Source organism: Condylostylus longicornis, unplaced genomic scaffold (assembly GCF_029603195.1).
Source record: "Condylostylus longicornis isolate FDR11 unplaced genomic scaffold, ASM2960319v2 ptg000001l, whole genome shotgun sequence".
In the NCBI taxonomy this organism is placed as follows: Eukaryota; Metazoa; Arthropoda; class Insecta; order Diptera; family Dolichopodidae; genus Condylostylus; species Condylostylus longicornis.
Genome location: NW_026577970.1, coordinates 1791855 through 1852802, shown reverse-complemented (window position 1 = coordinate 1852802; position 60948 = coordinate 1791855). Strand labels below are relative to the sequence as shown.

Here is a 60948-nt window from a genome sequence, read left to right as displayed (position 1 = left end):
AGTGTTCAAAAGTGTCAAAACAGTGTCCATCAACTAGGCAAACACGGATCTAATAATACATGGATAACAGGCAAATACATAATAATTTTTGAAGCCAATATAGTTAGTTTCACTCTGTTCGTCGTCCGTCCGTCCCTCTGTCCGTGTGTCTGTTTACAAAACTTCTACACCCCTGATGATAGAAAGCTGAAATTTCATATGTACATAGATCTTTACTAGAAACTTATTTCCATAGAAAAAATTTTTTTACCTATCTCACCCCCTCTGAAAATTGTCCAAAACCCTAAAAACGCCATTTTCAACTATTTATTGTAGTAGAATCATATGAACTTTTCAAATTTTGCAAACGCAGAAAAGCAATAGCTTGCTTCTCCTATTGCGACATACTATAGTTGAACTTTGAAAAAACAAAATGGCCGTCAAATTTACCGTTATCTAAAATCCGTTTTTTCCAAATTTTTGATGTCGTTTTTCGTGTAGATCCCATTTCACACAAGCCTGAAATTTTATCAGATTTTAGATGCTAATAAATAGTTCATTTCGTTAGAAGAAAATTTTTCCCCATCTCCACCCCCTCTCAAGTTATCGCTACTCGAAATTTGTAGAATTTGAATATTTGGCACCTTATATTTTCGAAACTGCAAGCTTTTTAAAATTTTTATAAACACAAAAAGCTAACGGTAAACTCCAAGACATTAAAAAATATAATTATTTTTTTTTTTTACTCACACAATTAACCCTTAAAATAGATTATGTTAACCCCTCTTTAAATTTATTTTTGCTTTATTTTAAAGACAACATAAATCGTTTATCCTAAATATATGCAATCCTAGAAACAGTTTCGTATATGCATGAAAGTAATTTTAATAGTGTACCTAAATACTTAGAATGTTTTTAAAAGAAATATTTTCATTTGTTGAAGGGAAAAGTGCTATAATAAAAATCATTGGTTTGACCCAATTTTATTGTTTTTATTTTTTAACACAAAAAAAATGTTGCCAGAAATGGTTTGAAAATATCGTTAGGAAGCAGGGCTGTCGTTTGGATGGGGGGGCAGAAATATTCAAAAAAAGGAGTAATTTTCAAAAAATAGCTAATTTCTATATTTCAAAGAAAAAAATTTATTATCGTACGAATAAAATAAAATCGGAGAAACAAAACAAAAACTTTAATCAAAAATTATAAACGAGTTCATAAATAAATTTGAATTAAAAAGTGTCATAATAAAAACTTAAACTTCAAATAATATTTTTTACATGAAACTTCATGTTCTCTAGTTAAGATGATCAGATCCCTTAAAATATTAAAAAAAACCTCATAAAAAAGTTTATGACGTTTTTTTCTAGTCATATATTAACTGCCTTATTCATTCCCTTATATGCAGATTAAAATTGTGTTGAAAAAGCGTACTTCAAATAAAAAAAATGTGTATTTCAAATTTTCTTACTGTAAGTTTAAATAAGATTCCAGTTTGGTTCCTAGCTTTTCGCACCAATATTTTTAAATAATTATTTACAACATAAAATACAATTCCATATAACACAACGCACTTTTACGTCAAATTGACAATGTCAAATTTTATGTTTTAGCAAATTTTAGCATTGCCATAGCGTCTTGTTTTCAATGCAACCACACAGTAGAATATTTCAAGTCATTATTTAAATTTTTGTTATCGTGAAAGTAAAAAATATTTAAATTTAGATTTTTTTTATGAATATTAGTATATTACGAAGAAAAATTTTCTGAAAAAATTAATTATTATTTTGTGGTAAAATCATGGTAGTTAGCTTTGGTAAAGCCATTTTTTAAAAATATTAAAAATATTAATTTCATCAATAAGAAATATATTTACATATATGTATATATATTTCGAATTGTGACATTTTTTGCAGTTCAAGTATTTTGCTTTATTTGAAGTTGTTCATTGTTGAACTTATATTTAATTTTTCTCTTTAAAACTTTACCTGTAAAAAACTAATTAAGAATACTAATAGTATTCTTAATTAGTAGACTTAATAGTAACTACCTCTTTGTTCTGTTTGCTAAATAGGAGATAATCGCAACAGTAATTCGTTTAAAGGACTTAATTTTAAGCACTTTGTGACATATAATATTTTCAAGACGACTGTTCCCTGATGTTATATGCATCATATATATGTATGTATATCTATCAGGCAACCAAATTCAAAGAGTAAGTCAATTACTCTTTGAATTACAGCGAAACATTTTTAATTTACAAATTAAAAAACACATAAAACTACCTTACTTAATTGTATTTATTCTAGCTAGAAATAAAATAATTATAATATTTTGAGGATGGATTTTGAAAACCTAATAAAATGAGAATACTTAAAAATTGAACAAAAAAAACATGCACCTTTCAAGTTGAAAATATCGGAAAAACGAAAAAAGATACATTGGCATTATTTTTGTAAATTTTACGAGCTTAAATTGGAGATATCTAATCAAGTGAAAACTTATAGAATAAAAAGCCTGTAACTTCGACGCATTTCACCTCAATTATTAGTTTCTTTATAAAGTTTATTTTCCTATTATTTTTCTGTGTTTTTTTTCTGTAAACCAAAAATCATTAAAGATGTTAACATTTTTTTTTTGAATCATCTTATTTCAGGAATAAAAATCATGAAATAAAATTTATTTTTACGTATCCATCTTTTATTAAACTTTGTATTTAATAGGGAATCGGGCGTACAATGTACAAGTCATGTGAGTTTGCAATTACACCGAGGAACTTACTGTTTATTTGAAGCAGCTGAAACAGTAAGGCAAAATTCCGTTTATAAGATAAATTAAGTTATGATTATGCATCGAAAAATAAGACACACTTTAAAAAATGTTTATACATAAATATTCAAATTTTAATTACTGTATTTGTTGATTTGGAGTAGTTGTTGAATTTTTGATATATCCTCTACGATATTTGAAATACAAATATAAAACTACACCCAAAATTTAAGTGAAGAGTAGCAGAATAACAAAACTGAAAATTTTTTTTTGACAAAAAAAATGAAAAAGCTTAAATATACATAGCTCACGAAACACCCTTTGGAGAATTATTTGTTTTTTGTGATACACTCTACATATATTATAGATGAAATTCGCAACATAATAGCAAAATTCAATATTTGCCCATAATATTATTTATTTAACAGATTGTTCAAATAGTGTGTTTCATAGAAATTTTTAATTTTAAAATAGGTTAAAGCTTTATAATTTAATAACTTTTTTCTATTTCGCACATTGGTTTTTGCAAACTCATGTTACTTTTTTAGGACAACAATAAAAATTCAATTTAAAAATAATTAAACAAATACAACTTTCCCCTTTAAATATTGTATACCGCATTTATATTCAACTCAGTTTAGTTAAAAATGTTGTTTCGTATATTCCTTATAATTTTCACTGTTATATTGGCATTTTTCTTAAATGTTAAAGCTCAAGAATCTACCAATTCTTCAATAGCTTTGGAGCCTCGTATAGTTGGTGGTGTACCACAAAAAATTAAAGACCGAAGATTCCAAGTTGCTGTTGTTGTACCAGATTTTATTTGTGGCGGTACAATCCTTAATATGGTACTGTTATACACACAATTAGTTTATTACTCTTTTAACTACAGTTTCTGTTACAATTTTCATTATTATTATATCTTTAGAAATGGATTTTGACAGCAGTTCAATGTATTCTTGATGCAACTTATGACAAAACATATGTACGTGCTGGTTCTAATAATTGGAATTATGGTGGCGTTGTGAAATGGGCAAGAAGGATTATTCCTCATCCTGATTATTTTCAGAAGACACGTGACAGTGATATTGCTTTGATACTTTTACGGGATCCTCTTCCAGAAAGTAACTATATAAGTGGTATTGCACTGGCTGACCATCTGCCAGCTGAAGGTACAAGATTGAAAATGTCAGGCTATGGTACGATTTATCAAGGAGCTGATCGAGCGCCTTATTTACTAAGTGTTTATGTGAATATGCTTTCAAAATTAACATGTGAAGATCATTATAGAGGTACAGGTTATGTAATAACAGATACCATGTTTTGTGCTAAAGGGCCTAATGGTGGAAAAGCTTTTTGTTATGGCGATATAGGTGGTCCGTTAACTTACAATGGGCGTTTGCTAGGAGTTATTTCATGGAGTATTGGTTGCGGTAAGACATATCTTCCAACTAGTTTGGATATATACACATATTAGAAGTTCTGTATTCATTTATAAATAAAATATTTTTATTTATGCAGTCGGTGATACATATCCTAATGTTTTCACCAGTGTGCCAATGTTTAAAGGATGGATTGATGATATGATGAGAAAATATTCTTAAGTAATATATTAGATACGTTACGATATATAGGTGTACATTATGGTGAATACATAGGTAAATATTATTTAAATTTCCAATAAATGGTTATGAAGCATATGGACAATTTTCTCTATGGACACCTATAAATCTAATCATAGGTTATTAGCAAAATTTTGTAGCGGTTATAAAATTATAAAGTTTATAAAATAATTAAAAATAATAAAAATTTATTTTTTTTTTAAATTTGTATACATATTATGTATATACGTTGGGTAATAGGTTCACATTATTAAATTTTAAAATAATGAGCATTAATAAACCAGATATAAAATAAAAAACAAGTTCAAAAACTGTTTTTTACACTCATAGGTGATGGTTTAAATGTGATTCTTTAAAACAATATGCCATCATATCAATTATGTAATACTCGTATGTGTCTAACGAAATATGTGCTTAAAATTGAATATTCTTCGTATCAGCAAAATGCAAATCTAACGTCAAGTTGACTAATCATCTAATTTTATAATTTTATAAAAAATCTAATCTTTTATTAATTTAATTACATCTAATTTTATAATAAAAATAATATGAAAATTTTTCTACCCTTTAAGGATGTTTTCTATTTTTTATTGCCTGCTGTATCTAATAGCTTATTTAGAGATTTGGAGAGACCTATTTAAGAGAAGAAGTTTAAGAGAATTTCTTTTTTATAGATTGCATAAAATTTTATCTTTGAAAATCCTTTTTCGTTTCAAATGAAATCATTAAAAGACTAAGAATTGAATTTTCGTTATGTAAATTCATATTGTTTTATTTCGATGGCGTCTAGATATATACATATGTATTATGTTTTGTGGTATGATGCAGGTAATTACTTCAATCCGATAAAAATTTATAGTATATCACACTCTTTACCACTGAAAATCGTTATTGGACTTTTTAACGAAGTTTATTGAAAACATACACACATACATTATGTGATAAAACCCAATTAGAAAAAGCCAGTTGCTTGCGGTTTCTTCATTTTTATGAAAAGACTTGAAGTAAAGCAGTGTATACAGAAATTTGCAATTATTTTTTTTTTTTATGAAGACGTTGAGTTTCGTAACTGTAAAAAATATAAAAAATACTTACGTTGAGCTTCATCGTGTAACCCATTAGCAAATCTATAAGACTTCGTAAAATCCGTGCTCATCTATACATATATAAAATTTTTTTCTCCGTAGAAATTAAATTTATCTCTGCGATACTTAGTTATTCTTATGTTCAGTAATGATTCAACGCATATAAGTTTTCTTATGTTCACCATTTTGGACATTTTAGATTTACTCACCGGTAATACATTGAGATTCAACGTGTTAAAATATGAATATATATATAGGTATGTATGTACATTATAGTAATTCATTTAATGAAGAAAGAAATGTTAAAACTTAGACAAGGTAAGTCGTTGACTGGCAAAATATAAAATATTACATCCATATACCCGCAGGGCTCATTATAGTCAATAAATGAGTAATGATTTGAAATGAACATGAACTTAAATTTCAAAAGGAAAAATACAAAATTTATCTCTCTATGCATTTGTTCTAGCACCAATACAATGTGCATTACATATTACTTACAATTCACATTTTTAGTATGAATATAGTAATGTTCTGTAAAAATAAATTCATATTGAAATGAAACTAAACATACAGATGTCATATACACATTAGGTTCTATATAAACTTAACATATTAACTAACATAATATGTTGCAATATCGCCTAAGCATTATGTTGATTTACATCAAAAAAATATCAACCACAAATGATTGTCTAGACGAAAATGCCTTTTAAATACTTATTATAAAATTTTAGACGAGGACGGGTACGCTTTTAGTTAAGAAAAGTATAAATTTAGCTTTTATCAGAAGCTCACTTGCCCGAAATTGCCCGAAAAGTCCGTCAGTTAGTTTTAGTAGCAAACAGAACTCAAATTTTTAATTTCAAGGGATTTTCTCAATTAGTTCCATGGATATGATAACAAATGAAATTTCGGCTCCGGTTTGGTATCTGAGCCCTGACATTCCTGAAAAAATTTATTCATGTTGTTAACGCCCTAGATATAAACATTCAATTTCACCGAAACCCGTCTGATCGCACGGCAACTCAAAAACGAGTAACGCAATCGACACGAAAATTTCACAAGTTGTTTCTTTTCTGCCAAGGATGGCTTCTATTGTAATTGGGCCAATTCGGACCACAGGTTCAAAAAGGTTTTTTTTAAATATTTCGAAAACTAATAAAGATATTGATATCAAAATTTGTAAAAATGTAAAAATGCAAATGTTAAACTTTACATATGTTTTGAAAAGTTTAATTGAATGGCTGCACTGGTTCTGATAGCTGCCAAAAGCTAATTTTAGATATTTCAAAAACAAATTTTTAGACTCAGATTGAGGGTTGAAAATAAGAGCTAAATTCCGTTACAAAAACAAAATTGTAAATAAAAATCATTTCTAAAATTTAATTGTAAAAACTCAAGTCACAATCATATTCGTACAATTATGTAAAGGCGTCAAAATTCTGGCACTTGTAGCAATTATTATTAATTTCTTTTAATTGTGGTCAGTAATTTAAAGTGAATAGATGTTTAATAAAAAAAATAAATATTAAAGAAATACTAAATTTAAATAAAAAAATTTTATGTAATTAAAACTATGGGCAGAAAATCGAAAGAGACGTCTGTAGAACTTCGAAAGTTAATCATCACTTAATATAAAAAGGATGAATCCTTTTCACAGATTAGCGATTTTGTGAAAAGAGGTTGTTCTATTATTCAATATATCATAAAACGGTATACAAACGAAAATAGAGTATTAAACAAGCCACGAAATTTAAATAAAAAAATATTAAATGACCACGATAAACGTTTTACTCTTCGTAAAATTAAAAAAAACCCAAGAATGCTGGTTGAAATGGTCAAAACTCAAGTTTCAAAACAAGTAAGTGCTGAAACAATTCGCAGAACCTTCAGAAATTATGAGTACCTTGCTAGAGCTTATTAACAAAAAAAATAGAATCATGCGCTTAAAATTTGTTCAAAAATATAAAAATCAAGATTTTGAATTCGGGAAACTTGTAATTTTTACCGACCAAAGTAAATTTAATGTCTTCGGTTCAGATAGTAAACAAATGGTTTGGAAAAAGAGAAATTCGGAGCTCTCACCAATATATTCGCAAGCAACTGTAACACATGATGTAGGATCGGTGATAGTGTGGGGTTTTTTTTCAGCAGGGGTGGGAAATTTGGTTTTCTATTTTACCAACACAATGACCCCAAGTATACTGCCTATAGAACTAAATCGTTGCTACTTTATAATTGCCTTAAATTACTGCAAACACCTCCCCAATCGCCGGATATTAATCCAATTGAAAATTTATGGATTGAGTTAGAAAAACGAGTTTGAAAATTCCAAATTAGTAGCGTTAATACCCTAAGAATGAAGTTACTTGAAGATTGGATTCAAATAACTTCTGAAATCACAAAAAATTGATTCAATCAATGCCAAATTGATTGAAAGATATAATTCGAAATAAGGGGTATTTAGCGAACTACTAAATTATTTGTAAATTACGTTTGCGTATGCAATAATAAATATAGTTATTTCAATACTGTACGAATATGACTGTGACTACAATATTTTTTATGAAGTTTTTACACTTATTATTTTCTTAAAATTTTTTTTGTATAATGGAATTTTGTTGTTATTTTTGTTAACTAGAATAAAAAGGGAAAATAGACTTGTTTAATAGGATTAAAAATTTCGTATCACATTTTTTATTTTAAGTTTTGTCAAAATTTGCAATTTGCAAATTTCAATACAATAGAAAAAACCAACATTTAGCAATTATTTATTTAATAAAATAAATAATTTTAATTTGTGAAAACTTACCTAAAGTTTCTGGCCTGTGTTTTTTTTAAGATAGGACTGTTCAGGGGGCTTACACTCCCTGAAAAGTCAGAAATAAGAACAAAGATGCTCCTTTCCCATTAGTATTTCTAATTTCATTGAATATACTTGTAGTGCAATCTATCTCCTACTTTCCATAAAAGTTTTATAGTTTGGCCTTAGGAAATGAGAACTCTGATATTTTTGAGAATTCTTTATTTTAGTAAAATAAGTCAAAATTTAAAATGAGATTACTATAATAGATTCAAATAGAAATAAAAATATTAATACTTAAATGTATAAAGTTCAATTAGAACTAAATTTTTGTTTTGAAATTAAATATTTTAGTTTTTAAACAGATTTTTAAACAAAGGGAAACATTTTTTAAAATAAATAATTATACACAGTAGGAAATCTGAGAGAATAATATATTTGTATATATGTATTACATATTGTTTGAGTTCCATTTTGATATTCAAGTTCCAACTGGTGAGTAACTTAAACTGAAAACAACTACTCTATTTCGAACAAATTCGTAGATGATTTGTGCTTATATTCTGGTAATTGTGTTGTATGTAAATATCGAATGAAGTGATACAAGCACGTCCCATTCTGCTAATCAATAATAATAATAATAAACAATTATTTAAAAGGTTTTTCGTGGTATTCAAAAAATACTATTAACAAGTTGCTTTAAAATTTCTTAGGTTTTTTATCACGTCAGTGATTGTACTGTAAAATATTTCGGTCCCAAATAAAACACGAATGTAATGGTATCTGTATTTCTCTAAGTAACAAAAATTTTTCAAAAACTCTACAGTTTTCAAAGCAGAACCTTATTTTTATATGTATTTAAAATTCAAAAAATTTTACTTTTTAATTTTAAAGTTTTTCCTAAATTAATTTTTATATCAACAAAACACTTTACGCATCACAAAACAAAAAATATTCCAGAAGCACCTAAAAATGGAAACTCAGTTGTTTTTCAATTTTGGGCAGAAATTTTTTCCTGTACTGCATGTCTAGACTTAGTAGGTCTATTCCGCTAAAACTTTAAATGTAAAATATTTTTGAAATTGCGAACTAAAAATTTAATTTGAAATTTTTTAAAACAAAGCATTATTTTTCAATTTTTTTTTTCAAATATTTATATTTTTATTAAGAATCGTAAATTTTCTTTATAATATTTTTAAATATATACATATGTATATATGTGTACCATAATATATAGGTACATATATGTATGCTATTTTTAACTACACACACATATGTATGTGTATTATTATATTGCATGACAGTTTTCATATTATATAATATATACTTATGTATTATATTTATTATATATGCACATACATTATATTATAAGTTTTCATTGCTCATACATGTGTTATTTTTTAAAAATTATTAAATTCTTAATTTAATTATTATATTTTTTAATAATAATTTTTTAATAATGTAATATAATTTAATATAATAATCAATAATTAATAATTATTTGCTTTAACAATTTTTTGTTTTAATATACATACACATATTAATTTTTTCTGTTATACTTTCGTATAAGCGTCTTTTTTCTGAAATAATAAATACTTTGTATTATATTTTATTAATATTACTTTTCATAAAAAATAAAACATTACAATTTTAAAATTAAAAAACAAATAACAGACATAAGAAGTTAGGATGAATGTGTGTTGCTACCCTTAAAATACAATTATTGAGTGTTCTTTCATGTAAAATACTTACATATGTACATAACAATTTAAAATCGATTTCACAGATTAATTTTTAACATTTATTTAATAAAATGATAATTTTGTAATTATAATATTATACAAACTTTTTTGTAATTAAGAGCATAAAGTTAAATGGTCACTGATACTAAAGATGTAACACAATTAAGGCTGTCAAATTCTATTAACTTTATAATTATTTGTTTGATATTTAAAAAATTTAAACTTAAAAATAGAACACATAAAATAATTAACTAGTCAAAATACTTCAATTGATTTGTACTCAATAAGAACAAATGTATAAATATTTATTATTTTAATTAAAGAATTTTTGTTAAACAAATAATAAAAAAAATATGTAGTTTACATTATTGCTATTGAACGAATGACGTAAAAAAATTAGTTCAAAATAATAATTATTTAAATATTTCCTAATTCTAAATTATTTAAAAATTATTTTGATTACCTTAAATGTTGAAAAACATTGTGAAATTCATGGATGGCATAATCCATGGCTTTAAAATTACAGTGATACTTAAATGGTACGAAATGAATGCTTTTAAATTATAATTTATGAATTATGTATTAATATAGTATTACTTAAAATTTAAAATCAGGGAATTAATTAATCTAATAGCTGAATTTATTGTGCTTAATCGAAATATCCAATACTACACACAAAAAGAATTAATGTGTTAATATAACATACATAAGTACATGAAAATTATAACAATAAAATATTATAACTTTAGAGTTACGCTTAATTTGCTTGATTAACTGTATTAATTCAGAAACGATTCGTGTCGATTTTATCAATACGAAAAATTAATAATTGTAACAAATAATTGTAATGTAAACTCTCATATAAAATTTTAGCAGTCTTATATTAGGTCAATATAAGATCCATTTTAAAGTATTTTTCACAAGAGTTCTGGTTTATAAAACAGAAATAAAGTATTTATATTGGAATTGATATCCCCTTGCTTATATTGTTTCCTCTACTAGATACACAAATTTTTTCAGCTCTTTCCAATATTTATACATAATACATTTCATTTTTATAATTTTTCCAAAGAAATTAAAACTTAAAATGCCCTTCATGAAATATATTAACTCTGGATACCAAAATGTGACCCGTAGCTTACAAATTTGTTTTTACTACAATTGTCAATTAATCAAATTCTTGTATGTTAAGAGTATACCAACCAAAATAACAAATATGTATGTACTTTGTAAAAGTATAGACTTTTTATTCTTTTTTTTAATTTATTTCGAATTTCTTTTATTTCTCTTTATTTTTTGTATATTTTATTATTTAAAAATTTTATTTTATTATATAAAAAAAATTTTATATAATGACTTAAGGTTTCCAAAAATAATATAAAATTGAAAAAAATATCAAAATTCATTAATATATAATTGTAAGTAAAACATTTAATAAAATAATAAAAAATGTAAATAAAACTCGGACTTTTTGTTTAAAATTCAGAGTTTATGTATAATTTTTAATAAACAATAAAAATAAGCAATGCTATAAGTGTGTAATTAAAATATTATATAAACATATTATATAACATTTATTCCCACAGTATAGAAATTAAAAAATTACAATAAAATTGTTTATGTAAAGGTATGAAACATTATTTATTTTATTTATTATGATTGAGTTTGGTTATTTGATTTGGTTCGAAAGTATTATTATATTCATTAGGTATGTATTTTTTTTTTATTTTTAATTACTTATTCCAAATATTCAAATAAAATTAATAATATATATATAACTACTAAAATTTCGGTGTATAATACATCAACAATTTAATGGAATAATATTAAATCGGCATTAATTTTAAGTTTATCTTTACATTTTTTATTATTATTCCAATTATTAATATTTACAAAATAATACCTTTTTTATATATTAATTAAATGCTAATTCAGTTATTTACTTGTGATAATATTTATATATAAATTTTTTATACATAAAATTTTCATTTCATTTTTTTTATATTTTATTTATTTTTTTATAGAGTTTTAGAAGTGCAACATTTAGAATTTTAACAATATATAAAATTTATATAATATTTACATATATGCATATATATATATATATATATATATATATATACTTGAATGTAATTTTATGAATATACATTTTTATGAGTATAAATTTTTAGAAAGTTTTTATAAAATTACGAAAAAAAAAAATTATAATTGAATGAACAAAAATGAAGCATTTATACACTAGAGCTGGCAACCTTTTAAAAAATCCGGTTGTTTGATTAACTTTTCTCAAGACTTTCAAATGTTATTATTTTTTCAATCAAATGTCAAAATTTCAAAAGGTAAATATGAAATTCTTATAACTTCTAGTGTTTATTATTTTTATTGCAACGACATAGAGTAGATTAAAATAGTTTTAATGGTTGATTAATGTAACATGAAAAATTGTTTTCACGCATTAATCATAAAATTAACTCTAGTTTCTACATAGGTATTTCTATAAATCTATGGGTTTTTGAAACACGATTCAAATTTAATTATCTGACCAATGTTGTAATAAATATGGCACTGGTTTTGGATTCAAACTTGCGGTTAGGTCAGTTTAAAAATTATATTTACTATTATATAATTAATATACTTAATTAATAATAATTACTAAACTCATTATTGATTTAGGCTAATATACAATACAATGAGGTAAAAAAAATTAATATAAAAAACCAATTACCAATATTTCCATAATATTCGATTTTATATACCAGTAAAAATAAAACAACAAATATCGAAATATAAATATTGTGAGCCTAAGAATGAAATTGTTGTAGACCGTTCAAATATCAATATTATAATAAATAAAAGAAATTGTTGTATATATACCTACTATTTATTCATCTACTAAAAAAACCAAATAAATATGTAAGTACGAGTATAATACATAATTTAAAATAAATACTTGAGCCGAAATAAGATTGAAAGGAAGCTTTTAAAAGTACAAAATCAAAACGGACAAATTCACCAAAAAATTTAATTCAATAATTTCAAGGTAAGTGTTTGCGTAAAACTATATTTACATATAGTTTCATGGTTCATTTTAATCTACTCTATGAATTCTATTATAAACAAAGTATACAAAATGGTATGAATCCTATTCGGTAATCGCTGATTAAGTATTATATTTTTCCCAACTGCCAAATTTTGTGATTATATCTAAAGCAATAAACTTTGTGAATATTAACATATATGTAAATAAATAGAATGTGTTTTGCTTTTATCGCATGTATAAATATTTAAAAAAATTCGAAACCACCGAATTGAATGTGTAGTTATTTTGTTAGCAGTTTCACTTTATTATGTTGATATAATTATTTTTATTTTCTTTTTTGTGTTTCTCTATTTTAGATATTTAAAATTTAATTATTGATTGATATTTTTATATTAAAACCTGTTCTAAAAAATATGTTTTATTATATAACTTCCCTCAATAGAAAAGGTGGGAATAGGTGACATATTTTGTTTATTTTAGTTTTTTGTTTTTTTTTTTTTTGTATTTAATAATACATATTTTTTTAAGGCAAAGATAAATTTTATTTTCATTATTATTTTTCATTTTCATAATATAAATAGAAATAAATATAACAATTTTTTATAATAGACGTGAGCTTGTTTAAATAAATAATAAATTATTTTGGATTTGAAATGATTAATTAAAAAAAAAATAAAAATCTTTGAATTCTTTACTTGGTACACTAAAGAAAAAATAGTTAATCAATGATGCACTAATTTTTTAAACTAGTTAAGTCTTAAGAAACAACGATGCAACTACAATATATCAAATGCGTGCAGTTGAAGTTAGTCACGATTCCCAACGCGATATGATATACGTATCATAAATTCCAATATTCGCTGCAAATGCAACCGAATATTATTTTAGTTTTTCTTTTACATTTCTTTAAAGGTAAATGCATATAAGTGATTTGTACATGTGACAAAATGAATGACGAAGAAAATATTTTAATATTAAAAAATGTGGAAAATGCTTAATTGCAAAATATTGTTATTTAAAAAATGAAGCGAATGATGTTATTGACTTAATCGTCAAATCATTAAAATACTGTGAAAGCGCGATTTATTGACGAAAACTTGATTGTTCAAAACGCATCTTTCATATGTGAAAGAAAATATGATCATCGTGTTTAAAATTTATGGAGTTAATTATTAACGTATAATATTTTACTAATGAAAATTTTAGAAACAATATTGTATAAAACATTTGATGTTGTAATTTGTAGGAATTATTACGAAAATTTGAATTTACAATTTAAATAGAGTTCATTTTCTTAACAATATTAAGATTTTTATTGAGAAAAAAAATTTTTGAATCGTTTCAACTTTATATTGCTTTTAATAATGATATTTTAAATATTTATGTTAATAAAATTTGCATTTTTAAAATACCAGTTCAATAATAAATAATTCATAATTTTTCATAGCTCATTTTCCAAGCTCATTTTTTAAAATTAAAAAATATTAGAGTTTCTTCTTTTCAAAATATATTTAAGCAAAAATGCAATTTTATATTATTTCAAAATTAAGTTTCATTTCGTTGTAATTTTTTATAATTTTTATAAAAATTACATGATCCTTTTAGTAGTATGTTTCACTTCATTTTTTTTGCTGTTTATATAAAACCGCTTTAAGAGTCTTTTGTTTTTCAAATGAAAATGTTTCGAAAGCAATATTGCCTTGATATTTATAGAGTCTTTAATTTTTTTATACATGTTTTTCATATTTAATTTAAATTAAATATTAAATTCAATAGCGAACATAAATTAATTGCTTATATAAAATTTTAAGGTACATACTTTCTTTATGTTATCGCGTTTTTGTTTTTATTAAGGTACTATTATTTTATTCGTTTTAAAATATTTTTGGGTTTAATGAAATTTAGATTTAAGGTACAATTTTTATGATTTTAGATATGCGTTTAATTTTATTTTGTTTTTTTTTTTTGTGTTTTATTAATAATTTTTTATAAATATCTATTAATTTATTGTTTTACATTTTTAGTTTTAAACTACACATTTTTAACATGTTTTTTCGAAATATTTGAGTGAGTTTGAAGATATTACGGCAATAAGAATAATTTATGCTATGAATACATTAAGATTATAAATGCAAAAGTAATGAATTTTATAAAAATTAGCTGCCTTTAAGAAGACGAAATGTGAAAAATAAAACTTTTAGTATGAAAAAATGTTAAATTTTAAATTTATTTTGGCAATATTATAATTTTTTTTATAGATTTATATTTATTTTAAGTGTTATTTATACTATGAAAATTATGCTACATTTCGAATTCAATAAAGAAAATAAGCATATATGTTTATAAAGGACCTTATAATAGCTTTTAATTAATTGTGGGTTTTCATTTTACATCCATATTCATTATATATTACTTTCTCATTACCATTTGTAACAAAGGTAACAAACTATGTACATATATCCTTTTTACATTATATGAATTCATATGTATTAAAATAATTACACTTACAAAAATTTGAGTAAAAAATTAAATTAAATATGTACGAGTACGAATAAAATTTTTTTTTATTTCAGTAAAAATTAACAATTTTAAAAAAATAACTTTAATAACTTTTTTAACGGGATATAAACGGGATATTATTAATTAGGATAAGAAGTTAATTAATTCGAAAGTGACCTAAATAAATTGTTATTCGCTGCTAAACCTCTTTAAGAATAAATATGTTATGTAATAATTCTAATTTTTCGGGTGAAAATAATATTGCAACAATTCTTTAGTATTAAGTTTTGTCTAAATTTAGTATTATGAACATAATACTTTACTTTATATAATAATATTTTCAATGTGGCAATATATTTTGAAAATACGTGATGAATATACAATGTATTTTGAGTTATTCTGATAAACAGTTCGTACTATTTAACTGCGCTACTCATAATAATTTCTTTGTATTACGATAATTTAGCAATGTTTTTGAGCAAACAGGATTAGCGGCATTTGTTTAGCGCAATTTTCGCCTTACATCGTGATATATACTTCGTTTGAAAAGATCTATTATATTGAATAATATAATAGACCTTTCAATATAACATTCAATATATTATATTGAATATTATATTGAATAAGTTATAAACATAAGTTAAACGAAAATAATATGGTAGGATCTTGAGATTTTTTATAGAAAAGAATTCGTTTCTAAATAAAAAAAAAACACTCGTATTTTCTGTTTTCGAACTTAAAACGTATTGCTTACTCTTAACAAAGAAGTTCTCCAGTAATATAAGATTTCGAAATACGAATCATTTTTATAATATACATTTAAAAATATTGAATTATGTACACGTTTTTATGTAACTTTACATGCATCGTATCACATATAGTTTTGAAAAAATTTCAAATCACTTTTTTATATTGTTTTTATTTTTGCACAATTTTTCTTTCCATTTTTTTTTTTTGTTATTTTCTGTAACGGTTTAATTTTCTTTTTATTTGATATTATTATTATTTAAGAAAATATTTAAAATAATAAGAACAAAATGTATCGCATTTTACAAGTTATAAATATATTATATGCTACCAAAATAAATAGACAAAGTTCGTGTTACAAGCATAAATAATTGTTATAAATGAAATTGTAGATAAAATATTTGATTAAATATTTATTAAACAAATTGATATATTTTTCTAGTTAGCATTATAAGTAAGTATATAAACATGGTATTAAACAGCATTTCTTCGGGTTAAGTTAATGATTTCATACAATATATTCAACACAAATATATTGTAAATTTATGAAATATATACCCTGACTTTTAATTACTCAGATTTAACGAACACTACTACATTTGACTACAATCTAGCTACAACATTCTAATATGGGCTGATTCCCACCATATCAAATGCATGCAACTCACGTTAGTTAAATTCCAATAAACGTTGACAACGCAACTATTACAGATGATTATAATTTGAAAAATCAAGCGAATAATGTGATCAACATGATTGTCAAATCTTTGATAAACTGAGAAACGGCCATATATTGTATTTATGGTCTTTGCATATAAAGTTCGTGAATTAGTGTGGCCACAATAACAAAATGACATTTTTAAATTTATTTATCCAATATTTATCCAAAATTCTGTTTTGTATAGATATTTTTTATTTTTGTATATTTACGTTACTGTGACATCAGCTGTGGTAATGTAAAAATTAAACATCGTTGCTGTCACTTTAGCTTTGACAAAGCAAAATTTAAACATGTATAAATTTTTCTAAGCTCGAAATACTCTTTATTTGTACATTTTATAATTTTATATGCATAACGAACGACATTGAACTTAAGATTTTTGTGCATATAAGATGTTGAACGCTAGACTTTAGAGTATTGTTATGTATTTACCCCAATTGAAATCAGGGATACTATCAATTTAAAAATAATATAATGAAAAGGTAATGAGAGTCTTGACTCTATTTTCACAATACTCATTTTAAAGTTGAATGTTAAAAATGATGATCTTATTGATGTACTCATCTAATAGTTAAATTTTATTATGTTATGAACCTTTATATTATATTCTTTTTGTTTAAAATCATCATATTTCTTGATTCAAGTAAATTTTTTTTGCAATTAGAAATATTATAAAACCGTGTATTTTTCGATTAAAAAAATTCACTCATAATTCAATATTTCATCTATAAAAAAAGGAAAATTAAATTAAATTTCAAAATTTCAAAATTTTAAAATTTTAAAAAAGAGCTTCTACTCAGATCATATTATGATAAAAGTTTAAAATATACATTTAATTTACTTATAATTTATTTATATTTTTACAATATTTTATTATTAACGTGACAATTTATAAAAACTTTATTTTCAGAGGATTACATGTTAATTTTATAGATAAATACAGTATGTAAGTAAGTATACATGAATTTAAAGAAAAATCATTTATAAATAAAAATTTCGTTTCTGTCACATTGTAAAGAGAGTCTTAAAAGATATGATTTATTTTAAATTATTTCCTAAAATATTTTTAAGTGTAAATGATATTTTGCAAGAGAAATAAGAATTTATTTATAAAAAAAATTATATAATCTGCACCAATTCAAATAATGTGTACCATTGGAATCTGATCCTCTAAATGTAATAGCTAGTTGCTACTTAACCGTGATGTGATGAATTGGATTTTCACATAAATAGCAATATTATGTATGTTTCTACTTTCTGAACAGAATATTATCTTTTAAATATAAAATATTTAAAATTATTTTAAAATCTGATATATAGAGAAAAAGCATAGATACGTATCACAATTAATTTTAAATTTTTATGACTTACTGAACTTAAATTAATAGTATGATCTTTTCACATATATCGGAATTTCCGAGAACTCCGTACACATTGGTAATATTTCTTGTATTGTGAATATTGTATGTAAAATTGAGGTAATTTTCAATATAACATATATAATATAATTGTAAGCAATAATAATTAGCAATGAATTTGATATGAGAAACTCATGTGTATGTATAAATGAGATATGAGATATGCATAGGATAATGATGATTATACTTATATGTATGTAAGATTTGACTGCGATTTACACCTGATATAAATTTTAAATATTATTTTTCTTTTTCAATTTTATGGTGCAGATTATGGATATAATCTAAAAGTAATTTGTTATTCAAATTTTATGTATTTATATATATTTTTTCAATTCGTATGCGCTCCACAGTGATACTAGAATGATATTTTAATAAAAATGAATATTATTAATGCTAATTATAATCTTATTTTAGAAATAGAATTTCGGCAGATACAAGTATGTTTATTTTACGATTAATAAAAATGATATAAAGAAATTGATAGATCCAATATAAGTATACAGTCAAAATGATTTATAATTAACTATCTTAAAAAATATCATAATTAATAACGATATTTTTATAATAAAATACAAATTTATTCAATAGAAAAAAGTTATAGTGTTTCATTTTTTTTGTTCAAAGTTGATATTGTTTTTTAGTTTTTTTTTTAATAAAATTTATTTTGTTAAATACAGACAAAAATGGACATTATAGACATAGATTGTTATTTGACATTGTTTTTTTTTTTTTAATATATATTTTTCATCAATATCATTTTAGTTACTAAATTTAATTTTACATTTAGGGTATAGTAGAATTTAAATTACAAATAATATAATTTTTATTTCTACATGTATATAAACGTATTTATGTATGTATGTATTTATGTATGTATAATAAATTTTGTTTTTTGTGTTTAATTTAAAATAGTTTTATTGTAAAATACAGTTAAAGTAATACATTTTATTTATTTCTTTTTTAATTTTCTAATTAATTTAAGAGAAATACGTGATGGTATATTAAAATTTTTTAAATTTACATTAACAGATTATATAATTATATATACATATATATACATATTTTATGTATAACTAATATACTGATTCAATTAATTTTTCATGTATAATTATATAATATATAAATGAAAAAAAAATTAAATGAATAAGTTTATAAATATCTATCTAAATACTATGTAGAAATTTACAGAGTTTTATTGTTTTTTTTCTTATATATATATATATATATGTATATATACATACATTACAAATATGTAATTTAAAATTGAATAAGTTAAACATGCTAAGTAAATTTCCTTTCATTGTTTGATTATAGATATTTCTGAAAATTATGAAAATTTGGAAAAATAATAAATTATATTTTTGGGAAAGCTCAACAGCTATGTTCTGGTAAAAGTACAAATATATAAAAAAAACCTCGGATTAATTAATATTAATTGCTGATGTAAACTTATTTATACTTAATACTTAATTGTATTACAAAAATATTCAAAAATTTCAATGAAAGTTTTTTTTGTGTCATCGAAGTTTTTAAGATTTTGAAATTTTTAAAGGATATGGGAATGAAAATATTTTTAAATGTTCACTATACTTTGATGGTATCAGATTTTATAAAAAAAAAAAATAAAATAATTTTACGATGTGTTGAAAGAGCTTATTCCGGTTGTTGAGTGAAAATACTCATAGCTATTTTTTTTTTTTTTTTTTTTATTGGTGTGAAAAGAAAAACTCATAGCTAGTTGTCTTTCATATTAGATCAACCCATAATGTGAAATATCGCTATTTTTTGTTAGTACATGAGTGAAGTAAAAAGCAATTTATTTTTAATATTTTCAAGCATTACTGCCGACCGTAAAACCTGTCAATTTTTGCTGATACTAAAAATGACCTACAAAAAATTGATAGCGAAAATAATAGCGATGTACGTATATATATATGAATTTATTCCCCTTAAAAATTTGATTTTTATTTCGAAACATTATTTTTTTCTTATAATATAAAAACTATTTTTTTTTTTAAAGTTAATATAAGATATAAATTGTAATAAATTGTTTATACAAATTGATATAATTATATAAGACTTTTTCAATAAAAATTGGACATATCGAAAATAATTAAAAAAATTATTTTGTTAAATAGGAATTATTAAACCTTCATTATATGATGTTGTGTATATTTCATTATAATAATGTCATGAATTATTAGCAAAAAATAAACAAAGTTGTATAAAAATATTGAATATATCTCTAAATAATAAAATGGCTGACTATTGAAACATTGTCTTATACTTAATTGATATGGCTCTTTTGTACAATTCCATTTTTGATAAAATATTGTATCTATAGTTAATTATATTGTGTAAATATAGTTAAAATATTTTGTAACTTAAATGCATAAGTTATTTTTTCTCGTATAATAATAACAAAATATTTCAAGAAAATGTTTGAATTCTACAAATATAGAAAAATAACAAAATTTTTTTAAAACTTATTTTATTAACTGTGCTGAAAATTTTACTTTAATTTTAAATAAAGATCAATGTAACTCTAAGTACTATTTAACATATTTAAAGAATATATGTGCAATAACAAAATAATAACTTAGTTTCTGTTCTTGAAAGGATTTTCATTAACTGTTTTTATATTTTATTCTGTATTGTGATAATGTATTATATATTTGTTAATTATATATAGGAATGTTAAATATTTTATTTAATTTAAATAATTTAACTATTATGAGTATGTGATTATGTTATATGCATATGTATATACAAAAAGAGGAAAAAAGTGATTATGTAGCTACATAAAAAAATCTACCACTATATAAAATATGAAGATATTTTAGACAGTTAGTTTATAACAAATTTAACATTAGCAAAAAAAGATCCATTTGCAACATTTACATTATGTAAGTATATAAAAATTAAAAAATTTCTTAATATTGCTTTTAATCCTCAAAAAATTCAAAATGCGAAATAGTGCAGTACTGGATGATCACAAGCCATCACATTTTAAACATAAACCGTTATCATTAAAATTTGTTATATAAAAGTTGTGCTTCAGTCGTATGATTATGATAATACTCGTAAGTATGTACGTACATAGTAGTGGTATATTGTACGTACATATCTTCACGTTAATCTTCATATTACTTAGTATTAATTTTACAAATTTTCATTGCTAACATAAAGAACAGTATCTTTTTATATTAAATTTACCCTGTTATAATGAAATAATATATTATATTTATTTTCCGCATTTAAAATAATTTAAATTAATAAAAAAAAATTTTCTTTACCAAATCTTTATAATCAAAACATATTCTTAATTAAAATTAATGTTTTTGAATCTGAAATCAAAACGATCTAAATTTAATAAGCGAAGTCTTATTAACTTTATTTACCTGGTGCACCCAGTACCCTCCACATATTATAATACTTAGAAAAATTTTCAATAGGTTCCTTCACGAAAAACAAATAAATTTTAAATTACTTATCTAAATTATTAAAAATGAATAACCTTTATCTCTTGAAAGTGTCACTAAAAATTATTATTCATTTTTTTTGTAAGTTATGTTAATGTTAAAACAGCATAATGTTGACCTTAATAAAAATAGATAAGTTTTTTGTAAAACTAGCCTCCAGGTTTAAATTCTATAAATTAAGTATGTATTTTATTTATCGAGCTTAAAATTTTTATAACAAATTTTAATATTTTAAGTGATGGTAAAAATATTTAAAAAAAATCACAATAACTAAATGTATAATATTTAATAAATGCGCTATGCACATGTATAACAATAAATTCTTGCAGAATACCTTTACAAAATTTCGGTGCATAATGTTCTACAAAATAAAGAAGTAGATATGGAAACCGTTTCTATCGGTAAGTATTTTATATTAATTACAAATAGAAAAAACTATTGTGGTGTTATTGCATGCGTCGCGGTATATAGAAAAAATCTTGGGTTTTCTATCAGAACATTATATCTAGATTTTTGATAAAAAAAAATTATGAATGCAGTATTACTTAAAATTTTAAGCGCTTTCTAACGCAAGAAAAAAAAAGTTAATTTATTTAGCAGTTTTAAGAAATTTCCTTGCAGAACATTATAACTAACGAATTGTTTCAAAAATTTTTCTAACAAAATTAGATATCAACCGTTTTTCACTTCTCGAGATCTTAAAATTTTCTAATAAGGTATTATTGACATATGTACATATCTAATGTTATACACTTTCGAAATGAAAATATATTCTAGTTTTTTACGGTTTCGTCTCAAGTTGAAAATGAAATTGAGCTTCATCACACATTCATTTTTACATCTCATATTTAAATTTTCATGTTGGTTATTTTCGTATAAGTAAACACACATTTAAAAACATTGAAAACTAGATAGTAGAACTTATTAAGTTCTGATTGATACTAATTGCAATTGGAAAAAGTTATATTATCTTATTTAAGATAGCAAAATATGTTAAAATTTTAATACTATGTTACATTTAGCAGGAACATTTTAAAAGGCTAACTTTTTAAGCCATCTTCAGTAAACTTTCACTAGTTAATCTTTTAATAAAACAAATATAACAGAAAAAAAATTTCAATTGTGTTTTATTCTATTCTAACAGAAAACCCTAGAAATAAAGAAATCAATCAACATTGCATTACAGTGGTGGTAGATCTGCATTTAGATACTCCCCCAACAATTCAAAACAAAACCTTTAAACATTCTTATGTGCTTTGAAAAGTGTTAATACAAATTTTGCTGTTTGGAATATTTTATAATGTGATGGATGGCGATATTAACGCATTTCCGAATTATAATATTTTAGTGGAATCTTCAAATTTTTATGTAGCGGGATTATTTTGTTTTTCATTTTCTATAATACGAATTCTTGTATTTCTATGTAAGTATGTATGTATTCATTTTGGTAAACTTAATTTTTTTCTTTTATTTAAATAGTTTTTTTCAACCGTTACGATTATTTTCAAAATACGATATAACTTTGTTTAAAATTTACTTTTACTTTTTAACCGTTTTTTATTTTAAAAAATTATAATTTTATGAAAATGACTTTACTTTTCGCCACAATTTTTACTTAGTAATTCTATTTAATTTAATATTATTATACTATAATGAATATAATGCAATGCATAACAGTTTTAAGGTAATAAATTTTAAAAATTTTTACAATAATCTTTTATTATTAATAAACTATCAATTATTCAGAATAAAAATTTAAATATCGGTTTTTAGAAAATAAAAATTACATACTTATGTGTAGTTATAAGTAGGAATGTATATACTAATATTTTTGTTAACAATTACAAAACAAAAAAGAATCAAAATTAATTTTAATTTTATATAATGTACGATTTTGTTCTTGCATTTCTAAAGGATTTTTTTATGTAAAACTATTCAACTTGTTTAATTTTTTTAATAATATATGTAATAATATGTATTATGCTTCATATGTATACTTAGATTTAAATATTATTATATGTATATATTATATTATGTATGATTAATATATTATGTAGTTAAATATTATTTAATCTTCCCATTTTGGAAATTGTGATTCATCGATGAACATACTAAATCCATCTTTGGTTTTAGTATCACCATCATTACTACCAGTCGTTGTACTCACTGATCCCGATTGTTTACGACTACTTTTATTTACAACTGGCGTACCTACTGAAGATGATGAAGATGTATTAAATGGATTTGTTGCATTTCTTTTAGGGGATTTTTTAATATTATTTGATATTTGTGGCTTTGTAGGTACAGCTTGCGGTTGTGATGGTTGACGGCGTGGTGGTGGCGGTTTCGGTGGTGGTTGCTGCGATTTGTCAATTGATGAATTATTATGACTAGTTTTTGTTAATGATTTATTATTTGTCGTGTTTATCCCTGTTGTATTTGTCATATTTGTATCATTCCAACTTCGATTAATATCGATGGTATCCCACGTATTATAGTGGTTTGATGTTGACCAACTATCTTCCGCCATTTGATTTTCATAACCATGATGTTGATCCCATACAGCTTTTGGTTCATGGTTACTTACCTAAAATATTAATAAAAGAATATTTATGTAAAATACGCAAAATTAATTATTACAAGATTGTAAAAAAAAATCAATTGACATTTACCGGTTCTGTTACATAACTTTGATCAACAGTTAATTCAATTTCTTCGCTTGGATTTTCTAACAAACTATGTGTTATACCATAATAAAAGTACATTATCAATCCTAATGTCATCCATATTGTAAAACGTACTAATGTTAAAATACTTAACTTGAATATTAGATAAATATTGACTGTTATAGCTATAGCTGGTATAAATGGAAGTCCTGGTGTTAAAAATGCCAGGGCATATCTATTAAATTTAATTCAAATGTTCCATAAGTAATTAAATGCTAACAAATATTATTAATGTACCTATTTTGTGGTTGACGAGATATTATCAGTAGTATCACAATAATTCCTATCACTAAAATTGTAAATATTAGTCCAGCAAGCTTACCCGTCCATCCGATTGCCGCAAATAAATCCAATGAAAACACTAACACATACATACAGCCAACTAACTTAGTAACGTACATCCCTATTAACATTACAAAAGAGTGTATTGAAATTTATATAACTATATTTATAGCAGTTTTTAAATTTACCACTTTCATTAGTTGCCGGACCAGGATTAACCCATGGAAATAGACCAGGACATAAATAGGCAAATTCTTGTAGTTTACGACCAATTAAACTCACACCGATAGTATCGAAAGCTGTTGCATTACCCGTTGGTCCAGTTGGTGCACCATGTACGCTACCGTAAAATTTATTTTCTGAACGATCAGAAACTAAAAATTGATCATCTCTACCCAAATAACCCTCCGGACTATCATCAATAAATGAATCATCCGAATCCGGGGAACCACGTGTATTAACTCGTTTATGTGTAAAATTTTTCTTTGCGGCAACTTCTGATGTAACGTTTGCTGGTTCTGGTGTACTTGGTGGTATTGGTGTTCTTAATTGAGCTGGTAATAAATCTACTAAAGATGTACTGTGAGGCTGATATCGTAATATGAGAACACATGTAGATACTAATGTATATGCCAATAGTGTACCAATTGACATCATTTCTACTAAAATTTCTAGTTTCACAGTTAATGCAACTAATGCTGCTGCTATACCGCTGCCGATTGTTGCAATACCTGGAACTTTAGTGCGTTCCCATAACTGAGCTAATTGTCTAATAAAAAAATAATAATATGAAATTTTTTTTGTTTAGCTTTCGCAACTCTATTAAATAGTTTTTGTGACGAAAATATTATTACAAACTTACTTGAATATCAAACCATCTTGCGCCATTGCATAGATAACTCTTGGCATCGGAAACATTGATCCAAACATTGCTACACTTAAACCTGCTGTTGCACCTATTGCAACAACGGCTCTACATTTTGATGCACCAACATATGACCACATTGAAAGTAAAGCTGAGCCCGTGTCAATATGATCATAAGGAACTTAAAAAAATAAAAATAGTTTGAAATCTTTGAACTTTAGTAAGATTTTTAATAAAATTGCAATAAAAATAATTCTGATATAGTATATTAAAATTTAGAATCCAGCCTAACTATAGCCACTGTACATTTTTGATTTTCATAAGGTTTAAAAAGCTCTTTCCAAGTGTTCTGTACATAATGTTTTAAGTGCCATATATATCTTGAATTATATAATAACTTAATTCTACTACAAGTATTTCGTCTGCTTCATATAATACTTTTACGAAAATTCTTAAACAAAGTAATTTAATTTCTGAAAATTTCCATGTTTTCACACTCCTTTGGTTATGGTTTTAATAGATTGTTTTAAGAAAATACCCAGCAAATTAAAACTTAAAATTTTAGCAAAAGAAAGAAGAATGAAATTTTTTCCCGATTGTAAAACAAAAATATATACACAAAACCTATCTCTAATATTTCTTTTTAAATTTTGGGGTGTTTATTGAATTTCGAGTTGAGAAATATTGAATAAAAGCACTGCAAATTTGAATGAGGCGACCGAAAGATTTCGAAAATATGTATTGAGATTTTTAAGCCAGCCCAAAATCTCTAAGAGTCTGTATCATGGTATAAAAATTACTTTAGTAATCTAGTAAAGCTGTTTTTATACCATGAATCTGTACATTGTATGAAATATCATAAGCTTTGAAGGTGTCTGATAATTTCGCGAACAACTAAATGATTTAATACTTTTATATAAAATATTAAAACATATTCAAAATTAATAAAAAATTAAAATTAAGATCCCCAAATTACCAGTGTACAGGAAAATTTGATATGACCAAATCACTTTGACATTTAATTTTGAAATTCACTTTAAAATTATTTAAAAAATTCGCTCTGCAAAAAATTATTTGAAAAAATAAAATTTTTTCCTACAAAAGCCAAAAGCCGAGTACTACATAATTACCGCAACAAAACACAAAGTCGAGAAATTTCACCTAATATCGTTATACCTTTTTATACTCGTACGAACGTATGTTCGAAGGGTATACTAAATTTGCCTTACCGTTTGTAACGCTAAGAAATAACGGTCTTAGACATAGACTCAAGTGTATGTTTTTGATCAGCGTCAAATTCTGAGTTGATTTAGCTTTGTCTGTCCGTCCGTCCGTCCGTCCGTCCGTCCGTCTGTCCGTCCGTCCGTCCGTCCCAACAATAACTCAAAAACTAATTGAGCTAAGTTCACCAAATTTTCACAAATTATTTATTGTAGTAAGTGCCAGAACCCTATTTAAATTGGACATGATCGGGGTACCGGTTCGGGTAGCTGCCATACAACTTCAAAATTTATTTGGCTATATCTCAGAAACTATAAAAGTTATGGTATTGAAATTTCACACAAATGAATATATTAGTAGGGCCAATGTGTATGATAAAAGTTGTTGAAATTACTTGGCTCCTTCTGGTACCTGCCATACAACTTCAAAAGTTATTTGGCTACATCTCAGAAACTATATAAGCTATGGTATTGAAATTTCACACAAACGAATATACTAGTAGGGCCAATGTGCTTGATAAAAGTCATTAAAATTGCTTGGCTCCTTCTGGTACCTGCCATACAACTTCAAAATTTATTTGGCTACATCTCAGAAACTATAAAAGGTGTGGTATTGAAATTTCCTACAAACGAATATATTAGTAGGGCCAATGTGTTTGATAAAATTTGTTAAAATTTCTTAGCTCTTTCTGGTAGCTGCCATACAACTTAAATAGTAGTTTGGCACACACAGTATTTTGAAAAACACACAGTACTGAAATTTTGCATAAATTAATATGGTAATACGGCAACTTAAAGTCATGGTCTCTCCCATGGTCAGTTATGGCATCTTTATTTGCACATAGGATAACAAATTCGTACGGGTATCACAGAGTTGACAAGGTCAACTCTATTTTTTTTCTCGTTTTAAAAAAAAATAATCGATTAAAGAATCGTATCACGTCCTAAATGATTAATTTACGAGTTTTGAATAATAATTATTAACTATCAATAAACTTGGCAACTTTGGATAAACTTATATCGTACTATGTGTATAAAAATAAAGGGAAAGAAACTATTTCAAAAGAAAAACTTTTACAGCGACTGTTTTAAATGAAGAACCAAACAACGCAACAGACCTTATTCGAAAACTTTAACAATATTTAAAAAAAAACGAGAAAAAAGAAAATAAAACGAATTTCTTTAATGTGGTTTTGCAAAGAAAACAAAAGAAAAATTTAATATTTAAGATCAAATCCCTCAAAATAAAAAGCAAAAAAAGAAAAATTTTTACGTGAATAACGATTTTATTCTTTTAGTTTATTTTCTTCTTTTTATCAATAATCCTTGTGAGGATGAACGATAACTGTGAAAAACTCAGATATTGAATAAACAGGATATTGTTGATTCAACAACTATGGTCATGGTAGACAATTCAACCGATGGTATTAATAATGGGAGCATTAATGGAAGTATAGATATTAATTTCGATTTTATTTCAGCGCAGGAAATCAAAAATGTCATACTAGAAAATTGTAAATGCATGCTTAAAAATCAGTTAATATCAAAATCAATGAAAAATCGCAACTGTTGTTCCTATTGCCAAACCTACGAGGAATAAATCTAACTGAAACATATAGACCGAAAAGCTTACTGGGCTATGTGTAAGGTTTTCGAAAAAAGCTTTTAAATGTAAATTATGGAATTTTTTGACTAATAAAATATTTGTCCTAAGGAACAACTTAATTTTAAAAGAAAATACAATATTCTTAATGTTTATAAAATGATGAAAATAATAAAAAAATTGTCTGAAACATAGGAAAGATGTTGCTAGAATTTCGCTTAATGCTAAAGCTACTTTGGTTTCGTTTGAAAATTTCCTAGAATCACTTAAAAAATCCGTTTCCATTGACGTTATAACCATATTTGACATTATAACCACATATTATCACAGGTGAAAAATTAAAATTAATCCTCTAAAAGCACGGGCTATTTATTTAACCAGGAGTTATAAATATACAATTATAGTAAAAACCAGACATAATCTACATATAATTAACTTATAATGTTTAGTAACGGTTTTAGAATCATTTTTTGTACTGCATGTTATGGGGCGGTTGTGGCAGCTATCATCTAAACCCCTTACCAGTAAAAAAGATTCATATTTTAAAAATAATTCATAATCTGGCCTCCTTTTTCTCAACCGACATTAATGATGTTATTGAAGAATTTAATGAAGCGAAAATTCAAAAAGTTGTCAAAACTACCATCAAGAAGAAAAGCCTTTTTGTCAGAAATTGTATCAAATTTTCTTCTGTTTGTGGCAAATCTATATAGTGCAGACATTGAAAACTCCTTTATTCACAAGCAGTCATACTACAACATCGCACTAGAAAAATTGAGTTAAAAAGAGTGAATTCATCAACCTTAATTTAGTGGCTGTATTAACAATATTTTACTGCGACAGAACCGAAGAGAAAATCTCCAATCTACATAATGACAATTTCCAAAATAACAAAAACAAAAAATTTTTGTACGCTTGTCTTTTTTTAAATGTTAAAAGTTGGACTTACACTCCCTTGCGTATTTCGATAACTGTCATTTGATTATATACATATCAGTTTAATATTATGTCAAAAGTGTATATACATCGTATGTTGTCATTTAGGTTGGAAAATAATTAAGTAAATCAGTACAATTCGACTTGTTTGTATAACAGAAATTGTCGGATTAATTCAATTTTAATTGTTTTTTTAAATGCATTTATAAAGTGGAGTCACCAAACGTTTTACCGACTGCATTGCGATGTCGAGTTTTCTGTAGAAACCCATCTTTCCATTGTAGGGAATCGCAAATAAATCATTTTTAGAGAGATGTCAGTCTGTTGGTCTGTCTGTCCGTCTGTCTGTCGGTCTGTGCGGAGCGGTATTTCACGAAATGATCAACTTTTGGCATATGTCAGACCACGGGATCTGGATTTTTTTGGGGTCCATTTTTATATTTTTGCCGATATTAAGAGAAATCATCAATTCCTTTAAAATTTAATACTTAAATTTGGAATGTTAAAACAATGAACTTATAAATATTTTGGAATGATCGGGCTTAAACACAAAACTGCGGGCAGAACTTACATTTAAATCTACGGAACGCATCAATGGAATTTCTTAAAATTTAATATCTAAGCAGTGATTGTTACTGAAACTAACTGGCAAGTTCGGATTGCACAAGACGAAACTCTATTAAGAGCGAAATATACATTTTTCTAGGTATGTTAACGCCCTAAAAATTGGAAAGAAGTGTTTAAAAGGTGATTTTTATTAACTTCTGTAATACTTTGACTTAACTAGACAATACACATTGCGGTCGGTTATGTGCTGACAATGTCGGATTTTTTTTTTATTTTTGCTTGTCTTTAAAAAAAGTTTAATACACATTAAAGTTATTTTCTTAAAAAAAAAATTCAATTTATATAAAGGGTCTTTGAAATCATCTAATAAAAGTTTTACGATTTTGTCAAAATCGAAAAAAAAACACAATTTGAATTTAATTTTTAATGCAATATATCCGTTTTTTCTTTAAACATATTGTATTATTTTACATTTGAAAACTTAAAAATCTGAAATTTTTCATTTTCCTTCATATTGAAAATCTTCAGCACAAACTTATCTGTCATTTTTTCAGCGCTGAATCATTGACTTGAACAATAAGCGCTTAATCTTCGCCAATGAAAATTTCTTCATACATTTACAGAACAAATGGATAAAGTAACGCAAAGAACAAGTCAGCAGAAAAATTTAAAAAAATTTTGAACGGCAAGGTTCTACTTTGTATCTACATTTTATTTTTTCTATATAACATTAAAAACTTCATTAGTCACAAACAAAACTGTTTGACATAAAGAGACTTTTAGGAAAAAAAATTTTGTAATTTTGCTTTATGATTTGTATCTTGTGATTTTAATACTACTTTGGAAATGATTTTTACTCTGTGAACTTCTTCATCTGATAGGCATATTCGGCATAATGTTAAATATTTTACTCACCAATTAGGGTTAGAATGAAACTGCTTGAGACATATGCAATTAAAACTATAATAAGTGATCCAACAATTGCTTTTGGTATACTTTTTTGTGGGCTATGCGCTTCTTCTCCAGTTGTTGCTATTATATCAAAACCAATGAAGGCATAAAAACATGTTGCTGCCCCAGTGAAAACCTAATAGAAAAAAAAAATATTTTAAATAATTAAAAATTTATTCGAAAACTAAAATTGTAAAATTAAAAGAGCAATTGTAAGAATAAACGATTTTAATTTTGATTTTACGAAAATAAAGAAAAACGAGAAAAAAAAAAGAGTTGACCTTGAGAGCCATAGCTGAAAAAAGAGAGCCATAACTGACTATGGGACAGACTATGACTTTAAGTTGCCGTATTACCATATTAATTTATGCAAAATTTCAGTGCTATGTGTTTTTCAAAATACTGTGTGTTTTGTAAGTTGTATGGCAGCTACCAGAAAGAGCCAAGAAATTTTAACAAATTTTATCAAACACATCGGCCCTAATATTATATTCGCTTGTGTGAAATTTCAATACCATAGCTTTTATAGTTTCTGAGATATAGCCAAATAACTTTTGAAGTTGTATGACAGGTACCAGAAGGAGCCAAGCAATTTCAACGACTTTTATCAAGCACATCGGCCCTAGTAATATATTCACTTGTGTTAAATTTCAAAAGCAAAGCTTTTATATTTTGTGAGATATAACCAAATAAATTTTGAAGTTGTATGGCAGCTACCCGAACCAGTACCACGATCATGTCCAATTTAAATAGGGTTCTGGCACTTACTATAATAAATCATTTGTGAAAATTTGGTGAGCTTAGCTTAATTAGTTTTTGAGTTACCGCTGGGACGGACGGACGGACATACATACCTAAATCAACTCAGAATTCGACGCTGATCAAAAACATACACTTGAGTCTATATCTAACACCGTTATTTCTTATCGTTACAAACGGTAAGGCAAATTTAGTATACCCTTCGAACATACGTTCGTACGGGTATAAAAATCTTAATATTATACAAAATTGTGAAAAAAAGGAAAAAAATATTTTCAAGTTTCCTTTAAGGATTAACAAATATGTAATATTCCATTCTATAATATAACCAAGCATTTAAATATATGACAAAAAAAAAGAATTTAATTCAGACATTTTGAAAAAATATGTTAGACATTTTTAATTCTAGAATCAAAAACACTATATGCATGTTTTTGTTCGTTCATTTCTATATGCAGAAGAATGAATTACGTTTCATAATAAATGAGGGCGTTTCAAAAGAGATTTGAATATTGAAATACGTAGGTTAGAAATTAAAGAAATCAATGTTGAATATCACCCTAAAGCAAATTTACATATCCATTAAAGAAAGATTTTTTTTATGTTAGGATTTTATACATATGTATGCATCTAAATAGGCTCATATCTTATATTTTTCTTTGCAACATTATGACTTCCGGTCATTGTTGGAATTTTGAAAAAATTAAAGTTGAAAGTAATGTCGATATCAAAATTATTTACAAAAATTCTTTTTGATTTGTTTAATTCATAATTCTCAATTTATTTAATTGTATGAAATAATTGTATGAGTTTAGAGGATTGATTTTACAATTATTTTTTAAATAAAATTTAAAAATAAAATTTCAATCATTTAACACTTAATTGTTATTGTTTGTATTCTACCTTGAGGGTAACAACTTAAATTTCATATTTTAAAAAAAGTATGATTTCGGCTTTGAACTGTATCTGAAAGCTTAATATGCAGCTTTAAACTCTATAAAATAAAAAACAAAAATCTTTTAGCTGCAACGGTTCTACTTAGAATAAACAGTTTATTTTTTCTATATAGACAAGAGACTTGTAGGAAAATTCGGTTTGGTAGTAAAATTTATGTTTGTTTCAAATCAAGCTATGTTTGATATTCTAAAAATCTATTATACTCGTACATAAGTACGGAGTTCTTTTTCATTTAACATGTACGTTATATGGAAAAATCTTTATGTAAACTTACGATGCATCTAGAAAATTGATGTAAAATAATGATGGAATTGCGATGAAATTATAAAACTATACAACTTATTTGATAAAGAGTAACTGAAAATTCTAATGATGTAGAATTGGTCTGTTTATATTATTAATTACTTTTTTATCAGAAATTTTCATTTAATTTGAATGAGCTGACCCAAATAGATATTTTTGTAAAAATTTGAGTATTTGCAAAAAAATCTCATAGAGAAAGGGTATCTTTGTATTAGTGTAGGTACATACATGCATGCGCCTGTATTATATGTAAATACTCGAAATTATTTAAGATTGAAATTGACATTATCTAAAAGATTTCATAAGTTGCGAAGAATAACAGTAACAATCATTACAGAAAATATTGTCCTGCGTATAAAAATAAAAGTTATTTACCGATATTACTTCTGTGGTAAGAAGCAAAACTTCAATTAGAATTATAACAGATTTTGCAATCGAGTTTTGTGTTTTATATGACAACTGTTGGACAACCTGACTGGTCATTGCGATCACTTAAGTACAAAGATCTGTTTATAATAATTTATATATGCAATTAATTTAGTTTTAAGTTATCTATAGTCTAATTTATTGTTTCATCGGGTCTAAAATATTAGCTGAATTAATTTTTTTGTAATGTATAATTGTTTGTGTAAAAGATTGATGTCCTTTTAGCTCATTCTTAAAAAATATTTCAAAATACATAGGAATATGTATGTATACATAGCCTACATATTTCATAAATATGCACATATACATATGTATTTTACAACTTTTACACTATAAAGTTGATGAAATTACATTAACTTTTTCAAGGAAAAAAAGAGGCAGAAAGATAGAATTATAGGAAAAGTACAGAATTATACTAGTGATTGGATATCTCAGATTTTCATAAATTTCAATGGCAACTCTCAAGTAATATAAATAGTTTTACTAAGAACTAAGAAAATATTGAAAGAAAACCAAAAAAAAAAAAACCAAAAAAATTTAATTATGTTGATGACCTGAAAAATGTAAAAATTTTACTAGCAAAAAAGCATTTTCAACTTTCGTGAAATTACATACTACATACATATGTACATAAGTAGGAATGTACACCAAAATCAAAGAAAATATTATAAAAAAATTTACGAGGAGTGCGTATTTATCTGCAAAATACTGCAAAGAGTACAAAGTTAAAAAAATAAATCCGATGTGATGGAATGACGTAATAAAAATTTTTAATGTATGAAAAAGTCAATTGAGTGTAAAATGGTTCATCAATCATTTTAACGATAAAGTCGCAAGTAAAAGTATATGCAGTATATGAAACTGAGAATGTAAGTCACACATTCACATGTATTTCTACCATATAATTAAAATACGTGCTACTCACTACAGGTTTAATCTATTTAATCTATACACAATCCACACCTTGTAAGTTTATTATATTCTTCAACTATACTTTTTTATTCAGATCAAAATAAATCCTAAATTCTTAATCCTAAATTCTAAAATCCTAATTCTTAAATCCTACAGTAATTTTATCGAAAATATCAAATATATCTGCAATTACATAGACAAATTGATTTTTATCTTTGTCAATGTCATTAGTTGCATTTATTTTATGGGAAAATACCATTTCTAAGGTAGAAACTCCTCACTAGAGTTTCCATGAAGTTTTGCCCATGAGAACCAATTAAACTTCTGACTAGACTTGCTATGAAGGGAGAAGTATGGAAAATAAATGGTTCATATGAAAAATAAATGGTTTTACTATGGTATAACAGAATTTAAATGGTAATTTTTAGCACTTTTCCAAAAAGATTTCGAAAAAAATGCTTATTAGTTTCACTCTGTCCGTTCGTCCGTCCGTCCGTGGATCCGTTTACAAAGCTTCTACACCCTTGAATAAAGAAAATTTAAAAAAAAATTTTTACTTTTCTCCTCCCCTCTAAAATGCATGGCCCCTTAAAAACCCTAAAATGTCGTAACTGTAGAAATAAACTATAACCATTTTTGAAATTTTGCAAATGCAGGAAAGTAGTGGTTGGTTTCTTCTATAACGATGTACCATAATTGAGCTTTTAAAAAAAAATGGTCGTTAAAATTTACCGTAATCTAGCACTCGCTTTTTTCCAAATTTTTGATATCGTTTTTCTTGTCAGACCGCTGGCTGTAGGAGTCTGAAATTTTACCTAAAAGATGTAAATAATAGAAAGATAATAATATACAATTTATTTTGTTAAAAGCTTTTTTCCATCTCGGCCCGCCTAGAGTTTTCGCTTCTCGAAATTTGTAGAATTTGAATACTATATATGCTACTGAAACTGCCAGCTTTTCGAAATTTCTATAAATGACATTCAAAAATGTAATTATTTGCCATGCCATTAAAAAATATAATTATTTTTCTAAACTCCCGCAAATAACCCTTGAACTCAAGCATTATAGTAACGCCTCTTTTATTTCTTCAAGCATTATATTAACTCAATTTTTGTTTGCCTCACCCCGAATGTATGCAATCCTTGAAATAGTTTCATGTATAAATGGAAATAATTTTAATAATTTAGTCATAGCTAGCTGTTTTTAAAAGCACCAATTTATTAAAATAAAAATCACTCGTTTTACCATAAAAATACTGTTTTACTACTCCTTCGAAAATGGATTTGTGAAGAGCTGAAAGGGTGAAACTTTAAAGGTGGATATCCAATCAACGTTTGGATGTCCGGACAAAATTATTAAATAATCAGAAACTTTATTATAACTATAAGATACGCAGAGCTGAAACAGTTCGGGAATTCGTTTATTCATTTTTCTGTTTTAAAAAAAATTAAATTTTGACTAACTTTTTACCGACCGCATTGCATACAATATGGGAGGTGATGTGATGGCAACAAATTTTGCATATCGAGTTTTCGATGGGAACGCACTTCTCTATAGTAGGGAAGTGTAAATAAACTATTTTTAGGAAGATGTCAGTCTGCGTTTGCGTGTGCACGTATGTATCTCAAGTTCGGCTTAATCCATTTTGATGAAATTTTATATGTAAGTTGTCAAGTCACGGATTGATGAACTTTTGGGATATATTCGGCATCGGGAACTGGACCTTTTAACGGACCTGTTTTACATTTTTGATCATTCTGGAGAAAATATTTAACAGATTTACTTGAAATTTCATACATAAAAAGTTCATTCAACCATACGTGAAACTTGCTAACTTTTGGAAGAAATCAGGTGTCAACAACTTGGCGTTTACTACGGCCCAGATATACATTTTTGCGTATATAACCGATTTCATTGAAATTTAATTTTAAAATGGAGATGTTAAAACAATGAATCTATAAAATTTTAGGAAGGATCAGGGATTGGAAACCAAACCAGGGACCGATTTTACATTTTCTACTATATCTACGGAAGGGATTCATAGAATATCTTGAAATTTAATATTTGAGTTTTGGTTGTTACCAGAAATTATTGGCGAAGTTTTCGTATAGATGGCACAAAATGAAACTCTTCTAAGAGAATTTCTCTTCTCTCTAAAAACATTTTTTGCTTCAAAAAATTTGTTTTAAAATTAATATTTTATAATAAAACTAAAAGAATTTCTTTTTTTTTAACATTTACCCCACTCCATCCATATGGTAAAAAGCCATCATGTTCTGTCCATGTAGATGTATCAACGTAAAATAAACCAGCTGTCATTATAAATACCCATGTTGCCAAATTAATTGCATTTAATGCGTTGTTAAATATAACTGATTTACTAGCACCACCAGCTAAAACAAGTGTCATTAATAACGTTATACCACATGCTATAAAATCGGGCGGCCTTCCTGCAATCATTTGAAAAAAGTATTATGTAAGCAACAAACCAATAATTTTACTTTACATTTATTATACATTCATACATACATATGTATTTTATCTAAAAGAAATATTTTTTATTGTTTTGTAAGTTCGTTAGGCATTTTTATGAAAAATAAAACAAAAAGATGACAAGATTGATTTTTATAGGTTAATATAAATTTTTAAGGTTAATTTTCATTTTTTAAATCAAAATGTGTGGGATTATGTTTAAAAAAAAAAGAACTGTGGAAAAAAGGACTGGTAATAAAGGGAAATATTATAAACTGATATCTATTTAAGGATTTATGAATAAGATTCTTATAATAAGAATTTTATCATATACTTACATTGTATATTGGTTTTATATTGCATAACAAAGTGGTTACATAAAAATCAAATTATGTATTTCTTTAATCAATAATGAAATTAAAAAGAAGAAATTTTTTTCAGATTTCCCTTTTGACATTATATAAAGTTTTTGAGGAACTGTAATTTGTGAACATTTTAAGTATTTATAATATTAAATATTAATCTAAATGTATAGAAATTAATAATATGTTCAATAAAAATATTGAAATTATATAATAAATTTTATCTTTTAAAGTTATATAAGCGGAATTAGCTTATTCAACAGTAGCTGTAATCCCTATTGTTTTTTTACCGATCGTATTGTGTATACAATAGGTAGGTTATGTGATAGTAACAATTTTTGCATATCGAGTTTTCGGTGGGAGCGTACTTCTCCATGGTAGGGAAGTGTAAATAAATTATTTTTAGCAACCTGTCGGTCTGTCGGTCTGTGTGTTGTATCTCAAATTCGGCTGAATCGATTTTGGTGAAATTTTATATGTAAGTTTATTTTGATAATGTCAAGAATTGATCAAATTGCGGGCCAATTTTAGATTTTTGCCCATATATAAAGAGAACCAATCAACAAATTTCCTTGAAATTTAATATATTAATTAGGAGTGTTAAAATTGTGAACATATAAATTTTTTGAAACGATCAGGTTATGAACATATACATTTTTTGAAACGATCAGGGCTTGGGAACCGAACTAAGGGCCGAATTTATATTTTTTATCATATTTGTGGAACTAATTGATGGAATTTCTTTAAATTCGACATTTGAGTTCTGGTTATGACTGGAACTAACTGATGACATTTTCTAATTAATTAAAAAAGTGAAAGTTGTGAGAAAGCAAAAATTAAACATATTCTATAAATTTTTGTGTGCTCAAAATACCCAATTTTAGCGCATTTTTCACGTATAACAAAATACGCTGAACTGCAGATTTTGCAGATTTTACTGTATACAAAATTCTAAGCTCTAGACTCTGTAATCAGCACAATTGAAGTCAGGTTATATAGGTTTTACAATAAAAGATTTATAATATAACTTGAAAAAAAAACTTTTTATGCAATTATACTATTTTGGTCTTATGCTGATGATTCGCATTAGAGTCAAAAAGCGTACATACATATAATAAATAAAAATAATATAATAAATAGGAAAGTCTATATCTACAGGTTTTTTATTTAAACAAAAAAATTATTTATTTATTTATGTATAAAGAAAAAAAATAACCAAAATTCAATAATTAATTATTTAATTATGTTATCATTATCCTCGTCGCCATTATTGTCATTATTAAATTGAGGGTAGCAACTAATACAGGAAATTAATTTAGTTGTTGCCTGCCTCCTTTTTGTTTTTTTTTCATTTTGAGACTTTTCTTTTCCTTTTTATATTGTAATTTCTATATTGATTCTATGTTATTTTATTGATTTTTTATTTTGTTTGGGATTAATTAAATTCTTTGTACAAATATACATATGTATTATATGTAAATAATTTTAGTAGAAAATGTAAATCTTACCAAATATTGTTCCAACAGAGTCTTTTATACTTCTACCAATAATACCGCCCGATAATGAATCAAAGCTCGCACTAAGTGCACAAGCACAGGCACTTGTTCCTTAAAAATGAGAGATAATAAAAGAATAGCAATAATATTTTTTTTGTGGAAAAATAATTCAATAATAAATTTTAGATAAAGTTTTGTATGTATGTTATTTTGTTGTGTGTGTATAAGAAAATTAATTATTAGGAAAACAGAAAATTAAAAAGGACCTTTACTCTTTGTATTAATTGGAAAAATAGAAAAATATAAAAATTTTATTATTTTTTTCCACTAATTAAATAATTAAATTTTTGAAATTTATTATAGTACTATTGTAAACTTTTACTCTTGTATAAAATCATCATAAGTAATTTTAGATTTATATTGGTCTTTAGTCTTGGTCAAGATGTTATAAATTCACTATTTAAATAATTTGCTTTATTTATAGGTTTACAGAAACATTAAATTATATTATTTAATTATATATTGGTTATATTTTACTACAAAAATTATATTATACACAATTTTCAATTTCTTACAGAAATTTTTAATCTAAGGAGATTAAATTATATATTATATCATTTTCATATTATATAATTACAATTAGAATAAATGGATATGTATGTACACAATATAGAATTCTTCTTCATCAGTAGATTGATCAAAATTAATTAGTTGTTTGCAAATCAAATTGAGAAATCTTCTGAACTTCAGTAAATCTCTTAACAAGTTTTTAAGGTCTTATGATATGAGAGATCGAAAGAAATTCGTTGAAGAATCCTTTTTTTACTTTTTACACATTAACGTATAATATTACAATAAACGACGAAAATGCCATACAACTTCAAAAGTTATTTGGCTATATTTCAGAAACTGTAAAAGCTGTGATATTGAAATTAAATTTTGTAATAAGTTGAAAATATCACAATAAATTGCACTGGTACTAGTATCTTGTATATGTACCTATATATAAGAAATAAATTTTTATATTATGACTATTTTGAATAATTCCATAAAAAATATCAATAAAAAGAATATTTTTTTTGAGTCACATATAAGAAATATAGTGTCTTGTTTATATGCATGTATATACCAAGATCCATAGATTTTACAATAAAGAGAAAATAATAAAAGTATAGTTCAATAAAAATTCTCTTCAGATATCCTTAAAATAAACCATGTAAACAAATGTACGGGTTACTTCTCATATTTTGAAATTTTATATATTTATGTACATATAAAATTACATTTGTTTACAAAATGTTCATTGTTATTCAAACTGCAAATGATTTATGATGATTTCACTTTTTGGTATTACATCCACACATATTTGTGAAAAAGTATAATATACGGAATTCTTGCATAAGTAAATTAATGTATAGTAAGAAAGTACTACATTTTGTATGCGTACTGAACAACTGCATTATCGAAGTGTACAAATTGAAAGTTTGAAAATAGCATGATTGAGCACTTTCGTGTGGACGTGAGTGTGCAACATGAAAATTAGTAAATTGTGATACAGTTACACGATATAAGTGCATGATAAAATAATGTGAGTTTTGTATGGTTAAGAAGATTCAGATATATGATTCGGACATATGATTGTCATCTTAATATTATATGGTTTATAAAAGATGAGTCTGAAATTAGTTATATCTTTAAATTTAAATGTGTTTGATTAGGTCTTGTTACATGCTCCATTCTTAGATCACTTAGCATTAAATACCTTAAGGCTTATGTCATCTAAGTTTTCCTAAATTTTTGTTAGGAACTTTCTTAACTAGTGAATTAATAACTATTCTAAGGAGCATACGATATCATTATGATTGTAGGGTCAGAATAATAATATAATTTTAAATATGTTCAAAAATTTATTTTGATAGTTGTATTGTTAAAATCAATATAACATTAATAATTACGCTTATAGAATATTACAAAATCAATAAAAATCCCTTGATTATAGTAGTTCCATTTATAATCTGATGTTATCCTTTATTCAAAATTCTCCAAATTCATTATATATTTTATAAATATTTACCTTAATTGTACACTATTGTTTTTTTTGTTGCAATAATAATGCGCAAATATGTTTGAACGTTTGTATAATATAAGAATAAGTATAATATTTATAAATTGTAAAAAAAATAATATAAATTTAAATTTAGATCACATACACAATATCCAAAAATTTTGAATTCCAAACACAAAACTACATTATTTATGTATAGTTTTCGTTATTACATTATCGTTAGCTATATAAATATTTGCCAAGCAGTTTGCATAGTACAATAACAGGAGAATTGTGATCGTATTGAGTTTCACATGACTTTACTTATTTTCATGCCAATGGTTTTCAATATATTTTTGCATTAATTTGCGAATATGGAAAATTATAGCCTACCTTTAGTGCATTTTCGGTTTTATAAATCTAACTTTTCCTTAACACTGATATTATTTTTTGACGATAATTTAGCACAATGATTAAAGGCTCTTCTTGAAAATATTTTGTTAACGTTAAAAATTGTTTAGAGCATTAAGCTACAGAAAAAAAAGTTTTAATAACGGCCAATTATGTATTTTATTATAAAAAAAATATTAAACACATTAAAGTATTACTAAAATAGTTAAAATAGTTGACACATTCACATAACGAATTCTCGTTTAACTTTGTCAGTAGGGCAAATAAAGTATAAATAAAGTGCAATAAAGTATGAATAGTAGACAAAATGTTATAATTTTTTATTTTAAAGTTGTTAATTTTAAATAAAGTTCATTGAATTTTTTTAAAAATCTTGTAACGTCTTCATAATCTAAGATTTAGCAAACTACGGTAACTCTTATCATTTGAATTTGGGGCAAAGTAAATTTATGTTAAAAAATCAATATACATACATACATACATAAATACTACCTTCATATTGTTGACTTTTTAGGAGCTCTTAATTCTATTCAATATTTTAATTACAAAAATCTTAAAAATATACGATACTTAGTTCCTCAACAGGTTTGTTTATAGGAATTACAACATCAAAAGTATTAATTAAATAACGTGTACATTGTGTATTTGCAGCGCATATACGTACGTATTTTTAAAAATGTTAAAGCTGTGTAGTATATGTTACTCACAAGCGTAATAAGCATAAACAATACTTTGTTTTTATTTGTATTTAAAATCCAGAAAATGTAACTGTTTTGTATATATCTGTACGTGCGTATATCAAATAAAAACAAAGAACATTGCTTGTTAAATATTATTTACCTATTAAATATTCTAATATCATGTTCCATCCTATAACAAAAGCAACAAATTCACCGACTGTTACATACGAATACATATAAGCTGATCCTGATGTATGGGGTACTCGAACACCAAATTCAGCATAACACGCGCCTATATAAACACAAAAAAAAGATTAGGTATTTATTTTATTATAGTTAAGAAAAAAAGTTTTCATCTCAATAAAATCACAAAAAAAAGTAAATAAAACTAAATTTAATATAAAACCGTATGCAAAATGGAATTTTACAAAATCTCTTATCCTTATTTTTTCTACAGATATATATGTATATATCTGTAAAAAATATAAGTATATATTGTTACAAAGAAAGAGATACAATTTGAATATAATAGAAATTTTTTACCTGAAAATATACTCGCTATTGCAGCAATAAAAAAACTAAGAACTACACCTGGTCCAGCAATATTTCTTGCGACCATACCAGCTACTAAATACATTCCAGTACCACAACATGAACCAATACCCAATGATGTTAAATCTAATGTGGTAAGACATTTCTAGAATAACAAAAGAAGTATAAGATAAAAAAAATGCATATAAAATAAAGTTATAATATGTAAAAGAGAAATTTAAATTGGAAAAAATTTAATAAAATACTCGTATTATAAAATGGAAAAATTTTTTTATTTGAAAATATTCCGTAATCTGTATTTCAAACTGTGTGTGGTGGTAGCAAATAATTTTATGATATTTTCATATTTATTTTATTATAAATGACAAATATATTATAAATGAAATTACCACTTGCCTATAAATATAAATGTTATTTATTATCTACTAAAAAAAATTTAAATAATCACTGATTTGCACTTATTCCAAACTCCAACATAAAAAGTCATTGGCATGTACACTATACAAATTGAAAATTAAGTAATTTTCTGTTAAAACTTACAGGGAAACTGAATTACTAGCACAAGTGTAGTTGTTTAATTAATAAGTAAAGTGCCTATTACTCTAATAATATTAACTTAATGAAAATTTCTTGATACAACTGCAAAACAGATGGATGACGTTATCCAAGGAACGAGTTAAAGGCAAAAAAATTTAAAAATTTCTCTGAGCTGAGCTGAGCAGAGTGTGCCTGTCACACTAATAATAAAAACATAACTCGCCATCCATCTGTTCTTACGGGGAAACTTGCTAAACTTAATAATCGCTTTTTAGTTTATTTTGAATAGATTTTTAATTTATATTAAAGTCTAAATGCAGGCTTTTATAATGCAAACCAATAGATTTTTTTCTGCTATAGAAGAACTCAAAAGAAGTTAATCATAATTAGCCCTATTATTTTCAGTTAAAAAGACTACTTACGGTTAATTTTGGCTTTTTACTCCTTGGATTTTCACCTTGTAATGTTCTTAAATCTTTCGTTCTAATTAATTTCGAAAATAGTGCTACTCCAGTACCACCGCCAGGCGTTGGAAATGAGAATTTCATTTTAATAACCTGAAAATATGAAAATAAGAAAACTAAATTGTTAACGTGAATAAACTAAGACTATCAAAAAAAATAAAAAATTAACTACATATAATTAAACTATAATCCACAAAATATATCAAAATAATCCACAAAATTATATAGTTTCCAGAAAGTGTTGTAAAAGATACTGAAAATTCAATGGAATGGTTGCAATGGTATGGACGTTATGCCATACTCCAAAGGCAATTTTAAATATTTGGAAAAATAATAAAATCATATTCATGAAACTTGGCAGTCATGTGTCCAACTGTAGATCACGTATATTACTGAAGTTTTATTAGAATGACTTGACAGATTCGGGTAGCTACCATACAATTCTAAAAGGAAACTTTAATTATTTAGGATAATTATAAAGTTGGATTCATGAAACTTGGCGGTCGTGTGTCCAATTCCAGGTCACATATATCCCTGAAGTTTTGATGGAATGGCTTGACAAGTTTGGATAGCTTCCAAGGAACTCCAAAAGCTAATTTAAATTATTCAAAAAAATAATAAAATTAGATTCATGAAATTGGCAGTTGTGTGTCCAATTATAGGTCAAACATATCCGTGCAGTTTCTACAGAGTGTTTTAACAGGTTCGAATAATTGATTCATATTCATTAGCTTAATTTCACTTTGGTTATAAATAATTTTAGGTGATGCCAATACAATTAATTACCCCTCTCTATCAAGTGATTTGAAGAAGCAGGAAATTTGCTTTAAATTTTATCAAAAAAAATTATGTTCCGTTTTGATACTTCCTTACTTCACAAAAATTAATTACTTTTTTACTTCTGTGTAACTAAAAGGGTAAGAGATTACCTGCACTGGTTACTTTCCTACTCCACAGTGGTTGTTTACTTCCCTACTTCATTGCAATCAGATGAGTAATGTGTTGCACCCCCTAAGATATTACCTTAGTACTTAAACTTTAATTATTTATACCAATTGATCACGTTTTACTTTCCAAAGCAAAGTAGGACAACACCGGCGAAATGTAATCCTGGAATTACATTGTGGGTAACCAGAAAGTTAATCAGTGACTACTTACCAAGAACTAAATAGGTACTATCTACCTATTTAATGATAAAATTTCCTACTGGGAACCTTTTAATTCATTATTTTGTTAACGCCTCTTCAACTGGTTTTTCTTTTGTCTCATCCCGAATGTATGCAATCATTTGAAATAATTATTTATATATATTTCTATAGTTACTTCTGAGATGTGAAAAGTGCGGGTGCTTCTAGAAGGACTAGAGACTTGGAACAAAAGGCATTAGATTGAGTTTAGCAATTAGGGTCCAAGATAAAACAAAAATACCATCGGACCCTCTCCCCCATTCACGCCCTTCCAAGATGCTTTGTGACAACTTTTTAGAAAATGGTACAATATCTTATGGGGGTAGTTTTTATTTACTTTTGGTAGTATTTAAGTATTGTACATAAATTAATTTTTGATGGAGTTATAACAAAAATTGAACAGTTCCTTAAGAAAATTGCCAAAGTTAATAAAATCTGCATTTTTATATAATAAGTATGTATGTACGCATTTACTTGTGTATTCTTCTCGCGATTTGCTGCAAAATGTATTAGTAGGCAAAACATAAGTGTACATTAAATTTCTTGACAACATACCCGTAAAATATTTGTAAAATATACTAATTTTTATACCCGTACGATGATTTGAGTTGAGTCATAGCTTTGTCTGCTCGTCCGTCCTAACGATAACTCGAAAACTAATTGAACTAAGTTCACTAAATTTTCACATATGATGTGTTATAGTGAATGTTATAACCTATTTAAATTGGTTATGATAGTGGCACTGGTTCGGGTACCTAACATACAACTTCTAAATTTATTTGGCTATATCTCAGAAACAATAAAATCTGTGGTATCGAAATTTTACACAAACGAATATATTAGCAGGGCCAATGCGTTAGAAAATTGAAAGAAATTATTGGAATTATAATAAAAAACTCTCGTGAAAGCAAGTGTTTTATTAGGGCTGTTATGTGTGATAAAAATCGTTGAAATTTCTTGACTCCTTGAAGTAGCTGCCATGAAACTTCAATAGTAGTTTGGCCATATTTTAAAAAAGTACACATTACTAAAATTTTGCTTAAATTAATATGGAAATATGGAAACCTAAAGTCATAGTCTGTCCCAGAGTCAGCTAAGGGATATTCATAACTCGAACAAACGATAAGAAATTCGTAGGAGTATCATAGAGTTGACACAGTCAATTCTATTTTGTCTTGTTAAGACATAATTTAATAACAAAATGCTATTCTATTACATTAAAAATTTTTAAAAAAAACATTTAGGGGCGGAAGTTCGCCGATATTGATTTTTAAGGATTAGGTATTTTTATTTTCATATTAAATAAGAACAAAAAAAAATAAAATGATCAATAAAAAAAAGTTCATCGGACAATTTGCACTTTTCAGGGTTCGAACTTGAGATCTTTTGCATAGAAATCGTATGCTACACGCAATACCCTAAATATTATTAGTATTACCTAATTATACATTTACTCATTTTATTCGTGTTCATTATAGAATCTAAATAAATATGTATGTATATGGATTCTAATTGGTAGCGTATTATTATGTGCATGCAATAATTCCCCATTTTAAGTGCACACATAGATCGACAGGCCGACAGGTTGCTATAAATAGTTTATTTTGTGCTTTCCTACTATAGAGAAGTGCGTTCCCATCGAAAACTCGGCATCCAGTATACACAATGCGGTCGGTAAAAAGCAAATATATCACACACAACTTTTGCAAAAACTTTTAAAACAATAAGAGAATATTTTTATAAGACTAAAATTTACCAAGTAGGTAATTTTGAAAACCCTGCAGAATGGATACAAATCTTTTTATACTCTCCAAATTCTTTTGTTCTATTTATAAACTCGAAAACATTTTTTACGGTTTAACAAACTTCAATTTAAAAATAAAACCACAATTATTTATAAAAATGGCGAAAACGATTACAATTTAAAAAAAATTAAAGCTTTTTCTATAGATTTCTTGTTACCTAATAATTACAAAAACTAATCCACATGAATAATAAAATTTCATTTAATTATTATTCGAGCAACATAAAAGTATAAAAAAGTATTAAAATTAAGAGTGCTTTAGCGATAATAAAAATACAAAATCTAATAAAAATTACTAAAAAAGTTTAATTTATTTGAAATATTTGCTAATTAAAATCTTTGCTTGTCTTTCTTTTGTTTTTAGCACTTTTCCAAAAATTTTTTGAAAAAAAGTGTTTATTAGTTTCACTCTGTCCGTCCGTCCGTCCGTCCGTCTGTCCGTGTGTCTGTTTACAAAACTTCTACATTCTTAAAGATAGAAAGCTGAAATTTTATACGTGCATAGATCTTTACTAGAAACTCATTTTCGTAGAACAAAATTTTTACCTATCTTCCCCCTCTAGAAGTTATAACCCCCCAAAGCCACAAAAATGGCCCATTTTAACTATTTGTTACAATGAAACCATAAGCATTTTTGAAATTTTGCAAACGCAGAAAGGCAGCGGCTTGCTTCCCCTAGCGCGGTATACTATAGTTAAACTTTAGAAAAACAAAATGGCCGTTCAAATTTACCGTTATCTAAAGTCATTTTTTTCCAAATTTTTTATGTCGTTTTTCTCCTATACCCTAGCCTGCAGAAGCTTGAAATTTTAGGAACTTTTAGACATTAACAAATAGTTCATTTCGTTAGAAGAAAATTTTTTTCCATCTCCACCCCCTCTCAAGTTATCGCCTCTTGAAATTCGTAAAATTTGAATTTTTGACACCTTATATTTCCGAAACCGCAAGCTTTTTCAAATTTCTATAAACGCAAAAAGCTAACGGTAAATTCCATGACATTAAAAAATATAATTATTTTTTTTAACTCACACAACTAACCCTTAAAATCGAGCATTATGTTAACCCCCCTTTATATTAATTTTTATCTAATTCAAAGACTGCATAAATCTTTCATCCTAAATATATGCAATCCTAGAAATAGTTTCGTTTATGAATGAAAATAATTTTAATAGTGTGGTGGATATACATAGATTGTTTTTAAAAGCAGTATTTTCACTTGTTGAAGGGAAAAGTGCTACAATACAAACTATTGGTTTGACCCAACTTTATTTGTTTGTCTTTTTAGTTGTTTTATTAATAATCTGCTTCCATAACCTAGCTAGTTGCTCCTTTTAACATTTTCTTATTATTTTTCCCAATGCATTTTTAAAAAAAATATCTAATCAAAAATTTATTTTCAGAATTAAAGAAATTTGCTTTTTCTTGTTTTTCTTTTTTATTTAAACCTTAAAATTATTATCTTTATTGTATCATTTAAAATGAAAACAAATCCAATTTCAATTTAATTTGAAAACATAACAGTTTGAAAGTTAATAATTTAAAAAAGTACGTTAATTTTAATAAGTTAAAATTTCAAGTAATTTGTCAGAAGGTTTGCTGCAGAATTTACTGCAAATTTTTTTTTCCTCTAACTTGTTTTGAGCTGGTAATTAAAATTTTATGAATATTTATTGCAGAGAATCATTTTTAAATTACATACATATATATTTTTCATAATTCCTATATGATTTTAAAAAATTTTTGAAAGTTTTTGGTAATATTGTTTTTTGACCATTAAAAATGACAATTATGTAATTTTTAAATGGTAAATTAGTTTGTTATTTCAAACTTTTATTTTAATGCTTAGAAAAAAAAATTTGAAATTTATTAAAAATTATTATTACAAATAAAAGACTAGGCCGTACATTTGCGACAAAGTCCTCTATTTAATTATTTAATATTTATTACTCTCACTTGCCTTATGACAATAATAAATATTAAATAATTTAAAAAAATAAATATTGTCGTTTTATAAAAAAAAATCTGAAGTGGTTAGCACATAACCGACCGCAATGTCTAGTTAAGTGAAAATTTTACAGAATATTAAAATACAGAAATATAAAAATGCCTTTTAAATACTTCTTTCCAATTTTTAGCGCATTAGTAAGCTTTTAGTTAACATACCTAGAAAAATGTAAATTTGACTCTTAGTAGAGTTACGCTTTGTGCTATCCAAATTTCCTGAAATGCTCGCCAGTTAGTTTCGGTAACAATCAGAATTCAAATATAAAATTTCAAGAAATTTCATCAATTCCTTTCGTAGATATAGTAAAAAATGTAAAATCGGCCCTCAGATTAGTTTCCAAGCTCTGATGTTTCCAAAAAATTTATATGTTCATTGTTTTAATACGAGAAATTAAAATATTAAATTTTAATGCAATCGGCTTATTATTTCATTTTATATATGCACAAATGTATATTTGGCCCGTAGTAAACGTCCAGTTGCTGACACCTGATTTCCTCCAAATTAGCTCAATAGTTTACTTAAACCATGGAGAAGTGCGAGCCCACAGAAAACTCGATATTCAAAATTTGTTGCCATCACATAACCTACCTATTGTATATACAATGCGGTCGGTAAAAACTGCTTTAATGCACAAAAGGTGGTTTTGTATTCAATATGAATCTGTATATTTATTTAATAATTTTCTTTTCTTCTTAAATAAATAAATAAATAAACGAATACAACGAAAAGGTTAGGAAAAAAAAAATCTTCTTTCGCTTTTCTTTCTTTTTTCTCTTTCTTTATTATTATAGTTTTTTGAAAAAATAATAACAGTGAAAAACAATAATAATAATAATAATAATGAAGAAACAAAACTTGAATTAAATATGTATTTGTATTTTACCGTTATTTAACAGTTAAAATCATTACGTCAATTTTTATTTTTTTTATTTTTCATTTCTTTATTATTAGGGATTAAGGATTATTCATTGAGCTTAAAAATTAATAAACTTATAAAAAAGCGGCAGTACTGGTAGTAACGAATATATTAACAACAATAGCACTGATGACCGAAACTGTGGTAGAAATAGCGAAAAAGCTTATACTTGAAGATTCAAAATGCAATAATTAGAAAACCAAAGAGTGTTATGTGTGTGTACATAAACAAATAGAGTAGATGGATATTGTTCACGGAAAAAGTCATTCAATCAAAATGGGTATTTTTGCAGAAAAAATAAGAGATGATGAAAGATACGAAACAAATGTTTTTTTTTATTCCAATTACTAACAGTATTCAGTTTTTAAATTTCAAAGTATACAGTAAAAATTTTTTCATATCTGCATTTTTCTAACAATAAATTTTCTCTTCAATTTCTGCAAAATCTTGTACAATGTCTATATAAAATTTTGTTCCTAGTAGATTTTCCTCTTTTGGAAATTGATTCAATTTATTAATTTTTTTTTAATTTTAAAATGATAATTGGAAATTGTTTTCCTGATCGAAATAATAAGAGAATAATAAAGTTTATGAAGAACAAATTTAAAAATAATATAAAATTAAAAAAATAATTTGGCTATAAAATTAAAAATATGTTTTTCTACCCTGCACCTTAATGAAGTTTCAGTTCTATACAATAGGAAACTCAGCATGCAACCACAAAAACTAATTTTAAATATTTTAAGAACATATTTTTATAGTTAAACTGTCAAGGGGTAGGAAACGTTTAAACTTTTTTTCTTTCAGATCTTCTCATTTATTCATTTTACTAACGCCAATTTCTTTTACTATGAATTTACATATGACTTTTGTGTACCTGCATATATACGAGTAATATATGTATTGCGAACTTTATACATATTTAACAAAATGTCAAGGTGAAATCTGTTATTCTCTAAATTTTTTTCCGGGTCACTGGAAAAAATATGTGATTGAAGCTTTTTGGAATAAAATTGTAATTTATATCTTTCATAGTGATAAATTTTAATATTTTGACCACATCATTGGCTTTAAAAATAAATTGGTCCCGTTTGTTAAATTTTTGTTAATTGCCTGAAACCATATCAACATAGCATCGATGCACATAGATGTTAACAACATCTACTTTTGTAAAGTAAATTTTTAAATGTGTTAAAAATAAGTTTTGAATTCAAAAATTTTTTCGCGACAGTTTCCTACCTTCCAAATTTTTAATAATGTAATTTGCATATTATGTATATACGAGTACATATGTATTTAAGATATACTCTTTAGTTACATATATTACTTATTTAATACGGCGAATTAATTATTTTGCGTTTTCAAATTGAACTATGTTCATAAGCTATATAACATAAGCTATGTTACATTAATATTTAATGATTTATATAAAAAATGCAGCAATCCTAACAATTTTCCTAATTTTACCTTTGATTTCGCAAGTTTTTAAGTTTTTTTTTAATAACTCTTTGAAGTTTTAACCGAGCTTACGTAAATAGAAGTGTTATTATTGAATTTTTTAAAGTAAATTATAATGATTTGCTTTTGGAACCGGTTTCTCTTTATTAAAACTAGAGATTTGTAGAAGTACATTATAGACATGCATTTCCAAAACTATTTATAAAACATACAAAAAAATTCAAAATTTTCACCAAAAATTTTTTACAAATAAAGTTTATTCCTTAAACCCTATATAGTAAGGGTTTTTGCTGTTATGAAATTAACAATTATTGAAATTTTTCCAACAAGTATGTGATGAAATTATTTTATTGATGCAACTATGCGGAAATTGTTTTTCAAAGCATTTCGAAGTAACAAACTTTAAAAAAACAATGCTTAATCTTTAATATTTCGAAGTATTCGGATTGAAATATTTTTGTTCAATCTCCAAATTCAAAATCTCTGAGTTTGGTGACCTGATAAAAATAAAATTTGTCTGTTCGCCGTTCTTCTGTTTTTTTTTGCTCAGTTTTTTTTCAACCCAGCAGACTACTCTGTAAAATTTAATATGCGTCAGTACAACATGTTATTTTTCAAATTTAATTTTTTTTACTTTTATTGCATACCTTTAATTTTTTGTTTTAGAAATAGATATTTCATAAAAAGTTCTTCAGCTTGACTTTCATTATAATAAATTCGAAACACATAAATGGTTCGTGAAGGAGCGCATTTCCAACTGCATAATATTTAAGAAACGACATGTGCTATATACTTGCACTGGTATTCAAATCTATCATTTTAATATGTCAAAAATATTTCACAGCTTTAGATAGAAAACAAAATTATAATTAAATTAAGTCAGAATTAAAATATTTATGTCACATTTTCTGTTAAGAAAACCTTAAAGCTATGATAGTTTAAAATAGTTAATATTAAGCCGAAATTGGCAACATACGACACCAAACTTAATAAACTTTATTTTTCTAATAATGAATTAAGTTTATAATTATTTAGAATCTTATTTATTTAAAGATTTTAAAATCCCCCTGACATCGTAAATGTTTTAGTACCTTCTTGATTACATGTCGCACGATCAAAATTGTAAAATAAAAGTTCATTATCGCAATATGTTTGGTAAAGTCTTCAAGACGTATGTATTTGAAGCACATTTTGAAATATATTCAAATTTTCAACGATGGATTTTCTTGAAATTTGATATTGAGTTCTGGTTGTTACCAAAACTAACTGGCGAGCATTTCAGTTAATTCCGATAACAAAAAGCGAAAGTCTAATAAGAGTCAAATTTACATTTTTCTGGGTATGCTAACTAAAAGCTTTCAAATGTCCTAAAAATTGGAAAGGAGTATTTAAAAGGCATTTTGATAATTATCTGTAGCACTTTCACTTAACTAGATAATTCACATTGGGGTCGGTTATATGCTAATCACTTCAGATTTTTTTTAATAGTTTTTGCAGTTTTTATTACTTCTACATTTTTAGACATTCGTCTGTACTTAAAATTGTCCGAAATGTTGTACTTAAAAATAATAAAATTTCTTTTTGTTTCAGTTTTCTTTTTTTGTTTTTCTTAATTTTTATTTTTCCTAAATAGAATTTTCCACTTTTTGGCTCAAAATAAATAAATTTATTTTTGTTGACAACATTTTTTGTTCATGACGACATTTTACTCTTAAAAATATATTGCGTATATATCGCATTATTGTTTTGCAGTATTGTGTTTATAAAAATACCTAAAATCTTTATTATAAATTGTGCTAAATTTGATACAAAATTCTTATGTGTACATACATACATATTTACATATATTGCCAAGACTGGAATTAAAATATTTTCTTTTTTGAATAATAAAAGAAAAATTTTATTGAAAAATCGAGTTTTCATATTATTTCATTCATTTTCATGATTTAAAACGGCTCAAAAAAGCTTGTGACATCATATTTGATTGAAGTATTTTTTGAAATATTTACAATATCATCGACATTTTTTATATCAAGTTATATATATACATAAAATTTGGCAAATTTAACGAACAACCATGTTCATTATTTAGTCCGACTTCACTAATTTTCAAATATTGAAATTCAAGCAAATATCAAAAAACCTTCTAAATTTCATCGTAAATTTTTTATTTTAAATAAATTATTTATAAAATCTTAAGTTGATTATTCCGCTTGTATCTTTGACCTTTCATTAATTTTCTTACATTTTAATCAAATTGAATTTTTTAATAATTTCAGAAACAAAATATTTTGAAAATTTTCGTGCTTATATTATAATAATTTTATTATTTTGTGTCGCAGACATGGTGAACTGTAGGAAGAATTATAAAAAATTTAGTAATAGAAAACATGAAAACAAAATGAAAAAAATTTAGGAAGGATGCGATTTATTATTTTTAGCTCGTTTTTCATAATATCAAAAATAAGACAAAATAAAAACAATAATAAAATAATATTGAAAAATATTTTAAAGAAGAAAAATAATAAAATGCTGTCACGTGTAATGTCGTCAATTTGCTTTCTATCGTCCACTTACTCCTACTTTATTTTCTTTTTTGATCTTATATAATTCAATAAAAATAAAGTTGGGTCAAACCAATGGTTTGTAATTTAGCACTTTTTTCCTGCAACAAATGAAAATATCACTTTTAAAAACAATCTAGCTATGTATTACATTATTAAATATTTTTCATTCATGTGCGAATATTTCATTCTGCGTTTTTTAAAGATTGCCAACATTTAGGATGAATAGCTTTTGCAGTCTTTGAATTAATTTGAATAATGAAACATTTAAAGAGGCCTTAACATTATGCTAGATTTTAAAGTTTAATTGCGTGAGTTAAGAAAAATAATTATATTTTTTAATTGCATAGCATTTACCGTTAGCTTTCTGCAGTTATAAAAATTTAAAAAAGTCTGCATTTTCACATTTGATATGTGGTGAGGGTGAAAAAAAATTTTCTTCTAACTAAATAAATTATTTAATAATATCTCAGAGCTGCTAAAATTTTAGACTCCTGCAATGTACTGTGTGTAGGTCCATGAAGAAGGTGGAAAAAAAATGGGGTCTATCAAATAAAAATGGGGGACTACGAAATGAAAAATAAATATGTGATAAAAATGACATAAAAAGCAAGTGATATGTATAAAATTGACTTTATTTTTCGATTAGCTTTGATTAGCTTTTTTGATGTACGAATTACTTTACTTTTATTTAAATTTAATAATTAAATTTTTTAAATTTAATAACTAAATTAAATGTATTTAATAAATTTAATAAAAAAATATGAATTTAATTAAATAAGTTTTCACATCATAGGTGCATCTTGCTACAGTTAGAAATTTTTATCTAACAAAGAAAGTAGCAGGGGACCTATCAAAAATTGAAAAACAAGGCAGGGGATCTACGAGAGTTTGGGAACCACTTTTGTAGAACAAAGACGGTAACAAAAATTTAAAAAAAAACAAACTTTAGATAACGGTAACTTTTAACGGCCATTTTGTTTTTTAAAGTTCAAGTTTAGTATGCCGCGATAGAAGAGGCTAGCCACTATTTTTCTGCGTTTGCAAAATTTGAAAAATGCTTTCAAATTTTGCAAAGAGTGTAGATGGATTGGAAACATGTCACGGACGGACGGACGGGCAGATTGAAACTAATAAGCTCTTTTTTCAAAATTTTTTTGAAAAATTTGGAAAAATGCTAAAAATGATAAAATTCATATTTCATTTACGAGTATAGAAAAAAAATTTATTTTTTTTTTCAGTTAAATTTTATTGAAATGGAAGGATATCCGTTTCCAAAAATAAAACTTAAAAATATTTTTAAATAAAAGTAAATTTTATATTCAATTTATGTATGAGAGTGTATATTATTGTGTGCCTTTAACAACATGTAAATCATTTATTTTCTGATGATTTCTAATGAATTTTTATTATATAATTAAAATCATCTATGAAAGAAGAAACTATTATCTCTTATTAGTCTCATATTAGTGTTATACTAAATAAATTCAATTTGGATATAAAAAAATTTATATTCAGTTGAATTTTGAAATAATATACTTAGATTTATTTAAAAAACTAATATAATTTGTTGTTTAAATTTGCTTTAAAAAAAGTTCAGGAATTAGTTCAATTTTTAATTACGAACAATATTAGCAATTTCAATTTGTTACAGGAACACTAATTTGCTCTTGAATTAAGTTTATTTCATTATAAGTAGATTCAATTTTTTCTAAATTTAGACAGTAATAAGTAATTTCTTAATATTAAATTATGGCTATTTCCTCTATTTCATACAGTCTTTTAAGATTCTATTCCAAAATCTTGTCATTTGCTCCTTATCCTAATTTATAAATATACACAGTACAACATTTATTTGTACTAACGTACAAATAAATACGTAATATAAATACGTATGTGTTATATAGATACGTATGTGTTTATAGTTTGGTGTTATATACTATACACGTCAAAAAAACTTTTTCGTTTCTTTCAATCCTAATTTTCTAATCAAAATTTTATAACGTGTACACAAATATGTAAGTATTATAACAACACTCATACGTTAACAAGTTCTTGCCGGAAATTATACATCACAAAAAACTGAAAAGTATAATGTACGCAAATATATTATGTGCACAGAAGCATTATATAAAAATATTTTAACAAAAAAAGTTTTGCAAATGTGTAAATGAATAACATTTACCAGATAAATTTAATTTTATATAGGCACATATAATAATTGTAGATAAAAATACTGGAAGTAGCTCTATAGTGGTAATAATATAAATAATAATAAATATTATAAGCAAAATAATAGCATTAACACTTCAAAAATAAAACAAATGAAAAATATTAATGGAAATAGAATAAGTTAGAGGCACTATTTTTAACAGACTTACATTAAAGGAGCATAATTCAGTATGTTGTCACTTATACCACAAATTTTATATATAGGGGTGATTTAGCAACAAGTTATTAGCCATACACCATCAGTTAGAGAGTCGAAAATGAGTAAAATTTTTTTTCGGAACATAGTGTTAAATCGGAACCGTTTTCCAGCTACAGGAACTTTAAGAAAATAGGTGAATTTTTAACACACCCTAGCTTTTTTGTTTATAACTTCCTTTCGAAAAAAGATAGAAGATTCAAACAAATAGTTTGAAAGGGTTCTTAAAGCACTTAAAATGAAGAATAGGATTATTTGGTTTTACACACTTTTTCGGAAATACAAGCATTAGAACTATAGCTAAATTCCAATTTTCCTCATCTTTTATGCTTTTACTTTTTTTTGGCCCGACATTTTCTCATGAAATTTTTTGAAATTTTCAAAATGCTCTTTAATTAATTTAATATTGTATACCATCGTTTGGAGAAATAAACAGTGGGTAAAATTTATATTCAGAAGTAGGTGAAAAAGTTCGACAGCTTTCGAAACGCATAGGATATTTGATCCAAAATTATTGATAAAATAATTATAGCACTTAGAGCTAATGAAAATCAAAAATAGCGACAATTTATTGAGTTTATACTTTTTATAAATAAAAAGTATAAACTCAATAAATTTAAGATCTCCTGGACCATAATGGAGTTTTAAATATTTAATAATTTGAGTTAAAGAAACTAAGTAACGGAAAAAAGTTCTTTTAAAAATTGTTTTGAAGGTTAAAAAATTTTTGTACGTAATTATCGGGATAAAAATCTTAAAACAATAATGGAACTATTAAAATTTGGCATGGCATTACGAAATTACATTAAATAAAGTAGTATGTTTAATTATATGTAATTGTAAATAATTTAGGTCTTTATAAAAACCTTTTATTTAAAGCTCCTACTTGCTTTGTACCCATTACTGACTCAGCCTGCATAGTTGTATAACGTATCTGCTAATTTATATAAATACAATGTATACATATGTATGTTTTGTTCTTGTAAAGTAGCATTAAACCTACTAAAATTAATAACCCGTCAGTAGAATATTGAAAATAAATCATAAAATTTTCATTCGAATTTTTAGTACTCGAGTATTAAAGGTACTGGTACTAATAATACGAGGCAAATCATTTACATCATTTTTAAAGATCTATCATAGGCGAAGAAATTCTATCGAAGTTTTACTCTTATACTTATACCATATTATTATATTTTTTGTAGTTTTTACTAGTCGATATTTCGATCTTATAGTAACATTGGTTCAATGTGTATTATGCACGCTTCATATAAAGTTTGTATCTCTCTTTATGTACAAGAAATTATTATGAGAAATGTATATAATGTAAATCTTCAAATTTGCTGACTTTTCCGATTTGTTACAATTTATAGATCACTTTAGTTTAGTGCTACTTAATTTCTAACAAATTTTATTTAAAATTTATTACCAATCGCATATCGATCTGTTAGTTTGTCTGTTCAGTCGTGATATCGTCTACTCCTTCGCCTGAAAAGATTTTTAATAAAATTTATATTTGCGTTTGCGTCATGTGAAGGATAGAGTAGCTATAGAGGTTTCAAATATCAGCAACTGGACTTTTTACCGATCAAATTCATATGTTCATATATAGAAAAATACTAAACTAGAGAAATATTCTAATTTATTATTTCGGCTCTGTTTACTTTGGCGTTGTTTTTTATCCTTCTTGAATTTTTGAAATTGGTGAACCTTAACAACTCACTCTGCTGATGAACTCACGCAACTCATGCTCCTAAAGAGATCAAGCAGCTTGTAAGGCCCGGAAGATCTATGGACTAGACTCTAGTCACTAGAGCATCACACTCCTCAGAAGGTGGACTGAGGTTTCTCCTTCCTCCCCATAGAATCTGCAGGTGTTTTTACTTTCTAGGCTCAGCCTACTGAGGTGCCCCTACTTCTGCGGTGACCCGATAAAACCCTAGTGAGAATTCTCACCTGATTCTTGCCCAACCCTATAATTTTTTTTAAAACGCTTTCTGTCCTAATCTCCCAGAAGCTCCTTGGTGTGCCGCAGCTCCGGAAGACTTTTTCAGGGCTCCGACCGCCTCCTTTGATGACTCCTCTCGCATTAAAAAACCGAATTTATTTTTCTTTTCTTGAAGTTTAATGTTAGTGGCATAAATCACAAAATGTTATGATATAAAATTTATTAATATTATTTATTTTTTAAAATACAATAGTTACGATAGCCTGCTTTACTTACAAAAATTGCTAAGGAGGAAAGCTTCTTTGATATTGGACCCAACGATACAATAACAAACGATAACTGAATTTTGTCATTTCAACACAATAATATCGTGTATCGTCCTATAGAAACAATTGTAATAAGGGGAATATGTAATATTTTGATATATTGTAGTATATTAATGAAAGATTAAAAAGTTATAGTACGTTGTTTTAAAAAGAAGGTATTTTCATTTGTTCAAGAAAAAAGATGTTAACTTATTGGCTTCATTCGACTTTATCTATTTTGTAAGATATAACCATGGTCTTCAATTTAGCGATTGCTCCTGTATCATTGCTTAAAAAATTTTACCATAATCTAAATAGTTATTTAATACTTCTAATCAAAATAAAAAAATAGTTTAAAGTTCAAATTGCTATCCCATTTTAGTGGTTACTAACGTAGTTGTACAGTCACTTAATCTCTTTTACATTCTTAAATGTCAACTTGGGATTTAATAAAATTTACTCTTGGAAGTTGTTAAAATTTTTTAAAACTTTTTAACTTTTTTTAATTAATGTACGAATTAAGCGAAATGGCCTAAATTTTAATATCGCTAACAAGAATTTACTCGTTATTCACCATTTTTTTTCGTTACAGTCAAATGATAATTTAAATAACAATTTTATTGATTTTCTAAATAAGGTTTATTTATTTTTTCTCCCCAATATTTTTTAACATAATAGGCATATTTATTTTACGTTTGACATTTATACCCGCGTTATTTCTCTCCCCTCCCGAAAAAAGAATTTTATGAGATGAATTTACATACATATATGTATAACCATAAATAAAAATATTTAACAAGTAAAACGTTTCAGTCAGTATAAACCGAATTATACCCTGTACCTTTCATTGTCGTGTAGCAATTATTTGAACCTTTGTGAAACCATTCTACAGAAATTTCACGGATATGTCTGACCTACAATTGGACACACGACTGTCAAGTTTCATGGACCGAACTTTATTTTTTTTCCAAATATTTAAAATTAGCTTTTGAAGTTGTATGGCAGGTACCCGAACCTGCCAAGCAATTCCTCTAAAACTTCACAAATATACCTGATCTATAATCGGACACACAACTGCCAAGTTTAATGAATCTGACTTTATTATTTTTCCAAATATTAAGAATAAGCTTTTAGACTTGTATGGGAGCTACTGGAACCTGTCAAATAATCTCACCAAAACTATAGAAATATGTCCGACCTATAATTGGACATCCGACTGCCAAGTTTAATGAATCTGACTTTATTATTTTTCTAAATATTAAGAATAAGCTTTTAGACTTGTATGGGAGCTACTCGAACCTGTTAAGCAATTCCACCAAAACTTCAGAAATATATTTGAGCCATGATTGGACAGATGACTGCCAAGTTTCATGAATCTGACTATATTATTTTTCCAAATATGTAAAAATAAGCTTTTGGAGTTGTATGACAAGTACCCGAACCTATCAGGCAATTCCACTGAAACTTCACAAATATATCTGATCTATAATCGGACACACAACTGCCAAGTTTCATGAATCAGACCTTATAATTTTTCCAAATATTTAAAATTAGCTTTTTGAGCTGTATGGCAACCACCCGAACTGGTACAGCTGTCCTATCAAAATCTTAGAGCATATGTAGAATGTAATTGAACACACGTATACAAACTTTCATGTTTATACCTTTACTAGTTTTTGAAATATTCAAAATAAACTCTTTGAGTTGTATGGCAGCTATCCGAACCGTGGCACAAAAAAAATAGTTCGTCCGTGGCACAAAAGAAACAACTTGTGAAAGTTTGGTGTCGATTGTATTATTCGTTTTTGAGTTATCATGCGATCGAACGGACGGACATGGCCGAATCCATGCAGAATTTTACGCTGAGCAAATATATATATATATGTCCATACCCCAGATGTCTCCTTCAAGTGGTTACAAACTCCATACCAAAGTTGATATACCCCTCATGAAGGTGCAGGGAATAAAAATAAATTTTTGAAGCTAGCAAGAGAAGTAAATACTTTTTTCATTACCAAAAATATTAAATCGTAATAGATGAAGGCTTTTGGGATTATTGAGTTGAAGTTTAACAATAAGGTTAATAATTATTTATTATTTTAGTTTCTTTTTGATGGTATCGATATTTTCAATTTCAGAATAATAAACATTTCAAATGGTTATGAATTATAATAAATTTAAATAAATAAAATATTTTTAAAATTTTGTAATTTTTGACAATAAACAAAATTGATAAACTCATACAGTAACAGCAGGAATACACATTTGAATTACGTTAGTTTTGATAGAAATATAAATTTAAAGTATATGGCTTAATTTAATCTTAAAAGAAAAAATTTCAAAAAATCTAAATTCAATTGAATTAAAATATGAATTTCCAATCCATTAAAAATTGATTTTAAAACAAAAATTTTCCAATTGAATTGGTAAAATAAAAGTAAAGTTGCAGTTTTTCCTTAATTTTAGCAGCCATTTAATTTTTTTAATAATTACTTATGCTGTGTCACGGTAGAAGAAACCAGTCACTACTTTTTTGTGTTTGCAAAATTTGAAAAATTATGGTTTATTTAAAATAAATAGTCAAAAAATGGTATTTTATGGTATTTGAAGGGCTGTAAGTGTTAGAGGGTGGTAATGATAAAAATTTACTTTTACGGAAATAAGTTTTTAGTAAAGATCTACCAGTACGTACATATGAAATTTCAACTTTCTATCTTCAAAAAACAGAAAACTTCAAAGTATAGAATTTTTATAAACAGGTCCACAGACGGAAATAGCGAAATTAATAAGCACTTTTTTCAAATTTTTTTTGGAAAAGTGCTGAAGAAATAGACTAACGAGGGCAGGATTAATTATTACAAATTTCTTTCTATCTTCTTTTCCTCCAACGCTATCTTT

At 25.6% G+C, this 60948-nt stretch overlaps 2 protein-coding genes across 2 annotated transcripts; one reads left to right on the top strand and one right to left on the bottom strand.

The window, feature by feature from the left end:
* The first annotated feature begins 3392 nt into the window (after positions 1 to 3392).
* Positions 3393 to 4349, top strand: LOC129618888 (trypsin alpha-3-like). Its single transcript, XM_055533917.1, has 3 exons — positions 3393 to 3593; positions 3674 to 4178; positions 4267 to 4349. Exons 1-3 carry the CDS (start codon positions 3393 to 3395, stop codon positions 4347 to 4349), a joined length of 789 nt encoding a protein of 262 aa, XP_055389892.1.
* Positions 4350 to 23820: 19471 nt separating this feature from the next.
* On the bottom strand, positions 23821 to 43559 carry LOC129612462 (probable cationic amino acid transporter). The gene is made up of 11 exons (XM_055526107.1): positions 43394 to 43559; positions 42426 to 42579; positions 42043 to 42174; positions 38760 to 38858; positions 36659 to 36867; positions 31025 to 31196; positions 25781 to 25964; positions 25107 to 25687; positions 24874 to 25039; positions 24583 to 24811; positions 23821 to 24497 (listed from the first exon to the last, which is right to left on the bottom strand). The coding sequence occupies exons 1-11, from the start codon at positions 43517 to 43519 to the stop codon at positions 23979 to 23981; spliced, it is 2571 nt and encodes an 856-aa protein (XP_055382082.1). The 5' UTR covers positions 43520 to 43559; the 3' UTR covers positions 23821 to 23978.
* Positions 43560 to 60948: the final 17389 nt, after the last annotated feature.

What these genes read in the sequence shown, in the direction of transcription:
- LOC129618888 (XM_055533917.1), top strand. Translation starts at nt 3,393, where the DNA reads ATGTTGTTTCGTATATTCCTTATAATTTTCACTGTTATATTGGCATTT. An exon ending in GCGGTACAATCCTTAATATG is followed by an intron (nt 3,594 to 3,673) that starts GTACTGTTATAC and finishes TTATATCTTTAG; the next exon opens with AAATGGATTTTGACAGCAGT. An exon ending in TTCATGGAGTATTGGTTGCG is followed by an intron (nt 4,179 to 4,266) that starts GTAAGACATATC and finishes TTATTTATGCAG; the next exon opens with TCGGTGATACATATCCTAAT.
- LOC129612462 (XM_055526107.1), bottom strand. Translation starts at nt 43,519, where the DNA reads ATGAAATTCTCATTTCCAACGCCTGGCGGTGGTACTGGAGTAGCACTA. An exon ending in GATATTAGAATATTTAATAG is followed by an intron (nt 38,859 to 42,042) that starts GTAAATAATATT and finishes CTCATTTTTAAG; the next exon opens with GAACAAGTGCCTGTGCTTGT. An exon ending in TACCATATGGATGGAGTGGG is followed by an intron (nt 31,197 to 36,658) that starts GTAAATGTTAAA and finishes TTTTTCTATTAG; the next exon opens with GTTTTCACTGGGGCAGCAAC.